Source organism: Trichoplax adhaerens, genomic scaffold (genome assembly GCF_000150275.1).
Source record: "Trichoplax adhaerens TRIADscaffold_23 genomic scaffold, whole genome shotgun sequence".
Classification (NCBI taxonomy): Eukaryota; Metazoa; Placozoa; class Uniplacotomia; order Trichoplacea; family Trichoplacidae; genus Trichoplax; species Trichoplax adhaerens.
Window position 1 is genome coordinate 349434 of NW_002060964.1, and position 72089 is coordinate 421522.

The 72089-nt window shown below is 35.4% G+C and overlaps 10 protein-coding genes across 10 annotated transcripts; 4 read left to right on the forward strand and 6 right to left on the reverse strand.

The window, feature by feature from the left end:
- Positions 1 to 2029: 2029 nt before the first annotated feature.
- On the reverse strand, positions 2030 to 6542 carry TRIADDRAFT_61340 (uncharacterized protein; the record flags this gene model as incomplete). Its single annotated transcript, XM_002117321.1, has 15 exons — positions 2030 to 2232; positions 2324 to 2391; positions 2567 to 2613; positions 2797 to 2877; positions 2958 to 3076; positions 3164 to 3221; positions 3323 to 3412; positions 3549 to 3617; positions 3759 to 3855; positions 4104 to 4204; positions 4364 to 4441; positions 4587 to 4644; positions 4884 to 4949; positions 5453 to 5571; positions 6402 to 6542. The coding sequence occupies 15 exons, from the start codon at positions 6540 to 6542 to the stop codon at positions 2030 to 2032; spliced, it is 1395 nt and encodes a 464-aa protein (XP_002117357.1).
- Positions 6543 to 9951: 3409 nt separating this feature from the next.
- TRIADDRAFT_61341 (uncharacterized protein) lies at positions 9952 to 11560 on the reverse strand (the record flags this gene model as incomplete). Its single annotated transcript, XM_002117322.1, has 2 exons — positions 9952 to 11114; positions 11512 to 11560. The coding sequence occupies 2 exons, from the start codon at positions 11558 to 11560 to the stop codon at positions 9952 to 9954; spliced, it is 1212 nt and encodes a 403-aa protein (XP_002117358.1).
- Positions 11561 to 17159: 5599 nt separating this feature from the next.
- TRIADDRAFT_61342 (uncharacterized protein) lies at positions 17160 to 20778 on the forward strand (the record flags this gene model as incomplete). Its single annotated transcript, XM_002117267.1, has 10 exons — positions 17160 to 17313; positions 17627 to 17773; positions 18285 to 18413; positions 18848 to 18908; positions 18949 to 18995; positions 19281 to 19403; positions 19566 to 19664; positions 20150 to 20217; positions 20370 to 20421; positions 20648 to 20778. The coding sequence occupies 10 exons, from the start codon at positions 17160 to 17162 to the stop codon at positions 20776 to 20778; spliced, it is 1011 nt and encodes a 336-aa protein (XP_002117303.1).
- An 817-nt stretch (positions 20779 to 21595) lies between these two features.
- On the reverse strand, positions 21596 to 22807 carry TRIADDRAFT_32367 (uncharacterized protein; the record flags this gene model as incomplete). The annotated part of the gene is made up of 1 exon (XM_002117323.1): positions 21596 to 22807. The coding sequence occupies one exon, from the start codon at positions 22805 to 22807 to the stop codon at positions 21596 to 21598; it is 1212 nt and encodes a 403-aa protein (XP_002117359.1).
- A 5032-nt stretch (positions 22808 to 27839) lies between these two features.
- Positions 27840 to 29925, reverse strand: TRIADDRAFT_32481 (uncharacterized protein; the record flags this gene model as incomplete). The annotated part of the gene is made up of 11 exons (XM_002117324.1): positions 27840 to 27902; positions 27976 to 28050; positions 28216 to 28319; positions 28425 to 28495; positions 28606 to 28694; positions 28805 to 28855; positions 28952 to 29020; positions 29192 to 29259; positions 29445 to 29574; positions 29645 to 29737; positions 29860 to 29925. 11 exons carry the CDS (start codon positions 29923 to 29925, stop codon positions 27840 to 27842), a joined length of 879 nt encoding a protein of 292 aa, XP_002117360.1.
- A 9196-nt stretch (positions 29926 to 39121) lies between these two features.
- On the forward strand, positions 39122 to 40228 carry TRIADDRAFT_2482 (uncharacterized protein; the record flags this gene model as incomplete). Its single annotated transcript, XM_002117268.1, has 1 exon — positions 39122 to 40228. A coding segment is annotated over one exon (1107 nt), but the record flags the coding sequence as incomplete, so codon positions are not given.
- Positions 40229 to 44105: 3877 nt separating this feature from the next.
- TRIADDRAFT_61346 (uncharacterized protein) lies at positions 44106 to 47134 on the reverse strand (the record flags this gene model as incomplete). Its single annotated transcript, XM_002117325.1, has 5 exons — positions 44106 to 44144; positions 44231 to 44312; positions 44501 to 44655; positions 46328 to 46419; positions 47110 to 47134. The coding sequence occupies 5 exons, from the start codon at positions 47132 to 47134 to the stop codon at positions 44106 to 44108; spliced, it is 393 nt and encodes a 130-aa protein (XP_002117361.1).
- A 1019-nt stretch (positions 47135 to 48153) lies between these two features.
- TRIADDRAFT_61347 (uncharacterized protein) lies at positions 48154 to 52123 on the forward strand (the record flags this gene model as incomplete). Its single annotated transcript, XM_002117269.1, has 11 exons — positions 48154 to 48224; positions 48616 to 48669; positions 50029 to 50136; positions 50271 to 50314; positions 50454 to 50557; positions 50852 to 50926; positions 51020 to 51095; positions 51193 to 51248; positions 51370 to 51528; positions 51669 to 51727; positions 51883 to 52123. 11 exons carry the CDS (start codon positions 48154 to 48156, stop codon positions 52121 to 52123), a joined length of 1047 nt encoding a protein of 348 aa, XP_002117305.1.
- Positions 52124 to 54050: 1927 nt separating this feature from the next.
- On the reverse strand, positions 54051 to 55763 carry TRIADDRAFT_61348 (uncharacterized protein; the record flags this gene model as incomplete). Its single annotated transcript, XM_002117326.1, has 2 exons — positions 54051 to 54495; positions 55537 to 55763. 2 exons carry the CDS (start codon positions 55761 to 55763, stop codon positions 54051 to 54053), a joined length of 672 nt encoding a protein of 223 aa, XP_002117362.1.
- A 2270-nt stretch (positions 55764 to 58033) lies between these two features.
- Positions 58034 to 64408, forward strand: TRIADDRAFT_63428 (uncharacterized protein; the record flags this gene model as incomplete). Its single annotated transcript, XM_002117270.1, has 22 exons — positions 58034 to 58183; positions 58365 to 58431; positions 58708 to 58729; positions 60295 to 60336; positions 60625 to 60741; positions 60838 to 60987; positions 61085 to 61157; positions 61258 to 61356; positions 61444 to 61542; positions 61645 to 61782; positions 61864 to 61963; positions 62038 to 62078; positions 62190 to 62312; positions 62391 to 62537; positions 62626 to 62757; positions 62870 to 62937; positions 63023 to 63111; positions 63185 to 63282; positions 63370 to 63457; positions 63544 to 63639; positions 63724 to 63854; positions 63963 to 64408. 22 exons carry the CDS (start codon positions 58034 to 58036, stop codon positions 64098 to 64100), a joined length of 2208 nt encoding a protein of 735 aa, XP_002117306.1. The 3' UTR covers positions 64101 to 64408.
- Positions 64409 to 72089: the final 7681 nt, after the last annotated feature.

Here is a 72089-nt window from a genome sequence, read left to right on the forward strand (position 1 = left end):
AATCTTTACTATGAGTTAAGTGTTGTTTCCTTAGTGGCATCAATCTTTCGCTTTGGAATCCTTTTCATGTTTACATCACTGCTATCATAAAGCCTTACATTGCTTACTATGATTTGCAACAAGGAATTTAAACTACCTACCAACAACCTGCCACATTTGCCTTCCTAAATATAAATCTCATCGCTTTTCTTGTTGAGATGATATATTTGCAGATCATGTTGGCTCTGTCATCTTCCAATATACTGTAGCATCTTAGCAACTTACAATAGCTCAGCGCAATAATTTTCATAAAGGCGTAAAACAATTCTTGGAAGTAATATTTTAGAGAACTACTCAATCAAGTTGTTCTAGGTGATGACGTAAGTCCAACGCGTAGTTGACATCGCTAAATTATACAACTATATAGGATAAGTGATGGAATCAGAGTTAGCCAATATAAATATACAACGGAACTATGTTGTGAGGTTGATAGATCAAGAATCTTCAAAACTTTAGAAAATTAAGATTTATTGAACAAAACCTCCTTTACGAAGATACAACGTAATTGATTAGCTGAGGACCTCTAACGAGAAAGAACTATCTTGCTATACTAACTACTCGCTTATATACTTTTCCGCGTTTACAGTCTTAGCACCTTACTTACTACACACTTCAGTATTAGCATCTCAAATACAGGATAGTTTACACCTTTCATGTGAAGCTCTAGTGTGAGCACTGTAGCGCTCCTCTTCAAAAGGATTACAGTTACTAAGCTAGCTATATTTAATACTTAAGCCTCTAACGAGAATATCTATCACATGTTGAACACAACACCTACGGTAGACATTACTAAATATATCATCAACTTAGAATACAATAATACACTGTCTTACAGTTGTCTATTCATGTTCAACAACTGCCGCGGTAGATTAAAGAATGATGGAAGAGTACAAATTAATAGCATTGCGTTTTAGATAATACTAGTGCAAACTCCCGTCGCTTTACTGACGGTTTACGATAATGTGCTCATTTAACAGAGGTTCAGTAACTTTATACCTTATACTGTACAGCAATGAATATCTCCTGCTTGAACTTCAATTCTACTCGCGGCAGCATGCTAACATACGCGTATGAATATGATGGTAAATTTAACTCTAGGCCTTTCCTAGAAAAGTTACACTTTACTCTTTTTTGCTTCATTGTAGACAAATCAACAGACAAATCCGATAAACAGACTAGCTAGAAGCTGCAGAATGATTGCAATATGTTGTCGTAGCAGGACTACTCGTCATAGATTGAATTGTATAAAATACCATATTTCGCTATAAAGAAGGAATTGCACTGACCATAACGTTACTTTACAATTCTTTTCTATCAAGTACTGTATGTGCAGTAGATCGTAAGAAATTATCTACTACATCAAATGCAATCTGCGTTTCCTTAATAGCTATTATAATGGCATAAAATTTCATGCAAAGATCCACAGTAATACAAATATCAAGCTTTTAGTTACCTTGTTTTTATATGACCATATCGTATCATAGCTATGCGTCAAGTTATAAATTGCACTTTCTTCGATATATGTGGCAAAATAACAAATTACAGTACATTATAAAATATGATCTACTCAAATCAATCCTTCGAAATCATCCCCGTTGAGAATATGATATTCTTCTAGACGAATTTAAGCTAACACGAAAACTAACACCAAGTAACAAGCACATTTCATTTGTTTAGTCAAATGATAGCTACATATGAAGAACGTAGTATTCTTAATTAACTAAAGTGTTTAAAATAATTAATTTTTAAAATACGATATTGGTAGGAATGTGCTTAGTAAGCTACATCATACAATTACTGTACAGATGTCTCCTTTCAAGCTTTAAATGTATTCTACAAAAAGTTCTTATTGATGCTTTGATTTGAAGTAATCAAGATTTCCAAGTAGATAGCTTAGCAACTTAGAAATCGTAGTAATATAACTGGTACTACAAAAGTAGAGAGTGTTAATCATCAAGGACAGGATTGCAAGCAGAAAAATACCATTGACTTATTGTGTCTTCTTGATATCTTCTTGGCCCAATCGTTTTAAATGATTGACATGAGCTCCAATTCCTTCTGTAAATGTGTCCTTGTAATGATAATTGATTCCAAATTCCTTACATGTCTGTTGAACGATAGGAGTTATCTTTGAATAGTGATACTGAATAACTCCAGGAAACAAATGATGAGCTGTTTGATGGTTTAGATGTCCTGTAATAAAGTGATAAATAAGTTAGGCATCTATGACCAACTATTTTCAAGTAACGAAGTTAAACAGTGTATATATATATACAATTACAACCTGTAGCAATATTCCAGATAAAATTAGTTGTTGCATAGTCTTGAGTAGTACGACATTGTAATTCCGCCCTAAGAAATACAACAGTGATATGGTGCACTAAGATAACTGGTGCTTATTTAAGCCATTTGACAAGTAGAATGCATCAAAATAGACTATTACTATCATGGCTATCATAAATAATACTTTCATGGTAATAATCATAATAAGGGTTACTTTGTAATCTTTAAATTTAGTAATCCTTACCAATCTCCATCGATTTTGTTATTCTTATCGGGAGTTGGCCATTCAACCTAATCAAATAAGGGATTTTTCAAGTATTTAAGACAATCGGTAATTATGGTTAACAACGTTTCTAAATTGAACTTTACACAGTACGATGCTTCTTGAGGTACAGACTAAAGTTGTTGGCTCATATGCTCTAGGCAGAATTTTTAATAAAGTAACGATAATTTTGTAGTAGTAGTTATGCTAACCTCACTAACAACATGGGAAGCCTGGAATGTTAACGCCAACCAGTAGCTTAGAGCACTGTCGCAAACTACATTCATTATGATCTAAGCAATGAAATTAGTACCATTAAATCAAACTACTGTGATGACATTGATATCAGATTTGGCATGATTGAATATCTTACAGTGTTGGTTAATGACATGAAGTATAAAGGAATTACAAAGCGCATAGCGCAAAACGCAATTTTGCCAGTCCAAAAGATAATAAACTGAGACGTAGACATTGGATTTAGCCTAATATGACCTATGGTAGTAATTTATTTTTAAGATAAGAGTATAGTCAATTTTAATCACTACTTTCAACAAATCAAGTTTCTCCATTAGAACTAACCATTCATTTTGTCGACAAAGACAATCGAGATATCTTGTAACCTAGTCTTCACCGCAAGCTAGAAAATAAAGATGCGGCTAATTAATTCTCTTAAGTAATCAATATTGTACACCGAGTAGCAACAACATTGCTATGGTCTTTGTTCTTGGACATACTTACAAATGCATAAAGTACTGGAACGTAGATATGCTGATAGAAATAGCGAGAGACCCAACTTTGGGATGTTTTTATCCGTCTAATATCAGCGGGCTACAAGTATTCAAACGCAATCGTTACTCATTCGTAACTATTAACCATATGTCTAATAAAGTATCTAAGTTATTACAGTTACGAAGTAGCAATTGGCGCCTAGTATTGCATCATATTTTGATATATTAAGATTAACCTTATCAGAAGTGACTATATCAGGATCAGCACCATCGATGTTAGTGTAGGGATGATGTCCCATCACGTGCTGCAATATTAAACAAACATTTGGAATAAAGTGATTTATGTTAGCTAATAAAAATGTCATATCATTTATTAATAGCTATATCTTTGATCGCAGTTACAAGTAGAGTATGTCAACTTTTGTCATTCTTTCCAACTAGCTCACCTGATACGTCCAAACAAATCCAGAATTTCCATTGTAACAGCTATTCAATAGCTGGTTCAGAATCCACACACGGGGGTTGTTAGTAACTGCAAAGTGGCTAGTAAGGAAATACAAAGTAGTAACAATTGACTACTAACCGAATGAGGTGCAAATGCTTTAAGGTTAGGAAATTCTATCGTTAATTTAGCAGCAAATACCTCCTTTCAATAGTCATAAATACAGCATTAACCGTTACAAGATTTATAAATCGGTCAATTACTGCTTGCAGTCGTAATGACAGTAATATATACTATACATACTGTACATAATGTATACGTTTCTTGCGTAATTTCAACTCATTCCTACCTTGAATCATGCAAAATCGTTAATTCACTTAATGCACCCCAAAATCCATGAAATGCAGCTAACGGAATCATAACCCATAAATTATTAGGGAAAAGTAGTAACTGTAGGATAAAATATCAACATAAGCCTACCGTTAGAACAATAGAGTTATAAGCATACATTCAATGAAAGAATTTACAAGGATACGACTGGCTAAGTATCAAGACTTTAAACTTTAACAAAATGTCAATACTGTATCTATACATATTACAGGTCCGTACCATCGCTAAATAAGAGGAAAAGATCATGGTCAAAACTAGAAAGTAAACCATAAACATAGCGAGGGAATATTTTGGATTCTAAAATTAAAGATAATATAAAATTGAGATCGTTTTTACAAAATAAAAATATCTTGCATCAACTATCCATGAATGGACTAGTAAGTAAAATATTGTAAAATATTGTATTTGTGTAAGGAAAACACTATCTGTCTTCAAAACCTACAATATTGTTGTCCTTAAAATATTTGTTGACCCTCTCTTTGACAGTTCTATTAAATTTGCTATAAGAAAGACAATGAACAAGAGATTGTTAATAGTAGAGAATTTCTTGCCATTTTCAAGGCCCTGTTTACGGTAAAACTATCAAGTTAAGCTATAGACATAAGAATGCAGCGTCAAGTAGAAAAAAAGCAAAGTAAGTTAATAACCAGAGAGAATATACAAACTGGCTATTATACAGGGGTTAACAAATGGTAGACAAATGCAATCACGGCATAATCGGCTAAAGTAAACGCTGTACCTCGGCTCTGGGAATACAGGCAATTCATTGCTGATGAGATCTCCTACATAAAATTTCTCCAACAGCCTACATTAAGAAATGAATATTTATTTTAATAGTATACATAGAAAGGAATAGCAAACGACATAATGCGTACGTCTTTTACAGTTAAGAAACTTGTTAAAGGGTCTTCCGATAGGATATTCATTGTGAACACTATGAAAACTACTCAACTAATAGTACAATAAATGCGAGCAGGATATGCAATTAACACCCCACAAAACTGGCTAATACATTATATTTAAGCAATACTCATAAAAGTTTAGGGTGGCAATTTTTATAATTAAATCATAACATCTTTCTACTATCATCAATTTAAAAAGCATTTACGCGTATGTCATCCTATGCTAACTTTAAAACTTAGTTTCAATATCATCCTATTAAAACGATTACTGCAATGAACTATAACGGTGAGGAGTCTGACAGACTGTCCACTAGTACAGCACATACGTGTGACGACGATCTGGTATTGAATTATACGCGTAGTTGAGATGTTAAAAAAGATGGAACTCGTTAGTTCATAATCTTACTTGTATGTGCTTGATGAATGATAACTTTCAAATAGCTGAGTACAATCACGCCCAGCGCCAAAGAGAATTTGCTCCATACCACCAGGATGACGATTAGCAAATTCATGAACGTCATAAACCTAACATACCAATTAGGAGAAAAGTTATCGCCTTATAACATGACTTGTCTTGGCTAAAAGCATGATTCTACGTATTCAATACTATGGTGATACAGCGGTAACTTTTCGCAATTATCAGAAGAAATCTAGAGCCATAATATAAAATATAATTGCAAGTAGTACCAAATGATACTTAGAATCAAGTAGTTAAAGTATCTTTTACAGTATGTATACATTACTAATAAGATTTCTACTTGTTCTACATCAAGGAAATCTATTTGTCTATTGGAGATCAAACTAAGGTCAATTTTCCTTTCGTCAAGTTGTGCTTAAATACTGTACTCTTACGCCCGATTAATAGGCTACTCTTTACAATTTGGCCAATCATTTATTGATGCACTACAATGTGCAAATAGAGCTTACGTAATAAGTATAACTGAAAAACGAGAGGAAAGGCTGAAAGGGTACCTTTTGCTGTTAAGTTATTCAATTCTGCATATAATTTAATATATATTCAAAAAAATTTTACTCAGACAATGAGGGCCATGACTTTTATTCTGTAAGGGTTTGAAATAACTTTGGAAAACTTTCCATACCGTTCAATAAATATAAATATAGTGAAAAACAGAAGGAGATCGGTTCGTTATACTGTAGGCCATCTGCAGAGGATGTTACACTAGATTGTACGGGTACGTCATGCGTTTATGTCGTTGAAAAATTAGCGTTGATTTTCACAGCTTATACGTTCGTATGTTGATTAATATTATTAATAGACGCTTAGAACAAATTGACAGAGTAGCTAGATTGACTCGTAATACATACATGGACGATTGATGATGTTTAGTTCTTACCTTGCCTCGGATGGCTATATGAGCATTTTGATGAGTGTTTAACTTTGCCAATTCTTGCCAGGTAAATTTATTGGCCTTACGTCCGTTCGATACCTTGGCAAAATCATTAGCACAGCCTTTGCCATCAGTTTGGCACACCATTTTCTTTGATTTTCGAGCAGTTGTCTACGTCAGCAGAGATTCTATCGATGCATAGAAATAGGTAATCGATATTGAGGATACGAAAATACAGTTATTGTAGATTTTTAGGATAATTTAATAAATAGCGCCGTTGAATACTACAGTCACACAGTATCAATGATTGTATGTTCACACAGCGAGCGTTGATTTCTTCAATTTCGGACGATTAAAGAGTTTATTGGCTTTTTATTCATGTCGTCGTTGCAGCTCATTCACAAGGCGTAAAATAATTACTTCATCAGATAGCAATCAGTACTGCATACTTTGAATACTTTACTATGTATGACTTTGTTCAACAAAGATACGAAACTGTTCTTACCTGTACTACAGCAATCATATCATAAGAGCAAGGAATAAATCAACTTTACACAATAAGGTCAGGAATTTGGAAGAGTAACTCTCTTTTTTAATAGTTGCTGATAAAGTGTACACTAGACCATCCCAGCTAGCAAAAACCTGCTACTGTAGAGCAGTTTTAACGATGTACAGTATAGTAGCAGGTTTTTGCTAGCTGGGGTTGCCTACTGTGCACTAGTCTAAAAGTCAACACTAAGAAGGGCTAACAAGAACTTTAGAGATGGAACACCAAAATCATACCTGTGTTCTCAAGTCGTTTTGAGGTCAGCACTAAGAAGGGCTAACATGAACTGTGGAGATTGAACATTCAAAGTTATGCCTAAATATGACTATGAATACTATCCATGACATTGTTGAAGACAGATAGGAAGAACTTTGTCTACCTGTCTAGTGCGATATTACAATCACGAAGAGAAGAAATTGTTGGAGAATGACACAAGTACTCGTCTACCCATGCCGTTATTTTTAGCACTAACAAGGGTTAACATGAACGTTGCAACACCAGATCATACTACGACAGTAAAGCTGGGGAAAATTTCATCATGAAATGACGATGCTGCAAAAGCTTTGCTACTACTTTATTGATTAGCGGCTATTTCAATTCTGGCATGGAAAATAAGGACTAGAAAATTGCCATCCATGACATCAGTAGAGAAAGCATGTGAATCGGTTGTTTAGCTTAATTAACTGAGCGAGCGCTTTTGCGAAACAAAGTGGTCACTGTTGTATTTCCTCCATCGCCATTCAATAAATGATCTAATCTCATGGAATAGACCATTTTATACATGATTCTTCCGATGGAAGGGGTAAAAATCATGCAAAATCATTACTTTATTGCTATTCTTACCACTTTTGCACCAAGAAATTGTTGCCGGTCCGGATTTCCACACTGACTACCGTTGTTTGTTGAGAGCCGGAAGACAGTAGTTTGCCGATCTACTGACAAGTGTCACTCGTTGGAGGCGTTGAAGCGCTGCTGGACGTCAACCAGTGGCTGACGTCAGACGGCCAATCCTATCATAGTGAGTCGTATACTTTATGCAGCCGTTGACAACACTAGGGTCAAGCGTCAAAACTGCTAGGCAAGATGTTTGGGTAAGGGCTGTCACAATTGCAGTCAAAACAAGCATTTCGACAGTATCACATCCGTTACCTTTCGTTCACTACTATAGAAGTGCACCGAAGCGACCGGTGACTGTACTCGCAGTCAGTCAACCGTACGCCAGTCGTGTCGAGTGTCATGTACGTCATCCAATGGAAATCACGCGATTCTATGATTGGTTCGTTCATTACCGTAATAACCGTAATTAACTGCTATTACACTGTACACTGTACACTGTACAGCACCGAGTAATAAAACTGTTATAAACCAGCAACAGTGATAACCATGGAATACTAGAAGGAAACCTACCGAGATTTCTTCCAGCAGTCCTTGCTTATAGCAAATTGAATACTCAGAGACTTTTCGTTGCCGTTAAAACAGGGAATTTTCGATTTTAGGTCAAAATTGAGTAAAAAAGAATCGAAAAGTCCCTAGCTAAAAGATATTGTGCAATGTACATCTGTTTGCCACCTTTATGTACACTCAATAGTATCAGCTGACTTGGATATAAGCTGCCAAGTGATCGTGATTCCTTACACGCTGTTATATGACTTTATGTCTGTACACTTGTTTCGTCATTTTAAGGCATCTGGCTGAATACACGGTGATATTTTCACGTACAAACGCTCTGACAATCCTATACCAATGTGCATCATGGATCAGTTTCTATTTCGAAACTTTTACAATATTACGCTGTTCTGCACATAACAATTTTGCAATACAATTACAAATGCTGTTGGGACGCGTTTAATCATAGCAATCAGTTGACAAGTCCTATCTGGTAAAGGTGTAGTCCATGGTTTCGTTCAACGTTGATAAGTCATAATATAACTTAAAAGGTATAAGTACAGCTGGTACAGTAGAGCACGCGAAGTACTGTATAACAAGCAAGGATCGACTAGTAATGAATGAATGAATATTGGAATATTGGTACTATATACTGTAGGCAGAGGCTTTCTTAACCTCGTATTGATCGCTACACTAAAGAACTATATGTACTGTATAGAGTCACTATGCCACTATATATAGTACAGGGTGTATGGAAAGTCGTTTGATATTTAAAGTGCTATTTAGAGGAAATACGTTGGTAAATTGCCAAATATTTTTGGTGTATTAATGTTACGGAATAATTTGGAAAATTTTCGAATAAATTGAGCTACAAATAACCAAGTATACAGTAGTACAATGTACATTGTACAGTCAGGTTCTGTCTTCTAAAAGGACGTTGACATACAGAGACAGACAGTGACATGGATGGAAGTATTGCATTGCAAGCTGCTGTTCTAGAGAAATACAATCGCCTTCAAATTGAACAAATCAATCTCTAATTCGTCTAACATTTGTTTGTCTTTAATCAATTTAGATTGAAAGAACGTCATGTCACTAATATACAACGAGGAGTATTTACAAATTTAAATTTACCTATGTACTTTGGTAGTGATGTAAGAAAGCAATGTACAACTTCAAAATTCTTCCACAAATCCAAAGGACCCGTTTCTATTGACTGATACCTCAGTTAAGCACAGTATAATATTGTTATCCTGTTAAAACACGTTAAAGACAGAAACTCACTTGTTAAAGATATGTATTTTAAAAATTTTATAACATAATATGATACAGAACAGACACCTATCGATATTGTATATATAACATATATATACCACATACAATTACACCACAATGAACGCATACGATGAATACGGTATAATTTTAAAGCGTTCTTGTGAACTCAATTTACTACTTGCTTCACAAACAAAACTCAGATATTGTAGAAAAAATATCTATATTATAATCTTCGGTAAGGTTGATAAATAGTTCTTTCTTCACTAATTGTATGATTTCATAAAAGATCCTGAGCGCAATCATCGTTTATGCAGGTAAACATTACGTTAATACGCCATCTTTGACGCACTAATGGTTGTTAGTACGTGGAAAATGCTTCCAGACTGCAATTTCACGAATAATAACCCAGTTTCGTTGACTTTTATTGACGTAAATTCGTAAGCATTTAATCTTGACTTTAACATGCTCCCGTAATAAATTGTACTTTACATCCATCAAGCCATGCTTATCAAATTTTCCAATAGTAATCCAGTTCGTGCATGTTTTTAGTTTATCATTACGCGAATGGCTAACTTGAACTGAAGCATCACCAAAGATATCATTTGGGCGAGATGGATCACCAGTTGCAATGACAACCCGTGTTAAATTAATTGCAGCATCGAAATAGATCACCATATTGTGACCGGCCTGGGGTTTCTTACACCAGAAAAATGCAGGCTTAGCATCATATGGCTGTTTTGGTTCTCCTCCTCCGTATGAGAAAAAAGTGGATGTTATCTTTGCAGGTGGATTATCACCATGGTAAATCCGCTTGCTAGTGAAGGATATCTCACGTAATGGTTGCAACTTCCCTTTTAATGATGATTCCATTCCAATATGCTGGAATAAAGCAGGCAAACGAAGTAGTGGCTTAGGCAACATTCGTAAAATACTGTAATAACCTATTAAATAATCAATAGGTTGCTCGTCGTAAAACATTTTAAAGAATGCAGCTAATTTAAGTAAATGATCATCCCTATAGAGCTTGCCGATAAAGCCTAATTTAGCGAAATGGATAGAGCTCCATGGTTTTACTTGATTATTGATGTAACCACGAATGGTTGTAACGAAACCTTCTGAGGATAAGACATCATCCTCAAGTTGTAAATAGTATTTCGATAAACCGGAGCAATACTCAAATAAGAAGGCATAGTCAATGCATTGCTTAGAGCGCCATCGCACTCGTTCAGCTGAATCGCCGTAGTTTCGTTTCAAGTTATCGAGAGGAGGATAATATGATGCAGGGGCTTGAATAATTTGTATCAGCCCATTCTTCATAAATGATTTATATCGAGTTGTTAAACGCTTTCTTGTAATATCTTTAATTTTATGATCTAAGTCCGCTAGAAAGATTACAATTACAATTGATTTCTTTTCATCAGCATTAGTATTATTGATGATGGACAGTATAGTCTTATCTAAATAGTTCGCCTTCGGTCTGGTGACAGTAGGAATTCCAATGGTTAAAAACCCTATTAATATAGTTCAAAATATAATCAGCTCAATGTAGTCGATATCAACTCTAAAGGATAATGCTATTATGACCAAGATGTTACTGACAACTGCTGTATCTACTGCATTCATGCGCTCGCAATGTTACGTGGTGGTTGGTGTGTCGTATTTTACAAAGCATAGCGTTTATAAGATACTTTGTTGAGTAAATAGTTCTTCATTCATCATTGAATAAGACGTAAAAAATTTGGAAATCTTGGGATCTGTCAGTACATGAATTGATAATTATCTTGTAACAAGTTTACATACTGTTATATCGATGGCTGTATACGTTGACACTGCTCCGACGCGATATGAACCCAAAATAAAATAAACTATCATCATCGCATACCACTACACTCTAATTTCTGCACTAACCTTTTTCGGTTCGAAAATGACCTGCAGCTAGTGATCTCTCTTTGTCCATATCAGATGCACAGGAATGAATTTTTGAATCACTGGCAGCGTTGATGCCTTCTAGATAAGAGAGCGTAAAGAAAATTAATTATAATTATTCAAATAATAGGAAACAGTCTCACAAATGGTATTTTTATTTTACATTAAACGCGTTTCAAGCCAAGTTGTTTATATTTTGGTGTTGTAATCATTGCACTACGAAAACTCTGTATATTGGAGTAAAAAATATCATACTACAATTGTCGCTGGAAAGTAATGAAGAACTGCTAATTACAATGCTGCGCCAGCTATTTATAGAAAAAAGGATTAACTGTTTCATATCCTTTGGAAAGCCTGAGCTGAACACTACTATATCTGTAGATCTAATTGAGCATAAGCTTAATTTTGATAACATTGCTTCTATTTTGGAGGCCAACTGCGACAATAGAATACAAAAATGGACTAGTTGTATTTACTGAAATTTAGAATTATTGATTTTGCTGGATCTCGAAGTCGATTTTCATGATAGTTGAGACAGTAGCGGTATCACAACTTTGGTATACTCATGCTTCGGTTTCATAAATTTCTAGCGTATTTGTAACACGAAGAGCTTGCTATGAGTATATTCTACAATATCTTAAGGGTAGCACTGATGTGCATGTGTATTGAATGGGGTTTTGTATCCCCTTAGATTTGCAATCTACTTACTCGAAATTTGAGTTACTAAAACTGAGCAAGTCTCCAATTCTACACATTACTACTATAATTAGCTAAAAATCATTTCAGCATCTTTCAAAGTTCGCCCAGCACGTTTATTACATGTAATAAATATAGCAGCATCCATGCACAAATATACGAGAATGCTAAGTAAAACCGGTTCCCTGCATTTCTATTTTGCAACTTAGAATGTCAACTGCAAGTGATAGTAACTGAATCATCCCATTTTCATATAGCATTACAAGTATAGCAATCTCGAATTATTATCATTCAAAGTTGCAATGCAATACAGGGGATTTTGTTGCTAAATTACTGTTTATGCCCAATGTTTTTATAAAGTCATGGATTTAAACCCGGAGACTTATTACTACTACCTAGCATTTAAATATTCAAGCACAATTTCTAAATAGTGTTATAATACCTGTCAATTCTCTGGAATGGTTGTCTTGGAGATTGACGATTAAAACAGCAACGTTGATAATGATGGCAATGATACATGCCCCAGTATATAATAATGTTACTTTAATTTTCATTCGTTTTCTGTTGTATTAGTATTAATTAAAGACTTTGCTATCTTAATTTACCAACACAGGATAAAAAAAGCAAGATGATATGGAATCTAGTATCAAAAGGATTGCAATACAGTATTTAATTTACTCAACAGCCGTTGAATTCTATCATTATTCGTCTGTATTAGGAATTGCAGAACGTCTCCAAGTCATGGTAACGATTGAAATGATATCAGCATACGGTGATGACCGATCAATATTCTTATCTATGTTTTCGCATTAATGAAGAAATGATTGATGCTATTGAAATTGATACTTGTAGACCTTCATGCAAGGATTTCAGATCGCAATGGCAATACCAAGTTGGTTTGCTGGTACGCGTGATCGGTGATGGGATTGAATTGTAGCCCAACCTCAAATGATCGTTTCGTTGTATTGCTCTAGATTGATAACCTGAATTGGCTGATCATGGAGGTGATTAAAGTAGAATGAGTGACATAAGATTGAATTAAAAGAATTTCTTATTGCCGATGATACTCGATAGCTTGTCTATTTAACTTTCGATGTGAAATAGAATTGAGTGATGAATGACATCGGCATCAGTATGCTGTTGGTGGGGCCATAACTGGCGTTTGGGGTGTAATGTTTCGTTGGAGCCAAAGCGCTAGCAGTCATCGATCGTACCAATCCAACGACTTCTTGTAATAAGAGAAGTCCTTGACCAGTCCGTGCAGTACAATACAGCAATACTGTACAGTACATACAGTACAGTATACTGTACCGTATACAGTACAATTGTAGTGTAATGTACTGTACTGTACAGTACAATACAGTAAAACTAAGCGATACTGTACAGTACTAATCTTGGATTGAGCTTGGTAGCAAGAATCATAAGTACTGTACAGTATACGATACGCCCGCGTTACTGCCGTCCTCCTTTTTACCTTCCAGGGCCTGGACGGGGGCCGTCCACCTTGTTCTACTGTATATGATGAGTTAACGAAAATTGAGTAACTCAACATTTTGCAATTGGAGCTACAATTAGTCATGGACTACTAGATACTTTTTCGACGAAGAATCCAGCGCTCCATGGACTAGTCTAGGATTATACCTACACCACTGTAATATACTGTATAATCGATTGTATTGTGCTGATAACTCAGTGGTGTAGCTAGAGCTAATTTGCGATTTTTACTCTTCTAAATACCGTTACGTATGTTCAAGGTTATACTACACGCCAGTAGCTACAGAAACTTCCTCTCGATCAATTTTGGGTCATCTATATATTTATACCAGAAGTTGTCTCACCATAGAAATTTTTGATAGTGTCCATGGCAATAGTTTGAATTCTTCCATAGAATATCGATGCCATTTCATTTCTTCAAGAGGGCAGTATCGGCGCATCTACAGAGTAAAGTAATTTATATAAAAGCGTATATTGTGTATAATTACAGTAGTAGACAAAAAAAGTATAATTAAATGGCGAGCAAACCTAATCTACTTTATAAACTGTACCGCGCATGGCTGCAAGGAATATCACAAGCGGATGTTCACTGTTTAGCTAGTTCACCTATGGCCTTAAATTCTTTCTCTGTAAAGATTTCCATATCAGCGTCGTATCCGCATATGCATATGCATATGTTACGTACATAACACGCTTCATTAAACCTTGGAACTATGTTTCTTACTAATTTTTCATATGTATTTTATATGCTATTAATGAAGTTAGACCAAGTAATGGTAGAGTCCTATTTGCGACATTTTACCTGAGTTGTCGTTCTTTTATTGGCTAACGCTACCTAAATATGATTTAGTTGGTGTGCATGTTCAGTAGATATAAATAGTAATATATCATCTATACTATATATTAAAATTTGACTGTCCGAATTTTGTACGTCTGTGGGTATATGAAACTGACGCATATCACACACTGAGTCAGGAATAATTCATTCACGGGTCCTCTACTATACTTGGAAAAGATATAGACTGGAGGTTACAGTAATATAGAATAAAGAGTAGAAGCACTGAAATAAAAGCTTCGACTAAGGAAAGAGTAGTCTCTTTGCTGCGAGATTTTCAATAGTATGACTATGATGAATCAATAGTTCCACTATATAGTACTGTACAGTACAGTATACGGCAGTGTGCAAAAGCCAGGATGTCATTTTATGATAGTATTACTGACTTACTGGAAAATGAAATTAACTAATGTAGTGTTTATGAAGCCATGGACACACAAGTGATAACCAAGGAGTAATTCCTGGTATCGTGAGCGGGTATTCTACTTGCCGGCCTGGAGTGTGTCAAAGATTCTATCAATTTAGCGAGTCAGTAACATTGTCATAACAGAATACGCATAATTCCGGCAGGAATTACTCGATAATAATTTTTCTTTCCTCATTAAAGAGTGTTTCCTATTTTAACATCAAGGGGAAAATTGTTGAGAAGTTCCAGGCTACGCAAATCTGGAGACAATCGACCAGGTTGGAAAGAAAAAATCCAAGGAGCAATTGATCCATCGAAAGACGAATAGAGCAACAAGGCAACATTTGCAGTTTTTAACATTGCATGGTACTAATGTGAGCGAGCATAATGTTATAGTACGAGTCAAATAATTACCGGCTGACCGTATCAGAATACAGTCTGGATACGATTGACCAGGTTAGAAAAATTTTTCAATGAGTAAATTGAACAATCGAAAGACGGATAGACTAATAAGGTAACATTTGCATTTGCTGTTTCCAGCATTGCAGGATAATCGATATGAGCGAGCATAGTCCGTGGTATTTTGTGCTATTAGTACGAGTGAAATCAGTACCGGACGATAGTGTCAAAGTTCTTACAGTTTGGATACGATTAAACAGGTTAGAAAAAAAGATTCAAAGAGTAATCCAATAATCGAAAGACGGATGGACCAATAAGACAACATTTTCATTTGCTGTTTCCAACATTGCAGGATAATTATTCGATATGAGCGAGCATCGTCACGGAATTCTAAGACTAATACTGTATTAGTCTTAGAGATTAATACTCTATTAGTCTTAGAAATCTCAGGTATTTATGCTATCAGTACGAGTGAAATCAGTACCGGATGACCGTGTCAAAGTTCTTACAGTTTGGATACGATTAACCAGGTAAGAAAAAAAATTTCAAAGAGTAATTGAATAATCGAAAAATGGATGGACCAATAAGACAACATTTGCATTTGCTATTTCCAACATTGCAGGATAATTATTCGACATGAGCGAGCATCGTCACGGACTTCTAAGACTAATACTCTATCAGTCTTAGAAATCTCTGGTATTTATGCTATCAGTACGAGTGAAATCAGTACCGGATGACCGTGTCAAAGTTCTTACAGTTTGGATACGATTAACCAGGTTAGAAAAAATTGAAAGAGTAATTGAAGAATCGAAAGACGGATGGACCAATAAGACAACATTTGCATTTGCTGTTTCCAACATTGCAGGATACTTATTCGACATGAGCGAGCATAGTCACGGACTTCTAAGACTAATACTCTATTAGTCTTAGAGATTAATACTTTATTAGTCTTAGTGATTAATACTCTGTTAGTCTTAGTGATTAATACTCCATTAGTCTTAGAAATTAATACTCCATTAGTCTTAGAGATTAATACTCCATTAGTCTTAGTGGTTAATACTCCATTAGTCTTAGAGATTAATACTCCATTAGTCTTAGAGATTAATACTCTATTAGTCTTAGTGATTAATACTTCATTAGTCTTAGTGATCAATACTCCATTAGTCTTAGAAATCTCTGGTATTTGTGCTATCAGTACGAGTGAAATTAGTACCGGATGACCGTATCAAAGTACGAGTGTTACCGCCTGCGCGGATAGTGCCATTGATTCAATGAATTTGCTACCAGTTATTTCTTTTTCCTCTAGCAATATCACACTAATTCTATAATTTACAATAAATAAGTTTGAAATGAATTGATTGGCAATACTTCTCTTTCACCCTTCTTACAGTCTGGATACGATTAACCAGGTTAGAAAAAAAATTTCAAAGAGTAATTCAATAATCGAAAGACGGATGGACCAATTAAGACAACATTTACATTGACAATTTTCAACGTTGCAAGATAATTAGTATGAGCGAGCAATAGTGCTATCGGTACCAGTGAAATCAGTACCGTCAAAGTACTAGTGTAACGCCAGCGGGTCGTGCAGTTGATATAATGAATTTGCTGCCAGTTATTTCTTTCTCCATTAGCAAGATCAAACTAATTCAATAATTTACTATCATGAGTTTGAAAAAAAGTCTTCTTGCTTTAAAAAATTGATTGGCAATACTTCTCTTTTACTCTCCTTACAGTCTGAATACGATTGACCAGGTTAGGAAAAAAATTTCAAAGAGCAATTGATCCATCGAAAGACGAATGGATCAACAAGGCAGCAGTTTCCATGACGATTCATTGATAAACAGTCAAGTACTTTCGGAAAAAGATTTAAAATTTTTAATGCAAGCTTTAAAAATTCCAAGTACTCAACATCAAGCAATGGCTTGTGTAGCAATGTTATGCTCTAGCAAAGGTACGTAGGAATGAGATTTAGTAATGTATTGATATGGGCTGGTAATGGATGATGGAGGCTATTTGAAACGTCGTCATTGCTGGACGGCTTTCATCTACTCGCTGAACGCATCGCCATTTCGTCACTATCACTGTATTAATCCTCTTGTTAACCCAATTCAATGAATCGGATTGATTTCCCAATTCTATATGCTAAAGAACTTTGATCTTAAACTTACAAATGGAAGAAATAACCAATTCTTTTAGCTTGCGTCTTATCATTTTTAAATTGTAACCTACCAAAAGAATGAATGATATTGCAATTTTTTGTACAGGGAATCATGCGGTAATCAATCCGTTTATCAGCGGTATTTATCATCGCGGAGGGCTTGACATTTTACAGCAAGTGATCTTAACTTCTAGAGATTGCCAGACATTAAAAGTGGCTTTAATGGCACTGGCTAGTTGTATTGAACAAGACGGTAAAGTATCTTATTACTATCAGATGGTAGCACTTAACACGTTTTTTTTGGAGCTGCTTTTCTTCAATACGAGCACATTAAAATGCTTACAAAAGTGACAGTGATTGATGTGCGTAATTACAGTATAAGCTGTATCAATACTTGCATCCTACAATTTGATTTCCTTCGATATAGATCAAGCCTCTACAATCCCACATGGTCATTATAGTATCTTAACAGTAAATGATAAAAACGAAAGCGACATCTAAGATGTAGATTATAAACATACCTGCACTTGCTTTATATTAATATGTGAAATTGATCCCGCTGTAAAGAGTGGCTCTAATTTATTTACTTTTCGTACACTTTACCGGCCAACCGAATATCTTAAAGGTTTACTGCTTATGGCTTTGTAAACGCACATTTGAGATGAACGTAGCTTCTATGTGCTAATCTCCTACATGACAGAATTATATAGGTGTAAATGCCTAAAGCAATTTTCCACTTTCTCTTTTACGCCGGTGTTATCTAGGAAACTGTAAATTTCATGTTTACACTCAATCCTTATACAATAGTTTATATGCTATCCTCTCTTCAGTTGTTACCAAGGATGCTTGGGCATCAGCTGCGTATTTAATTAGTTGTCTTGCATTTAAAAATGGTAAGTACTTTTTTTACGTACCTTAAATCAATTAGTCCCATACATTTCTACTGTTTCTGGAATACACGTCATGATGGACTGCAAATTGAACTCTGTGTAATTTGTGATGCAAAACTGTTGAAACTAGTTATGACAAAATAACTTGTAGTTCTTCTACTGACAGTAAAGTGCTAACAGTGCTTACAATAATGTTGCTTTGCTAAGAACTATCAGTATAGATCGAAGCCATTTAAAGATTAGTTCTATATTTTATGAATAATTTAAAAGTCCTTGCAAAGTACGCTATATCATTTTTGGTCTTCAAATTATAGTGTATGTGTTTACTAGATTACATAATTCACAACGATTCTTGCGAATATTAAAAGTGTTATTAGAAATTTGATAGAAAACAGCAGATAGCGAATCACGCCTAAAATAACGAATGCAATCTGCAGGTCGAGGACAAGTATTAGCTGGGAATTCCAGATGCTTGCACGGACTCTGTGATCTATTAAGGTAAGATGTAATGTTTTCGTTTGGCATTTGTGTCATCTAGCCATTATAAGATGCGAATGTATAGTAGTGCTGCCTTTCTTAAGAACGGTATGATGCTGCACAATGTGCAATCCTTAAAGTACTACAATCTAGCTAAAATACTTTCTTTCAGTTATGCAATAGAACGAAGAGAAGTATCGGAGACTATGGTGTATCAAAACAGTATATGTCAGGATTTGATGGCGAGTGTAACATGTGCCATAACATGCTGTATTGCTAATCCTACTAATGGTAGTGAAAGTATTGCCTGGGTTGTACCGAAGCTATTCCTAGTTTTAAAAATTGACTGCTTATTATCTGTCTTCTACCATCTTGATTCATACAATTTTTTAGTTACCAATCAGAACAAATGCGCTTTTATGCTACCTGAATTAATTTCTGCTTTGAAAAACAGCCAAGATTTGGTCTTGCTTTGTACCGTAACCAGTATTTTAAACGTCTTACTTGATAATCATGGTAATAGTGCTATAATTCTGCTAGGTGTGAATTCACAATGGCAACTGGCTTAGCAACACATTTAGTTAACTAAATGAGCATTTCGATGTACTGTATTGATAGCGAGGAATATACGAATATTTCGTTACAATGATGGCTTAAGATGCCTTTACCGGGCTATAGACAACATTCTTAAACAATGGCATAAGGATATGAAATCAACAATCACATTAAAGGCCTTATACCACCTGATTATGATTTCCAATAGCTTTGTTGATGAAGGTTTGATTGTAACGAAAGCAAATTATTCGTACGAGCTCGACATAGTAGAATATACCAATACGAGTTATCACGTTGTGATCTTTAATCATCCTAGTCACTGAATTGTCCATATATGCTGTATATATTTACAGTCAAAAATAATGAATGCAAGCCTACATATAAGGATTATATCTGCAACTTGGTAACAATACTAAGGACAATCATTAACAGTAAGAATAATAAGAACCTATGTGTTGAAATACTGATTGCGATAGGATATGCCGCAGCATCACACCCGGGTAAATACTGTATAAACTCTTATGATATTTGCAAATGCCACAATTAACATTAAGCTTGACCGCTTCACGTCATATGTATATATATACAGTATATATATTTACATACTAACATATACTTGTGTACTCTCTTTAATGCAATAACTATGAAAACAACCTATAAAATTATTTTCAATAATTTTCTTCAATTTGAATTCTTAACCTATTTAGAAGTTGCCAACTGCCTTTGTGAAACTGAATGTGTAACGATACTATCAGAATTACAAATTAATTCTGAGGTTTATTAGATTTTGCGTTTTTATTAAACTACGTAAACAATTTAACAAATAAGTATTTACTGTACTGTGTGCTAATTGTTGTTTACGCGTGGTGTAAGGCCTCTTTAGTTACTTAATGTTCCAATATTGGTGCATATATCCAATGCTTACAGGTCAACGTCTTGGCTGAACTAGCGGATTATGTTCTAATAGAGCTCGAAAAAGGTAAGCTAAGCTGCATCGACAAATATGTATTGTTGTGATACATAGCAGCAAATTATATCTTTACATCTAATATTCAGAAGAGGCTGTTATATTCTCATTATGAAAGTCTAGCCGAATCCGCACACCCAGTCTGCTTTAAACATATTACTATTGCTTTATTTTGTACGTTATGTAGATTGCAGCAGTACTTTACGATTCTAACTGTATTATTACCAATAAATTACAGAAAGTAACAGACGATTCGAATTGGATACAATGAAATACAGAAACTCTTCTACATGCGAATGGATTCTATTAACAAAAGAGGATTGCGATCTGTCTTCTGTAGAATTAATGTCGGATGAAACTCTAGATTAAATGATTAGACTAGTTTATATTATCATAGGTTACAAGATTTTCGTTTCTTCTAGTTTAATATACAGCTTTGATTAATAGTGCAATTACAATTGAATAGCGTTGTCTCAATCTGTTCTAATCATAAACTGCTTCAAACGACTTCCCAGTAAAGCAATAAAAATATTGACTGTTTCAAACTATAAGTACTGTAATTACTTGCAGCCTTAATAATTTGTAAGGGTTTAGTGAAGGTCAAGTTTTTAATATACATAGTTAGGTAATCGTGCACTGTTGCAATTAGTTCTAATGCTTTGCAATGCAAGAAGTCTTGTAAAGTTAATCATGAGCTGATGGACTCATTAATAGCTTGTTTAATATGTACATAAGCTAGAACTACCAATATTGGTAAACTTGATGCTTAGCCAAGTAATAGTGGTATTTTTGCATAAAGTAATCAAAACGCACTTCACAAAATGTAAATGAGTAACCAATACTTTAATGAGAGTATAAAATCTTTAAATACAGACGATAATTACTTGCATGGAAACTGTACATCACGCAGTATTACTGTAGAAAGACAAAGTACAAAGTGAAGCTCCGGTCTTCTAGACATCGGATGACTGAAATATTCAATTAAATAAATGATTGACTATTGCAAAGAAAACAACAATTAAATGATAGGTCATCAAAACTGGATAACTTCTTGCAAAATTATTTATTAATCTCGGTCGGTAGAAACCGTGTTCCCGTCTGTTTTTACAATTTTATTCGAAACTATGATTAATTTAGACTGCGTCGAAACATTCATCCTTTTTGATGAAAAATTAAAGCTCGGATTTTACTCAATTGCTTCAGACCAAATTGCAATTTCGCGTAATATCACCCAATTGCGATATTTATTAGGTATATAAATTCTAACACAACGGATTGGATTTTTAAACGGCGATTGATTAAGGTTAGTCACATCAATGTCTACGTTACCATTTCTTTTGAAATCGCCAATTTTATTCCAGCTAATACATTGTTGAAGGTAATAAGTAGAAGAAACTTGCAATTCGGCAGTGTGTAAGCAATCTCGTCGCCTGGCCTTGTCACCAGTTAATACAGCTACCCGTTTTAATTTGATAGGACTATGAAATATGATGGTAATTGTATCTTTCGCTCGAGGCTGTTTACACCAATAATACGTTACAGTTTTACCGTAAGCAAATTCTGGTTCAGTTCCACCATAACTTTGCAATGTTGTAGTAACTTTTGCTGGTGGATTATTACTATTATAGACACGAGCAAGGGCAAATTGTATGTCCTTTAATGGCTGGGATTTTCCTTTCAGCGAAGATTTAATACCAATATGTTGAAATAATGATGGTAAATAAACTAAATTACTTGGTAACATTTTCAAGTTACTGTAAAAATTGATGAGATAATCTACTGGATGCTCGTCATAAAACATGTAGAAAAAACGTCCTAATTCAACAATATCACTACTTCGGTATAATTTACCGATATAACCTAATGTAGAAAAATGAATGCTGCTCCAATTTTTATGTCGCTGTCGATGAATATAGTCACGAATTATATCGAAGTAGCCGTGAAAGGTAACAACATCGTCCTCTAATTGCATGTAATACTGTGAAAGAGTAGCTGAATATTCAAATAGGAAGGCATAGTCGATACACTGTTTGGATCTCCAAAATACACGATCAGGCGAATCGTTATAGTTACGCTTTAAATTACGCAACTTTGGATAATACCAGCGTGGAGCTTGAATAATTTGCACTAAGCCTGATTCTAACCAAGGTTGATAAGTTTTCTTTAACTCTTGTACTCGTTTTAACTTATATAGTGGATCAAAATCGGCAAGAAATACAATAATATTAACCATTTTCTGATCTTTGCCATTCAAGTTATTAATTAAAGATGTTAACGTCTTGAATAAGTAATCAGCACTGGCTCTCTTGACAGTAGGTATTCCAATTGTTAAATAGCCTACGCAGGGTTGAAAGAAAAAAAATGAATTAAATAAAGATTGTTGAGTTGACTTAAGCATAAGTAAAAGAAATACTCGCATTGCTTTCTAAGACTAACTTACGCGGTTGATCGGGCCATTTTCCTTCCAAAATAGCAATACTTTTATTCTTAAGATGGCCGTAGCAGGCACAGTTATTAACTGTTGTTGAATTCTTAAAAGCATTCACTAATGGAAATGAATAGAATTATAAATTTATTGCCACTTTCTAGATTACTATAATTACTTTTCAGAAATTTAAGATTTTAGGTTACAGTCGATACTGTTAGTTTAATGCAATATTTATGCTATCTATTTGCTTTAGAAATTAATTAACAATCGCGTTGATTGATTTTAATTTGCAATATTATCTTATTGAATTTGGTAATAAAAACAGTGGCTAAACCATTGTAAATTTAAAATATCGCAACATAAAGATGGCATCAACATGGTGGTTATTATCGGTGAAGTAACTACTGTCAATTACATTCTACTATGTTCTATTGATTGGATTGAAGGAAAGATGCTGATTATAATGATGCCTGTTCGCTAATACCGACAAGTATATGGTATAACAAGAGCAGAAGATGAAAGAAATTTGTATTTCAACGATAGTCATGTGGACTATTTTTTCAGTTAATCAAGTCTCAATCACTTTCTAATACAAATAGTTTAACCTTGATATGATACTGTTATGATATTACAAAGTAGTGTATAGTAATACGTTTTATCATCAATTCTTTTTTTAAACTAATCCAAGAACGGCATAGTAATAACAGCAGAAAATGAAAGAAATCTCCATTTTAACTACTGTATAATATTACGTTTACCAAGTGTCAATTACTTTGTAGTGCAAATGATTTAATCTTGATATGATGATGTCATATTATCATAAGTAATACATTTTATCATTCTTTCGACGAATACAAAGTACAGCAGAGTAACATCAGCAAAAGATGAAAGAAATTTCTATTTTCTCCACGAGTATTATACACTATTGATCAAGGGAATAATATATTAGCCATCTCTCAATGCTTATTCTATTAGTGCTAGTTGAATCTCGATACGATCCTGTCATGTTACTATAAAGTCATCCATTTTATCATTCTTTTAAACAAATACAAGTACAGTAGAGTAACATCAGTAAAAGGTGAAAGAAACCTCCATTTTCTCTATCAGTTTTGCATACTATTGTTCAAACGAATATTATGTTACCCATCTCTCAATGACTATTCTATCACTCTTAACCTTGATATTATCATGTAATGTCATGCTTAGAAGAGAAAGAAGTGTTCCACCATGTTCATTATTTGTGTTCTACTGTACAGCATTGTTTAAAGTAATATTATGTTGACCATTTGAATTTGCTTTCCTATTGCCAGGTTTAACCTTGATATTGTCATTTAACACCCATTAGAAAGGAATACGCTAATTATGCCTGCAATCTATTACAAGTACAAGAATAACGACAGAAAATGGAAGAAACTTTCATGCTAAACTATCAATGTTGTATACTATTATTCAAATGAATATGATGTTGACCCTCTGTAGATTCCTTTTGGTTTTGAGTAACCGTAGTCAAACATTGTAATATTAAAATAGGTCGGTTCTGGTTCAATTTCCTATTATAAGCTTGAATGTGCATTCCTGTTAGCGAAGTTATCCTACCTATAAGTGACTTTATATAACGCTTTTAGTAAGACATACGTGTACGCTAATCATACTAGTAAATCTATACCAGTAGAGCAATTTTAGCTCAACACGACAAGCACTTTGATTTTATCTACAGTATTGAAACGTTCACGAGAATATAATCTTGGCTATCTCTCGTTCACTTGCTATTCCCAATAGAGGAAATAATCTACTTTTTTGTGTGTATAGTCTAAACGAATAAATACGAACGTTGATATTGATTCTTGTCCTTGTTCTCATCACGTAAAGTTATTCTTTTAAGTGAGCCACGATGATGATGAAGGCTGATATCGAGTAAGCAAGTAGATGAAAAGGTTTCTTAATAATATGATGAACTGTTTGATTGAATTAGAATTGGTCAAATGCAATGCGTTTATATTGACGTGGTGAAAAATTAAGAAATATGCCGATCGGTTAAGTTTTCTTGCTGTCGTTGGCACACCAATTAAAAAAGGTACTCTGACTCCCCAGATACTCATTGAAGGCAGTTATCGGAGATTACTGTTCTCATCATTTTTAACATCAAGTGTCGTTTATCGTAACATTGATTTGTCGCTTATCAAGTCTCGTTGGAACGGCTAGTTCAACACATTACTGTCATCTATGAGCACGCTACAACGACATGATTCCAGCATCATTGAATACTGTCTATGGCTGTTTATCATACTGATTCTATTTCCTGTTCATACGCAAGAATGAATCGAGTCTATATTCAGTCTAACTTTACGCGATGGAGATTGTTCATTTTGTCCGATAACTTACCTAGATGAGTGCTGCTGTGGTTGTCGTCAGTTCGATGGCTGAAATAGATATAAAAATTGACCACAAGAGTGAAGGCAAAAACGAGAAAAATAGTGCGAGATTTATGGAAACGAAATAAATTCATCCTTGGCCAAATGAAGGAGAGACTTTCCGATCTTTCAGCTTCAATCTTAAAAGCAAACAACAATCGGTGAAAAGCTGAAATTACAATTGGTCAAGATTCTTCTTCATCAACGATCACTAGCAGGCATTATTTCATCTTGTCCACTTGACAATCTAGCCTATCTAGGAAAGCAATATTGTCAAGTAAAGATCATGGCAGTGAAATGGAAGTTGGCTAAAAATGGGACAAAATGGATCGATGGTTGCACTAATGAATTGATATTCCTATTTTCTTCTTCAGTATATCTGCATATTGTTGACATGAATACCAATTATGTTCAAGTCGAAAATGAAGACAATGAAAGAGAGGATGGCATCATCCAGTCAGTAGAGTGTAGCGTGCAGTGCAATTCGATCAATAGTACCGTAGCAATCTCCAACAAGCCTAAGCACGAGACCAACCCAAAACCAAACAAAGAAGGCAGATGTACCGTAGAAACTAGAAAGGCTTTCCGAAATGTTATTACAGTCCATAGTCCAGTCCACTTTGTACAGTCATTATTGGACGACAATGGAGAAAAAGGGCAAACATCACAATTAGTTGTGGATTAATGGTAGGATGGCCATTGGACAAGTAAACCGATGACATTTCTTGACTAAAACAGTATGGGTATCAATCAATGGAAAATATGGCTGTACTCATTCTCAGCGTAGATCGATTTTTCAATCACTGTATTTGGCTGCTATTGATCACGTCTAATAAATCATTATAATTTTTGATCTCTATTGACAAAATTTAGATAATTTATTCTTGAAAAGTTACCGATAGCTTATTAAAATGAAAAAATTGGCGTGAACATCAATTACTGATCTAATTATCGGATACTGTAGAGGTTAATATAAGGTATCAAACCTAACTACTGCAGAAAACATTGTACCTTATGGGGAATCAACCATCATTTAGGTCTTGATAAAGCAATGAAAAACTCCAATTTACTCATGAAAATATGCCGGTAATTTACGGTATACTGCACACTTAGTATACGATAGACGACAATAGTAGCTTTTCCTGAACTCAACAGCTACCGTAGATGTACATAAAGAAATAGTAAAGTACCTAATGCTGTGGTTTAATATAGTACAGTGCAGTATATAGACTGGATGGCGTCAGATCGGTGGTGTAATCGGACTATATCCATTTCATGCTTTTGAAACTTTACGCTCGAGTCCAGCTGAGCTCAATCGTGTTGAAGTAATTTGTGGACGCATCAAACAATCACCACGAGCCCTTGGGACACTACTGTACTTATCGCAAATTAGCATCGATTGATGTTCATTTTGTGCAAATAGAATACTGAAAGAAAGGACATTCCGATCTCTATTAGAACTCATTTTTTTTATCGCAGGTTCTTAGTACCAGTAAATTCATGAACAAAAACAGAGAAAAGACACTTTGTACAGGCTATCTTCAATTCTTCATAATAGAGCTTAACAATTGCACATCAGTAATCCATCAGTGATAAAGGCGTCCGATACGTAGCAAGTACTGGTTATTGCTTAAAGTTAATAACTAAACTGTAACCGTATAGATACATTTATACCACATAAAACCTTTCCGATTTGCGATTTCAATTGCTATTACAAGTAACTTTGATGATGCAACTTGTGGAAATACACGTAGTCAAAGCCGTACACATCAAACCAGAAAATAGCGTTAATCGGGGTATTATACTGTAGATTGCACATTTTTATTCTTAACGCTAACACACATATGCAACTTGAAGCTTGCCTAAAAAATTAGGATTGAACAATCTACTCAATTTTCATTTTACGGTAAAAGCAAAACGCGCAAAATTCAAGTCAATGTACCTACAGTATCTAGATCGCACTGAAGAATGAATGACCCTTCGATTAAAGCCAAGTTCACATTACAAATTGTAAAATGAATACATCATTTTAATAGTTTAGAGAAGTACAGTACTGTAAATTATTACCATTATTGATAATGATGTGGTGATACAGACATTTGATAATCTTAGTACAAAAAGAATCCAGAATGATGCAAGTGACCTTCAGTGTTACAATCCATCAATCAATGCGCCCGAGTTATTGTTGTTGGTTCTGACATTCTTGAGGATTTTTCGGGGGCGCCTGCAATGTACGAGTAAGGTTAGTCAAGAACATTAAACAAAAAATAACGTTGTTTCTTCAACTTGCAATGATATAATAGGAATTACCGATGGATCTGCGTCAGAATCTTCATCTTCAGCATCCTGAATATATACCAATAAAGAAGTAATCAATTATGTTAGACTGAATGTACTACAACCGTACATATAGTAATTCAAGATAACAAGCTTTAGAGGTTAACGTATCCCTACTATAAGTTATGAATTTTATGTCAACGATAAAATATAAACAAGTTAACGATGATTGAAACAAATATAAACCTCTTCCTCTTCTTCGCTTTCGTCATCATACTGAAAAAGGAAAAGCGACTTATTATCCAGATAAACCTTCAAAATCTATTATGTAAGAATACCTCATCTTCAACGGCTTCACCAGTAAAAAATAACACGGCCTAAGAAGAGATTTTAAAATATAAATTTTAATGCTTAACGACAAGTTGAAAAGAAAACTTTAAACTCCCTTACCCTTGGGATTAGCCTATTTCTGAAGAAATGCCCTAATTCGAAATCGATTTCCATCTGTTCTTCAGCATCCTCTTCCTAAAAGTGATTGATCATGCTACGATCAGATAACGAGCCAAACATAAATTAGGTTTCTAACCGTAAAGTACAACTCACCAAATCTTCATCATCTGCGGAATCTGTTTAGAAGAAAAATGCCAATAAGATGTTAAAAATAAACAGGAGAATATAAGGTAATAAAACATCCAAAGTTTTCATAGTAACAGACATACATGGTTGTTGGTTGAAAAAATTAAAGAAAGAATCGCTCTTCACAGTTTGTGTAACCGTACGTGTTGATCCTTTGCCTAATATGCATATAGTAATAGTAATGTATTTTCGAATTCATATGTTATTATTACATAACCAAGATAACTGTCCGTCATTGTACGTAGTTGGCAATCTATTTTAACCTTTATGTCTTTGTTTCTTCTTAATAGTCTTCTGCGTAACATTTTTACCTCTTTTCCAATCGATTTTTGATCTAAAATTTGTCATTTAAAATAAGTATAAAAAGGAAAAAGGTCGATCATGAAGTCAACAATAGATCCATTTACAGCAATAGGCCATGGTTAATAGAAAATTAAATTTTACCCTTTCGAATAGACGATTTCCGGGCCATCATAAGAAAATGGATCATCTTTCTTAGGATCAAATCGCAACAAGTACTGTTTCGTAAGAGTCTACGGGGGAATTCACCGTAGTAATAACAATTCAGTTACAAATAAATGATAAAGTTGAATGAGTAGATTTATTAAAACTATCGTCAAAGTAAATTAAAATTTCAAATTACCGTATTACTGAAGAATTCATTTGGCTTGAAGACAAATTCCAAATTGAAACCCTATTTATAATCATAACATCGATATTGTATCTCACACTCTATGCTCTATGTAGTATGACAGAAATAGTCTAGATAGACAAAAGAATTATAGCATACCGGTTGTTCACCAGAAGTATATGATACGTGTACATCTGTCAGTTGTTTTAGAATAGGTTCGTCATCAGCCTAACAAAGAATTACCATCAGTAAGCAGATTGAAATAACTAAATTTGCGTTTTATACTTAACGTTATAAAACAAGAAATATATTACACATGAATGAATGGAAGTATGCACTCATACAAAGGTGAAAACAACGTAAGCCAATGAATAAAAATAATTCAAACTTCATATACACCTGAATCATTGAGCTAAGCAAGTCGGTATTTTTCATAGCATTTAACCAAAAGTTGGAAATGCCTCGGCCTAATAGAAACCGCATTAGAAAGCAAAATTATTTTGCACAGAATAACATCTTCTCGATTTTAATCGCTAATCCTCCTTACTATCTTGCTCGGCATCTTTTTCGTCATCATCTGCTAATTTAGCTTTCGACTTTAAATTCTCCTAAAGCGAAATGAATTGCAAATGTTACCTTTAAGAAATCCAACATTCGTCGACTTGACTACAGATAAAAAAAACAATATATTCGCAATTGCATACGGAAATATCATCTTCATCTTCCTCCCATTCACATTCCTCATCGGTGGGTTCAACAGATCCATTCACAATATCTTTTCGCTGACATTATAATAAACCGTAGATTAGATAGAATGATTTTAATAGAAATGATAATGGATCTCTTTCTAACCTTAGCAGTAATCTTGTTAAATTCTGCCATAAATTCACATTCTAAACGATGTACACGTTCATAAAAATTTCCTTCCAGTTCCAAGTATTGTAACTAGATTAGGAATTTGATTTACAGGGTTAACAGTTATATTTTAAGAAATTGCAATAGTAAGAAAATTGAGTATTGTACATTGAGCATTTTAAGACGTCATTCATTTATTGTGCATAGGCTACCTGCAATTTCTTCAAGGCTTTGATACGTCTCTTAACAGGTGCTGGCAAACTGAAGTAATTTAACATTGACATGTATTATTATTGGTATTTGTGGTATCAAGGTAGGATGATGATATGGACATACAAACAATAAATACAGGCAAAGTACCTATTATAGTCAAATTGATCATCGGCTTCGAGTACAATTGCGTCATCGTTGAAATTTCCCTATTGCCGCAAAATAAATAATCTTTTTATTATTACTAAAAACAAAATGCGATCTGATATCTTCGTGATATTAACACGTTTTAGTGTAAACTACACTACCCAACGGCTTTGTCAATAAGTGGGTTGAATTTTTTATTTCGAATGATCGATATGACTTACTTGGAACGCCTCTAGAACTCTAGGATCGTTGAACAATTTTGGATCTATGTACAGAATCCACGATTTCAGATGTGTATATCTTAAGGCTATTGCTATTAATCTCTATATTTAATTTACGCGAGCACTACAAATAAATCCCACCACATCGTGGGAACCTTGAGAGCAAATCTATTGATTGGATCGAGTAAAGTACGCCCAATGGGCGTAGTTGAATCATCGATCGTAATTAAAAGTAAATTGATATAACACTCTAGTATCCTTGCTGCTCAACTTACCAAAGGTAAAGGTAGGCTTTCCTTTTCCGTCATCATTTCTAAACGTAATAGTAGAATACTGTTAATATGTAAGCAGCTTCATTCACGGTGGATTTAGAAGGAAATGTAACTGATGAAGTTAGATGTAACATCAACAAGAGGTAGAGTTGAGACTATTCTATGTAAATTGTGAGGATAGTCTTGGAATAAGTATTACTACAGGCTATACAGTCGAATAAAAATTGTCGTGGTTATGTAGTAATCATTGACTCGATATTTTAATCAATATAACGCCAATGAGTACTGCAATGACCGGTAGTTGTCGTAATAATAATTGACCTCATCTTCAATATAATCTATAAAACGCCAAATTGTCTAGTACTTACGAGTCGTCACGATCTGCCATTATGCTTTCGTTTTCCTAAAAGTAACCTATGATAAGATCAATAAATAGGCGTTGAATATTTTCTACGTCAGCATGTGCATCACGAGTTAATTATGACTGATATTGTTGATTCAACAATACAACACTGCATGATTATGAATTTGTAAAACGTTGTAAATTCATTTATTTTCTTCTTCACAAGTCTATTGATTCAACAACAGCGAAGAATAGTTTCACGCTATTCATGCAGACTATTCTGATACGCTCAATCAGTTCCGGAATTGGGGTTGAAAATTAGCAAAATTCATGACTTGGACTTGATTCGGTTGCGATATCCTTTGCTCTGAGTAAAACACTTACTGGGTGAATTTTCTCAACGGTAAAGCCTCCGGCTATACGCCTTGAAAGCACCCTTTAAAAGGTGCAATAGGTGATGAATTAATTACCAATTTATCAGAGGTGTGTGATGGCGTAAAATTGTTCTGGAGTTGACGTCATGATAAGCGCTCTGGCGCTGCCTGAATATGGCTAGAGCTTTCTTGGACCAGTTAGTTCGGTGCCTCATGATTGCGATGGGATTGCAGCAGATGCACCATATATAGTGTAGTTTGAATACTGTTGACGGAATGTATGAGAAGTCAAAGCTATAGTCAAGAACCATCGCGGTACAGTATGTTCTAATGTAGGGCAGATGGATGCTACTGCACTGTCTGTACAAGCTTGGCAGTCAAAATCATATACTGGACATAGAGCTGGTTATGATTGAGAACTAGGCGGTTGCAGGCAGTCAAATTCATATACTGGACATAGAGCTGGTTATGATTGAGAACTAGGCGGTTGCAGGCAGTCAAATTTATATACTGGACATAGAGCTGGTTATGATTGAGAACTAGGCGGTTGCAGGCAGTCAAATTCATATACTGGACATAGAGCTGGTTATGATTGAGAACTAGGCGGTTGCAGGCAGTCAAATTTATATACTGGACATAGAGCTGGTTATGATTGAGAACTAGGCGGTTGCAGGCAGTAAAATTCATATACTGGACGTACACCTGCTTATGATTGAGAACTAGGCGGTTGCAGGCATCAAGGGGAATTGGTTGAATCGGCTAAGCTTGTGATTGACTTTGGCAAAGGGATTTCAGATTGAACTCTGGCAGATCATGATTTCCCCTCTACAGTATTGTAGGTGTACGCTATGGCGAAGAATGTGTAAAATTGTCCAATCCATCAAAGCAATAAGCTATCTGTTGATGTAGGAGGCAAGTTTGATCCCATTTTGGTTGTCTACAATCAAGCAAATTGGGCAATGAGCAAATTGAATGACGTACTCTCTTCTCTGATAGAGAGTCTTGACCGCAGTACTGTGGGCACTCGATGGTGGATACCCTCCCAACAGGATGGATGCAGATGTCATATAGCCAGTTGAAAATTATTTTCTCGTCAAGCGATCAAAGGAGACTACACCATTTCTTTGCTTGTCTTGGTAAACATGCAATGGAAAAATGGCTGCATAGTCTTTCAAGTTATTTTGTAGAATGTCCTGCAAAATTGATGATTGTATGATCGCCGCTACAACCATTTTGCAATATTACGCGTATGATGTGCACACTCAATTTCTTGTGCTGCCGTACCCATTCAAAGTACGCTGATGATCCAGTAGGTAGGAGAGCAATTGCGGCAAAGAGTTCAATTCAAATCAATAGACTCCATGTCCTTTAGATCCTATTCAATGCTTGATGGTTGAGATAGTATGATGAATCCAGTAAGCAAGGAGAATGGACCATGATGAAAAAGACTTTTCCCATTCAATGATGATCGCGCTACTCGAATGTGAATGTATCCCAAAGGCGTGCGTTTGAATCTACTGAGCCATAGCCTATCTGCCCTAATCTTCAGTCATGGAAGCAAGTATTTAAGTTGTTTCTGTGGGGTCTGAAGGCTATTTTCTGCCTCCTAAACAAATCAATGGATCCTTTTTAATGAAGTGGAGACTGTATGCCATGGATCCCCCACTTTGCATACAACATTTTGCTTTTTACAAGAGATGAAGACGACCGATTGCAACGCTTTATAATATTCAACGACAGCATAGATTGAGCCCTACAATCAATCTCTATCGTCAAGTTTTCCCCCTTCTTCATTTTCTTACCTTTCTATCATTATCAATAGCCTAAATGAACAGCAAACTTACTTTTGGCGATGGCAATGGCTGCAAGTTGGTGAGGATTGCTTGGAGCTACGATGGCAAAGGATTGCGATAGGACTGCCTAACTTGCCAGTATGGTAGTCAACGCCAACTTGGACTCAACAACTTGGTATGCGCATGCCGATGTTGACCTTGGCCAACGGCCTACTGGATGTTGTCACTGACAAGACCTGTCACCTTGTAGCGTCAAGGCGATAGCGTCACTTGGGTCAGTCTCAATCGTCTTTGGCGTCACTCGTTTGGTGCAGTATTCTCGATGGCCAGCGCATTGTGGCGTGGTGGTGGTGTGTCACTGGTGTGTGGTGTGAAGCACATACGTCCAGTCACACTGGCCGTAGTCGTGTAGGGTAGAGTCATTGACGCTTTCCCGCCATTTCTCCTCAAGCGTGATCGACACTCCTACAGCTACAGTACCTGCCGTGGCCGATCAAAGTTGATACTGGAAGTGGTGTACAGTACAGTACTTTTGTCTCATGATAGTCATACTGTGCACTGTAGACTGTACAGTAGACTACAAGAAGATCTTCTACAGTACAGTATGACGGTAGTCTGCTTTTCACCGTAACGCTAACGCTAACCCTAACCCTAACATTAGTGTGCAGTACTGTACTGTACTGTACTGTAGAGACCCTCTATGAGGTATGTACAGTACACAGTAGTGTACTGTACCTTTACAACCAGGATTTCAGACGGAGATTTGCGCAAACTCAGCCAATTGCAGATCCAGCTTTTGGTACATGCTATTTTTACCGTCACCGTCTGAGCCTTCTGGGCCACCGTAGTTAAGTGCTGTACTATGCCGTCAAAACAGAATTTCAGACGGAGATGTGCGCAAACTCAGCCAATTGCAGATCAAGCTTGCTTGAAAAGAGAGCGTTCCCCAATTCTCTTACAGTACAGTATTATACAGTACAGTGCACAGTGTACAGTGTACAGCACTGTACTGTTCAGCAGAGGGATTCCATCACTGTGAAGTACAGTAGAGTACAGTTCAGTCAGGTCTAAAGTCTGTTCTCTACTATGTCGTAAAAGCAGAATTGCACACGAAGATTTGCCCAAACTCTGCCAATTGGAAGATCAAGCTTGGCTGANAAGAGAGCGTCGAAAAATTCTCTTACTGTACAGTACAGTATGTCAAAATTCCATCACTGTTAAGTGAAGTGCTGTACTATGCCGTCAAAATAGAATTTCACACAGAGATTTGCGCAAACTCAGCCAATTGCAGATCAAACTTGACTGAGAAGAGACCGTCGCAAAATTGTCGACAGCACACTACAGTACTGTACAGTGTACAGTACTGTAGTCCCTGATTGGACTGTACTCTACAATACTACTGTACTGTAGAAGGATTGCAGCGCCGTTCTTCCAGGCGTTCGTTGATGGCTATGGACAACAAGTGTCCAATGTTGGCTAGATTAGCTCGGATATGTTTGCTATGTCAGTGACTTGCAAAGTAGTAGTACCATACAAATGCTGATCACTATTGCACAGTATACTGTGCTGATCGACTCAGCCGACAGCGCAAACGTACATCGCAACCAGGCATTTCTGCAGACAATTTCTTGAATACACTGTCCACTACAGGAATGAGTCATTGGCTAGAGGTATCTTGCACGGAAGGACCGATCACGCCCATACAGTTCATTAATTCTATGATCCACGCCTACCTTGGATCAATCACGCGTATCAAGGCCATCGACAGTGTACAGTATAGCGAATAAGAGATGCAGATCTAGCCAATGGCCCATCGAGTTGTATTGCGCAAGCTCACCTTCATCTGCAAAAGGAATTCAAGCAGCGTCGCCACCTTTTTCTGACGTCATCGTGTCCCCTACTGTACAGTGTGCAGTACTGTATTCCACAGTAGTTTGCATTGTATCTGCTGTGTACTGCAGCGTCTTTTCTTCAGCTGACTACAGTAGTCCACTGTCCTGTACAGTGTCTAGTACAGTAGGACTGGACACTACTGCACTGTAGGATTTCTTCTTTTTTTTTTTTTCTTCTCCTCTTTTTTTTTTTTCCCCTACAGCTTGGCGATCGCTTTTGTCTCTTGTCGGGCATTTTCTCAACTTGTTCTCTTTTCTACCTTGGTTGAACAGTATGCAATATGTCAGTCATAGCGTACACTATCCAATAGTAAGAGTCGGTGACTGCATTGACAAGACTGTATTAATTAGTTTAATAGACAGCAAGAAGGACAAGCTTGACAAAGGTTAATTCAACCTGATCAAATAAGAACGCAATTCAACAACAACGGTATACAAAAGAAAGTTTTCATCTTTTCAATTTTTCCGATATCCTCCAACTTTCATGTCCGCTCATCCACAGGTAAAACCCACTTGTTGCACCCAATGCCAATTTGAATTCCATCATCCTCCCCCCATTGCCACTTGACTATTTCTCTTTTTGCTCTATTTGTCAATGCGCTCGCGCTTTTATGGGTCGCAACTTGAAAGCTAAAATCGCCACATAAACATCATCATACCAAGCATGATGGTGTAATCTTTTTTTCCACTTGTTGAGCAATCCGTTTCAACCATGGATCGCCTCTAAATAATTATCCATTTCAAATCCATAGTCTAAACCAAAGAGAAAGGATTCCACATCTCACTCTCTCTTTAACGTCGTTTCTTCATTCTTTCACAGTATTTTTCCTACCCGGTGAGTGCAACGCGTCACTTTTTTTTTTTCCTCTTGCTATTCAGTCGGACACTGTCTTTTCAAAGTCTATCGACATATTGTACATTTGCTGTCATGTCCAACGTCATAGCAGGGTAGACTCGACGTTTCGCTTCTTCTTCCTCTTCATCATCTCTTTCCTTCTCATGGCGTTTTATACCATCAACATTGCACAAGGGTTGGCGGTGGGATACTGTAATGGGGCCATACAGCGACAGCCGCATATCCTTTCGCCTGATCCGTTCCCATCGTATTTGGCTATTTGTACAGTAGAATTCATCATTGCTTACAAACTACGACATCTATCCATTTCTTTTGCACCTATTCCATTCGTACAAGCAGTAGTCGATCTTCAATGGCTACCCATTTCTTTGACTGCTTTCAATGTTGCCCATGGCCATAGGTCAAGTCGTATTTCAATTACATACAAAGTGTCATGAAATTGGAATATCTATCAGAGCTGGCTTTCAGCATGTGGTATATTTTCAATTTTATGATGATGCGCCAATGGAAGGATTAACCTTCCATCGATATCATAGTCTATTTTCTTTGCCTTTTATCCCCTCATTTGTGATCAAATGGATTTTCGTTCTGATTTTTGCCTTGCCTTGTTGATACAGTCGTTGGTGTTGCAAGTCTAGAGAAACCTGTTCTACAATGGCTTCAAGCTTGACCATATTCTTTGTCTTTACTCATTTTTTTTTTTTTTTTTTTTTTCAATCTTTTCTCACTGTTTTGAACTGCGGTAGTCCTATCTGTCCCCTGATAGGACCTAATAATTCGCTCTATACTATACGTGTATAACGTTGTCTTCGATCAGCAAAAGTAAAAGTTGAGTCTCGACGTTGATTCATTGATCGCCTTCATTTCACTTGATAACGGACAATATAATATCCACATTGGTTGTACACAACCGATTGAAAATACAATTACCCTTGGATACCTTTTCCCTATGCATAAGATGGCCAACTCGCTCGCTTGCCATCATGGCTTGAAATTGAATAACCATTGACTTGGATCCTGCTCGATACAATTTCAATAGAAACGATTCTACTTTCACGTCCTACCCGTCACACCTGTAGAGAGATACTCATAACGGCCACGCTTTAACATTAGGCTAATTTGCCGTAATAACGTGACTGAAAATTCATGCAATCGAGTTCCTCTCCATCATCCACAATCACAGCATTGCCAACGAAAGAGCTCTACCCTACTTGATTGTTGATAAGACGTTTTCATTGAAGAGAATAGTAACACTAATTTCTCATGGACCTGCTACATCAATCTTCAGTCATGTATGACTGGTCTTTATTTGATTTAAGATAATGGAGTCATTTTCTACGTAATGTAAATGTTAAACCGTTAGACAACAGCCAGTCGTATTGTTGCCAAGTGGCTATTGCCTACAGTAACCGACTATTTTCATGGACATTTTTGAAATTTGGCGACAAAAATACACCGTCAGGATGGCAAGTAAACCATTCCTTGACCACCTGATTTAGCCCTCAAATTTCAATTCCACTTGTATCCAACTTAGCCAAGATAGCCTTCTATCCATGTTGATGATTTAAATGGATACTAGTACTCCGATACTTATTCAGTTGAACATTTTTTACAACATTAACTTAATTATTTTACTGCCATCTACTAACTTGAGTTATTATTTGTATGCGGTCATTGTTATTATTGATTATAGTAAGAGAACAAATAACAAAGAAAAGTCAACAAGTTTTCATCATTCCGTTAACATGGCGACGACCAACAAGTGATTTCTCTCAACTTGCACATTACTATCCATTGAAAAGTTCCACTTCAATTTTCCTGCATTTTATGAAAGTATTTTCCAACTAGTCCAGTTTGGTAACGGATCGCTGATTTGATATCATTTTTTTCATCGCGGCAACAACGACAACTCAGCAAATTGCATTATAATTGGTAAGACTTTTAAATTGACAATATTCGACCGATTACTATTCTAGACTATCGGAGGATAACCTACGTCTACCGTATGTATATATAAGCTTGCGGTAGTCTCCTATGCGGCCATTAAATTACAAATGCTGCTTGATATTTTTTTCTTACTGTTAGTTCAAACTGTTCCACTTATCATCTCTTTGCTTGATGATCATAAAAGCTATGATGATCGTTAACAGTACATCAAATAAATTCATCATTTTCTTCGTTATTTCCGTAATCAATTGATATTTCTCATTTTTCCCTGAATATTGGCTGTTACATGATAACGTACAGTAGTACTATACGTATATTAGAGAACAAGAAACGCTTGCTTATTGGCCTGAATTGTTGGAGTGATCTCAAAATAAGAAATACTTCTTAATGTATTAGCGAATGAAGAACTGTTATGCCATTGCTGAATCGCTATTTGTCATGTAACTAACCAATGGAACATGATACAAACAGAACGGTAGTTGGATTACACCCTTAGTATAATCCTAATTCTTCTTATGAAAAACGTATTGTACACTTTCTAAACTGGCGTAACTGCTATTTTCTCTCGTAATGATTGCAATTCTGTTAGTACAGTAGTCATTGAAGGTGCTATAGCATAAGCACGCATAGGAATGTAACCTACTTCGATAAAAAGACTTGGTTTGCTTAAATTGAAATAATTATTTATATTATTAATCTTTCTTCATCTCATGACGCCGTAGACAGTATGCCGCAATAGCTAGTACATATTGGATCTTGAACACTATTGTATTCTACGTCACTAAAAGGCCAAAACCCTTTTTTCATCGTACTTCAGGAATACCCATGAATATTTAATTATCATAATTGAATTACATCACTTTCGTATAATATAACTTTATAGATTTAATCCTCAAAGTGTTACAATGCAGGCATATTTTTGCATCTATTGATGGAGCAGTGATTTCTTCCTGTTGCCTTTGTGAATATTTCCGTTAGATTAAAATCCAATTCAAAAAGTTGAAACATTGCCTTTTACACTTCGTACCAACTTGTAAAACACATCACATTTTTAGACCAAATGATATTATTAACTGTAAATCCTTTTCCTCAATTAACTTTATCCATCGGCAGGACTCAGACATCAATTTGATCCAGTGAAGGATCCAGTTGTGATAGTGGATATATTCTAGTGGATAATCTACAAAGAATATACTGGTTTATCATTGAAAGCTGTTAATATCCACAATTGGTATAATGATTGGCCTTCACATGTTAGCGGTCAATTCTGAAGTGGCTTTCAATAATGGAAGCATGGCAGCCTTCCCACCAACCGGAGGATCGTCATCAACTGATGAAGACAGCATGGCTCCTTCTCTTGGATTACAACCATTAAATATCAATCATCAACCAAGGCAGCCTCAAAAGCTAGAAGATATCGAAAGAGTTGCTATCAATGTTAGCGGTCTACGCTTCGAAACGTATGAATCGACATTAATAAAACATCCTAATACATTATTAGGTAATCGTGCACGTCGTGATCGTTACTATGATTATGAACGAAAGGAGTATTTCTTTGATCGTCATCGTCAATCATTTGAAGCTATACTCTATTACTATCAAAGTGAAGGACGTTTAAATCGACCATCGACTGTTCCGTGGGATATCTTTTATGAAGAATTATGCTTCTTTCAAATCGAGCCTGAAGTTTTAAGTCATTTACGCAAAGTCGAAGGAATGGAAGAAGACCCTGCACCCTTACTACCCCAAAATAAAATCAAACGACGCATTTGGCTGCTATTTGAATATCCTGATACATCAATGATGGCAAAATGTGTTGCTTTCTTTTCAATGGCTATTATACTGCTGTCGGTTGCAGTATTTTGTCTAGAAACTGTTGATGGATTTAATGTGAATTTCAGAAATAAAAGTAATGTTACGGTTGAGCAAAATAGAACAGCAACTAGGAATGCTGACGCATTGTACAATGTCGAAACAATGTGTGTAGTTTGGTTTACTTTTGAATTAATTATACGCTTTCTAGCTTGTCCTAGCAAATGGAAATTTGTCATTTCTCCTATGAATATTATCGATTTTTTAGCAATTATGCCCTACTATATTACCTTAATTATGAGAACTAATGGTAATCCTAATGTTACGACCGTGGAAGCACTCAGAGTATTGCGCTTAGCTCGTGTACTCAGAATTTTTAAATTATCACGTCATTCCAGTGGCCTTCAAACATTAGGCAAAACATTTAAATCGAGCATGAATGAATTATTTATGCTTGGTTGTATTCTTGTTATTTGTGTTATACTCTTTTCCAGTTTTGTCTACTTCTTTGAATATGAACGTAACGGTAAAGAATTCCAGAGCATACCTCATGCTTTCTGGTGGGCTGTTATCACGATGACAACAGTAGGCTATGGTGACATTTCTCCCAGAACAGGATTAGGCCAAATCATAGGTTCATTATGTGCAGTCACTGGTGTATTATGCATCGCTTTGCCGGTTCCAATTATTGTCTCCAATTTTACCTATTACTATAAATTGGCCAAATTAAAATCGGAGCATCAAGATAGGCGCCAATTTAAATGGACACCCAAAAATTGGTTCAAGAAAAGAACGCAATTGGTTCAATTGGATTCTTATTCTAAGTATAGTACAGAAAATCGCCGCATAGCTGTCACGGGTATGCCACAAGTAGATAATTCATATCATATTACAAATGAGCCTGATATTCCTAATGGCTCAGATTATGCTGCAATTGAAAGATCATCAACATCGCCTGTAGAAGCGTCACCAGAGCATCAGTTACGAATTGTAGTTGATACACCTTCAGCAGTACGCCATGGACCAAGTTACTTGGAACCGCAGCTGTCAATAGCCAAAGAAGAACAGAGAGGTAGGGTGTTTAGTGAAGGCAAATTATCACGACAACAGTCATCTAGCCAAGAATTAACTTCTCAACAACCTGCAAGACGGTATACATTGGGCACTCTAGGTAGTTCTGCTTCTACACACGAAAATTCGTCGTCAGCTAATAATCGCGGTAGCAGTAGTTCTCGTCCATTAGCTGATGCTGGCCAAGATTCTATCAAAAGTAATGATCACCATCACGGTAATGGCAAGGTTAACGATCGATCATGTCGAGTTTCAACTGAAGGTGAAGGATCAAGCGGTAGCGATTATCGTCATCGTCTACCTGGTCTACGTAAAAATGGCGATAGCAGATCTTTCGATGGACGTGGTGGTAGCTTATCAACTCCAAGTTCATCAGGTACTGGAGATGAACTTCGTATTCATTCCAATAGCAAGAGTCATAAATTACCTCGAAAGAAGAGTAAGCTTATAGGATCAGACGAAGCACACCAAAACTCACTAGCTCATACACCGCGAATATCAAATTCACCGTCAGGTAGCATTAGTACTCTAGACACCTATAGCAGTAGCGTTGGCTATACTCGAAAGCCACGAAAAATTAGCGCTCACAATTCATGAGCCAAGATAAAATTGTATTAGTCTAGTGTATTAAATTATATTTACAAATATGACAATGTTGAATCTAAATGACAGTTTTATTTATTGCAAGAGGTGATATTTTGCCTGCTTTTCAATCCATTTACGATTGTTTTTACAGCTATCATTTAATGAGATATGGCATCACTAGTTACGATAAAGAGTGGGAAATCATCATTGATTAATAGGTACGATATCGTCACCCAAATATTTTAATTGAGCTAAATTCCATTTGTAATTATATACGCATCCCTTGAGGAAATATTTTTAGTTCTACAAGTTCAACGTTAAAACTGTAATTTATTCATTTTTTATCGATTAACTGATTGTGAATGACGGTATTCCATATATATATATATATCGTACGATTCAGTTACAAAATAGGTCTTAGTGCCAATACTTGATGCTGCTTATTTATTTCCTTGTGTACATAGTAGTGTATCAATTAATACCCTCACATTGTGTAGTTCATTTTTCCTTCAAAGTGTGCGTATCTTGAAGGGATAACTACTAACATCACCATTAAGCGAAAATACTATTTAATTTTATAACATTGTTCCAGTGGCATCCCTAATTAATATGTTTTTGTGCAAAAATTCGTTAACCTCGATGCTGCTTATTTATCTCCAGGTGTACATAGTAGCGTATCAATTAATACCCTCACATTGTGTAGTTCATTTTTCCTTCAAAGTGTGCGTATCTTGAAGGGATAACTACTAATTAACATCACCATTAAGCGAAAATACTATTTAATTTTATAATATTATTCCAGTGGCATCCCTAATTAATATGTGTTTGTTCAAAAATTCGTTAACTTATTGCACATGCATCGTTAAACGTTATTATATAATTAATTTATATAGATGCATATAATAGAATTGTTATAACTTAGATTTTTTTAAAACTGAAGTCAAGTAAGTATTGTGTGTTATATTTGATATGAAATTTTTACTTAACCAAATCAATTTTATTCTAAGATTGTTAGATGTACTCGTAGATAGGATTTAGAATGAGCAGAGTGTGTTATGATAGAATAATTCTTGTCAATATTTCATTAGGCCTGTTGTATTATTAGTAATTTGATCTTGTTATTCGAAGGGAAAGTTTTATAAATGTCAGTGGAGTGATATAATTAGAGGAACACCACAATATAGCACGCATTATGAATGTAGTTAGTAACGAATCGATAATTAGATGATATTTAACTTTTTAATTGATTGACGTTGTATTATCTTAATTCGATGTGGAGGGATTCTTGTTTAAATTAGCAATTTTTGTTGAACTAATGTTGTTCGTGAATTATTAATGTATAGAGATTAGCAGTACTCTACACCGTATTAATTTTTCGTAGGAATTTATAACCCATCATCTGCAGTACAATTATTAATTATAACCATCGTTATTCATTATTACGACGTCAATGTATTTACAATGCTGAACCAATGGTATATAATCCTATCTATATATCAATCAAATATAGCATATTGACCAATTTTTTTATATGTGTATTTGATTTATTGACATAAAATTGCATATCTTACTGGAAAGACTTTTTATTAAGTAATGTATAAAATTACGCTGATGTTGCTGTTACAGAAATAGATACTTTCGGTGTTTTGTTAGATTCTTACTTAGCCTTTCTATCGTTTCACTGTATAGTAATGCTGTATCCTTTACTTATGTATTGTATCATAACATCAATATACTATCACTAGCAGTTTTGTTGCAGTGATAGATGTACTAACGATCTATAGCATTGTCTTTCTTCGAGATTTATTAATCTATTGCTAATGTAGATCGGAATTGTTGATGTTATTTTGACACTGTTCTGCAATTGCTTGTGGATTATTGTATGCCGTATATACTTTTGTATACATGTAAGTACATGGGTAACAAAAGCTTGTGATAGTTTTAGCATAATTTGAAAGTTACCCTTACAATTTGAAGAATGTAATTATTAGATCCGGTTGGATTAAGTTAGCAGCATTTTCTTGTATTGTTAGATAATATGTGTTAAGTGCCATTGTAATAATATTATTATTTATTATATAAGCTTACTAATTTAATATATATTCCTATAATGATACTATGATTCAAATGGCAAATTGTTAGCCAAAGCCTTCAGCTCCAATTAATATAAGCCGGTTAAATTATATATGCCCATGATGATTTAATGTACAGCACGCCAATTGTAACAAATCTTATATTATTCACATGTTGTAATTTAAAATTTATATTGCTATCACCGTTGCATTCAATGCTAATAATTAGTATCACATTTACGAATAAATTGATACTATACGATTCAATGAAATTGGAGGATAATATTTAGAGCTGAAAGAAATAAGGTCTTTAAGTGCGATCATCATTAATATTCAGTAGAAGATAATTTCAGTGAAAAGATGGAAACTTGATCATTGAAATCACTTTCATATCCCATAAGAATTACGGAACGGTGATGTATAGATTAGGAATGTTATTTACAGGGTTAATGTTTTTGTTTACTGTTGCTAGAGTTTTACTAAAATACCAGTAGACGTTGATAATATTGGACTAGATTACTTCATTTTCAATAACTTACCTTTTTACATCAAGTGTAACAGAAACATTCTACACATCTTATTGTTATCATGATGGCATGCTATAAACTACATATTTATCAGTACGCGGAAAAGAATTAATTTCTAATTTTGTCAATTGCTACCGTTAGATGATAGAGTAAAATTTAAGCGTAATCATATATCTATCGCAAATGTAGCTTTTAAAATTTCGTATCCTTATTTTACTCCAGATTTGAAATAGCTCAAGGTAATTCAGTTGTTTTTATTGCTCTTAGATATTTGTCATTAACAGCTAATGCCATTTACAATTATAAGACTTATAATTTTCATCAAATTAATTTAGGTTAGATCACTGAATGAGGTCCAATGATTCGGTCAATAACCTACATCATGGATAAAGAAAGTGAAAAAGGATTATCCATACACCTGCATAGCATTTATAGTGTTAATTAGGAAAATAAGTACTCACTCCACTTATCCCAGGTAAATTAAGAAATGTACCCACAATTGGTACTCGACGCAGAAAATTGATAACAACAGGCAAGAACCCGCTGAAACGACATGATTTGAAATTGATTAATGAAAAGATCACTTTAATATACATAGAGGCCACTTTTTACTTCTATGATAATATATGCATTTCAATTGGAAGCTTGCTTATTTACGAACGCTTTAACATTATTAATGTGAGTGCACTATTGTTGTAAGTACTTGCCTAAATAATAAGAAGAATCCATACGCTTCGATGACCATCCCTACGACTGGCCAACCAAATATTACAATTACAATACCCAAGAAAAAGCATACAGTTCCTTTCATTTTATGTCGTTGAAAGAAAAAGCTATATGTTCTAGCTAATCCTATAACCATACCAATGCCAGATAGAAATAGAATCTGTAAAGTAAATGTAATAGTGTTCAAAATTCATTTATCAGTTGCTATTGTAATATATGCGTACAAAGAGGGAACTCTCTATGATTAACAAAGCACCAGCAGACCCCTTTCGACATCAGGATTGTAGATGGTTAATAATAATTATAATAGCAATTTTATGCGGGCTGCATTCATTGTGATTATTTTTTAGCCATTTCTCCCTTTAACGTTATGATATTGTACTACCAAGAGAATGGAGAAGAAAAATAATCATTGACTGCATTTACATGGCAGAACCGAATCAGTTCAACACAATATGAACTTATAATTTTAATGTAACAACGATATGAGATGAGTCATACAGCACTCATCTTTTCCTTGATTACCTATTAATAGAGTAAAAGTAATTTTAGAAGGTGTATGTAATCTAGCATTATACCGATATCGTGAGATACACTTTATCTACAAATGATAACTATCCGATCCTTCAACGTAGCGTAGGCACATATTCTCTCGATTAGTTTATCGGCGACCGATAAATGAGTGGCATAACATGACTAACTGTGAAAGATGAAAAAAATTGATGCGATTAATTTACAAAATTTATATTACAATAGTCAAGTTCACCAGATGCTTGGAACAATTAAACGATGGACTATTCAGTTAAGCTATTGTATTGAATCTACGATTTTATTCATTTCATGAAGATATTCTATAAGCGTTTTCAATTCACTTCGATGGAGACACCAGAAGTACTAGCGTAGCGCTATTTCCTCTAGGAATTTAAAGTACTACTCGTATCCAATTTATTCCCATGTTGCCATTCTATTTGACAACATGTCTACTTAGCATTTCTATCTAAATTATTGTATAACTGCGTAATAATACCGAGAGGCGGTAGTTCAAGATCCATACTTAAGCCTAGTTTATCGCAAACCTTCTTGGTGCGAATGAGTGAATACTAGATGAAATTTGACAGTGGATGATGCTCGTAGGGAATGAATTTTGATCAGGGATAAAAACCACCGCCGCATTCAATTTGATTAATTGGATTATTATACTTGGACAATCAATTCAAGGTTGGCATATTTTCTAGTTGAAGATATTGAGAGTAAAACCAATGCAATACTAGCAAGTATAATAGAGCCCTAATACGATTAGTTTCTGTCTCGTAGCTGACGTCAATGGGTGATGTCCGTTAATGCAATTAACTTTAATTAGGATTATACAGTATTGCACATCTATTTTGGAGTTTATGGCAATGGTATAACAGTCACGTAACCAACTGAGGTTGGAATACGCATATTAGTTAGTTGATTGGAAGTAACGAGGAATATTTTGATCCAAATTATCATCATCGTGAGTAAACAATAATGAATACACACTGCATCTACATCACAGGAATAGTTTGTATCTATATATACTATTCATTTTGCCTACATCGTGATACTCTCCGTATGACGAATTGTGTCAAGTAGAATCAACTTAGGAATCTAGACTAGAGCTAGCATTCCATTGTAGTATGTTGCTTGAAGATAAAAGACAATATTGGGATCGCTTGTTCAGTATAGAGTAGATACTACGTCAAAAGTGTAACTACTATTCATATTTAGCGCAAGGATTAGATTGCATATTGACACGATCGATGGTCATCATTCAACTTGGATGAAAACATTGGTAATCATCTACTTACATTGCCTACCGCCAGTAATGCTTTATCAAAAAGCATAAGCATACCAAGAAAGAGGAAGAACATTCCAAATGCAGTTACTCCTATACCAATTTCTAGAATAGATTAAATTGAATTAGAAATGCTTGAATACGGGTAGAAAATGATCTTTTGATCTATTAGCACTAGTTAATCGACTGCAATTGGCAAGTATCAAAACATCCCAATCATGGTATATCGTCGATTATCGTAAGTGCGACTCTATCCACAACATCGTCAAACACAAATGATGAATCCATCCTAAAGGGAAGCTTGTATCCACTGATTGATTTGTCAATACTTCCATTGGGCTGTAAACTGAATCTAGAAGACTGATCATATAACCTATCATTCATGAATGGACTCCTTGCGTTATTTCAACGACTCCACTTGCCCAGATACTCATCCATTGCAACCATCAACGATTGTCCAATTCAATCATAAAGCTGAGCTATCTTTGCTTTCATTCAAAGTCTATCCTATCACTCATTTACTTTGCCATGATCTACTGTAGTTCAGATAGCACATCATGATTGTTGTACTATCCACACGCCTTCGACATACGATAGCTACTCAAACTGTGTCCAATCCATAACAACGTCGTTGGTCCGTTATCAAGACATGCACCACCAATGTTGCTTCATCAGATCAAATGACTGTATTTCCCATCATCCATCAGCCGGTAGAATAAGTTGAGCATGTCCATAGTAGCGTTGCACACCAGTTTATTCTAATCTACTAATCCAGAGGTGATAGAAGATACTTACTTTGTGTATCCGTTACATCTAACATGGTGAAAGTTCTTGAGAATGGGCAGAGTTGTTGATATAATCGGAAAGGGAAAGCAAATGAGCACAACAAATTGACTACACAACAGCAACAATTGAACGCGTTGAACACGTCAACCGCGCCGTCTCAACCGTTACCGTCCACGTAGCCTGATGTAGGGTGTAGCGATAGTAGTCCATGTTGTATTGGACTACTGGACCACTGGACAGCGCCTATAAGCGTACGCATGTTTGGCATAGCTGTAGTCGATTTCCATCAGCAATGTCCTACTGGACCTCTTCACAGTAGGCGTAGTCGTGTAGAGTGTAGAGTGTACAGTCCGGCACAGGACCACTGTAACCTGTACTGTAGGCTGGTGATGGACTGACAATCAGACATACAGTACACTGTACTGTGCTGTAGAGTGAGTGTACTGTAGGTTGGAAGCAAGGAGTGATCGGAGAGATCGACAGCCAGTCAACATGGCATCATCGATCCAAGCACCAATACAAGTAGTTCCCATTCTAATGGTACGCATTCTTCTTCACAACGACTAAGATGAATTCTGCGATGATTAACCATGGCCACTTTTCAATGATAAGCAGTTGCAAGCATTTTATTCCTGCACGATTTTCACAACCATTCAAAATAGTCCCAGGCATGCCCTACCTCCTGTAAACTGTACAGTATGTCATGCAGATAGTTCACAATCAGTTGGACGACATTATTCTTGATTCAATAATGGTAGTGTCAAGGACTGCTGCATTCAAAAATTGTAATTTTGATTGCGTTGTCCCTGATTGGGGATAGTTTTACTCCAGCCATAAATGATGCTTTCCATGGAGTGCTGACTACAGTCATGGACTACTCGATACTATCCTACAGTAGCATAGTATCGAGTTGTCCATATTTATCCAGTACAATACTCCTTTTCATCGATACTCTTCTTGTCGTTTTTCCACCATGACTCATCCATAACTCGTAAGCTTTCTTGTAGTACTGTAATGAAGTTTGAAATGCTGATTTTGTCAGTAAAAAACGATATGCAACAAACTAGTAAGAGTTATGGCGATACTGTTCGACGAGTAGGCGTCGCTGATACTGCTAGGACGAGGTAACACTACCGTAGGACTACGCATGACCACTTGGTGGTTTAGTACAGTCTACTGTACCACAGTACTTTCACAGTAGAAAACTTACTGTACACTGTAGACTACTGGACTGACAGATGATCCTGGACGGTCTAGTCGGACTATGGGTACGAATGGGTACTGAAGCCAGTTTGGACCTACTGTCTACTTGGCTGGGCCTTTTTTCGTCTCCGTGGTAATCGCACAAGCAGCTGGTAAACGACTCCGAGGCTGCTTGTACTTCTCATTTCTATTTTCCAAATCATCTTCTATCTTACTTGGGTCGAATGGCAGCCATCCATAGGTTTACTTTACCTGCAAGAACATCCATACGACTTCAGGGTAAACTAGTTGTTCTATTCTTGCTGTTGTTAGGATGACGAGCAATGAAAAGATGTCCATCACGCTTGTCCTCCATGCTAGACTAAGGTACTCTCGTACAGTTGACATTCTTGACAAGAGTGGGCAGCGAGCAAGCACATCTGATTGCGGATATCGACATACTTTGAAAGCAAATTGTACAACGATGGTAGTTGAAACGAGTCGATTCATGCTTAAAATTTAAAATTCCAACTTTGATCATTGACTTACCTGCTAGACAAGTACAATTAACAGTCAAAGAGAGCATACAGTGAAGTAGGAAGCGGTGGATTGGACAAGAATGTCTACGATGGTACAGTCGATCAAATAACCTGCTACACACTGTAGTAAAGTCTTACTTTTTTCAGTCATGCAATCGTCGATGCACAAGGTTACATGATAACACGCATAGATGGAAGGGATTCTTCATAAAGTCTTTTGCAGATGATGTTGTTATACCATAATATAGGCCAAGATAGGAACATTTCAGCAGAAAAATTAAGAAAACTTATAACATCAACTTGGAATAAGACAATTTAATTTCTGTCATTCAGTGCGAAAGTATCTGAAACAACAATGTCATTTTACGAACAACTACAACGATTTAGTAATGTTCACTAGCTACTATCATGATTTGAAAGTATGTGGAAACTAAGGTATTCCACATCAAAATTAGACAGTCTAGCCTAGTCTACTTCTTGAACAAACTTCAAAACAACGCTTCCTTACCTTGTACGCGTATAACTACGAATATCGTTACTATCAGTACAAATAACAGGAATACAGCATTCAATGTTGTACACTTTCTTATTTACATTTTGATGCCAATTCCATTCGTTGACTACACTGATAGCTAATTTCACTATTCTTAACTTAATAATATCTGTTATCAAATCATAAACGACTGTAGCTACAAACTCTGTCAACTTCTTAGACAACATGGATAGAATTCGTTGTGATGGACCTATGTTAAGTCATCATGAATGACGAACTTCTGTTAGTTGACCACAAACAATGTAATAGATACTCTTCATTATTCGCTTTAGTTTAGAAAAGTCTGTCAACTTGTTATACTGTGGTACTACGAGAATAGACATGGCAACTACGGCCATGCTTATCACAAACTCAACATCTTATTAGGACATTCATTGCTCATATTTGTGAAAGAAACTAGAAAAGGTGCTTTTCTAATATTATAATCAATTAACGCAATTCAATGGATTACTTTGCGTATTTCTAGTTCTCCATTTAAGAAAGGTCAATAGCTTCCTATCTAATCAAGTCATAGTTATACCTTGTTGTTCCCTACTAACCTCCAGCAGGTATGTTTTCATCATTGAACGTCAGTAACTATTCCGTATTCACTAATTTTGGTAACTGAATAGTAAACTTTGAAGTCAATTGATGGGTTACACTTTTTCACAATAGCTATTTATCTCCAATATTATCACCTGCTGTCCGTCGTCTTATCGAAACCCATAAGATCGATCCAAATCAAGTTACTGCAACCGGTCGAAATGGACGTATCTTAAAAGGGTAAATGGCTTATAATGTTTTACGTTTCTGATGGAAAAGCAAGATAACTATTATTCCAAATTTCTTTGGATATACGAGCGTATGCTCAATGAATGATTTAGACTGTGTTAATTATCCTTTCAATCATTCCGTAGTGATGTCCTGGCCTACTTAGAAAGTAAAGATTTTCAATCAGCAGGTAACTCCAAAGAATGATCGATATTGCTATTATGCCAAATTGAAATGTATCAGATGCAATGTTAAAAGGATTATTCCCTTTGAATGGTTAATGAATTGATGTAATGCGTCAACATTGATTGAGTACGATTATTTTATAGGAACAAAAGTGGAATCGGTTAGATCTCCTCCAAAACCTTTACCACCTATCCAATCTCCAAAAATGCCGAAAATGGATAAATCAGTGCCTATGCCCAATAATAAGGTCAGTTAATGTGTAAGAAACCTATTGAAAAGATGTTAACGTCGAACTGTGAGGCCAAAGTTGTAAAAATGTTAATAAACTACACCAGTAAAGTAGTAAAGTACTGTTGTCATTAGGCAATAGTTTTAGTGACAGTTGTCGTCATGCTGCAGGCATTACGGTAGCTAGAGTTAGACAGTCCTTATTGACTCTAAAAATTGCATCACTCTTGTAGTCTAGTTATCGCCATTCTGCAGGTATTAGCTAGCGTTTTGCGATCCTTATTGATTGAAAAAATTTTCATCTCTCTTGCAGTCTAGCGCAGGTTATGTTGATATTGAAAACACCCAATCGGAGCGTTCACTTGCGAGAAAAGTAACGGAATCAAAGGTACTGGGCTTAGAATATCGTCTGATAATTGCAGTTAACAAATGATTTGTATGCCTGACACTAAGATACAATTTTTTGCTCTATAATTTTTAGTGGCAAGTACCCCAAGCGTATGTAGTTGTGGACTGTTATGCCGATAATCTAGCAAAATTTTGCAAAGATATGGCTGGTAAATTGACATAATAGTATTGAATACAATTTCATCCACGCAACTCCAGTTATAAACTTGCTATATTACCCAATTTGTCATACCTAAAATGATACAGATTTAGAAATTACCATGGATAGTTTAATTGTAAAAGCCGCTATACTTGCTTTAAAGGTGAGAACTAGAATTGTACGATATTCCTATAAAAAATTGTTTTCAATGATGATAACCTAAAAAACTTTAGATTTTACTGGAAAATAATTTTAATACGAATAAATCTTATTTCCGGTTGTAGACCAATCCTGATATGAACGTTGCCTTAGTTGATGATGAAGTACAGTCATTACCGCGTATAGATATTTCTTTATCGACATGGGCATCACGAACAAAAATCACTCGCCCACTTTTTGATGCTACATCTCTTCGAGTATCAGAAATTGCCAGCAAGCTAAAGGTACTGCTAGTATAATCAATGATAAATAAATTTGTAAAGGAAAATGCCTATTGTAAATTTAGTTGTTATCAATTCCTTATGCTATTATAGCGAGTACTGTCCTAAACAATCGATGCTACATCTGTCTAATACCATTTTAGCTATGGCAGTCTCATAGTAAAGAAAATCAGCTAGAAGATTCAACCGCTGGCTCATTTAAGTTAGTTTCATCATACAATAAAATCAATTAACCAACCAATTTGTTGTTGATTACGTAACGTTGTCACATACGATAACTAGAATGGTTTTTCAATGAGCTCGCTTGCTTAAATTGTTATGTTCGCTAATAGTTCTCTCCATGCCCCTATTTAATAGCATTACTTGTATGTCGTCTATGGGAATTAAAAGTTCGACCGCTATTGTATTACCACCAACGTCCGCTGTACTAACCGTTGGGTCAGTCAATAAAATCATATGTGAAGATGGTTATCCAATCGATACTGTAGCAGCTACGTTATCCTTTGATGCTCGATTAATCGATGAGCCATGCGCCAGTCAATTTATGACCCAATTCCGTTTTAACGTTGAAGATCCATCATCCTGGCTGTTGCGTTAATTAACAGACCTTTATCTGTATAAACTTTGAAAACATTAAAGTATTTTATGAAATTTATAGTGGCATTTTTGTTTTATTCCTTCAAACTGTCAGCAATTGGCTACAAAACTCAATTTACACTATGTTATTATTTTCAATTTTTGCCATTAATTATTGCTGAAAGATTCTGACTGATACTTTTCTGCCGGAGGAGGCAAAAATGACATAAGCGAGTACTATTTATGCGGATTGCTATAGATAGATTGTTTAAAGTCCAATTTGCTTTATGTATGCCGACAATTTCTTAACATTACACACTGCTTTTAATAGTGATCTTATTAATCATTTGAAAGTGTATATTTTTTAATGTTGACAGACTGTCCGTGGCTATTAGGTCTTCATCTCTTACTGGAGCCCACGAGTAAAAATACTTTGGGCCTTCAATTAATTTTGAATATATTGCGATTCAATTTTGAATTTGATATTTTAATGAATTAATAACCTCTAAGGAACAACGCATATTAAGAGAGTCTTTAAAGCTATATCCAAGATTATTCATTGGTCGCTGTTTTCTTTTACTGAAAATAAAAGATGATTGATGTAACAATTTGAGGGAATTAACGTACTCCATAATGCCATTCTTTAGTAATGCGGGGAGAAATGACGACAGTTCTACTCAGCCTTGAAATGCCGCTAAACGCTTTATAGCGCGTGATCAATGTCCATTCTGCCGTTTATGTTACTTCAGAGTAGGTAGTTTTTGTAGTAAGAAAATAGTGCAATAGATATTACTTAGCAAGGTCCATTTTTGGCTGCTTAGTCTTCAATACGATTAAACACATCAGAATCATGCATGCGATATTGATACCGCGAAATATGGATAGCTATCGGCCTTCTAATAAATTTGCAATCAAATGATGTCCAGCTCATAATTATTGCATTTATTCTTATTCATTAAAGTCCAATCTTATGAATACAGAGAGAGTTTTACATATTTTTTATTAACCAAAATGACAATAAGGCGATGTCTAAAATCGAATTCTCAACGCTGCTGCTGGAATGCATAGTAATAACGTTATTAAATCTTGATATGGAATTCCATGTGTACAACTCATGGCATACTAATTGTGATATATCCATATGCGTATATTTTATAATTCAAACGTAGTGATAGAAAGATGCATCACTGTAGCCTAATACGAGTACATATGGTATTGTACAGACTTATATGTGCTTATCCATATAAAATATGATGTACGATGTGTATTGAACTTAATTTAACATCCTATACAGCTGTGGTTTGGATAGTACCTTGATGCTTAATTAACAAGTTCAATAAAATTGTGCCCGTACATCACCGAAGGCAATTTACAACAGCAACCTTGATATCATTACTGTGTCATTGCGATTTTTAATCGTTATCATTTCTACCACCATCAACAGTAAAATAGCATCATCAAGAAATAACTATACATCGTATTGGTGACAATCAAGTTATTGATTGGTATCAAAGTAGATAGGCAGCTGCAATAAAACATGTATTATCAATTGCAAGTATGAAAATGTGTATAAATATGTAATTATATCGAATAACTAGCGCTCCCTCTCCCCCAAAATAACTGTCATGAGTATTTATGGCGTTACTTTTAAGTGAGAATAAGCTTTTATCTACTCAGACAGATATACTTGCTTATGATTAATTAAGTACAGGTTCAATATTATGATCATTTATGTGCAAGATTTCTATAAATACAGCATGATTACTATATTGTCTGTAAACATGCAAAAATGATTTCTAGTAAGACAACGATAGCACTTACTTTTGTTCGGTATATAGCAATTAGACAGGTATACTTTACTCTCTACCGTTTCCATATACTGCATGTACAAGTAATACTTGTATGTATACTATATGATAAACTGCAATGCAGCAGGTCCACTGACAAGTCTAAGCTAACTTTTTCTCAATCGTGTACATCAGATATTCTATACCACTGAATGATCCCAACTCTCGAAATTTGACAGAAGTTTGGTAACTTTTGGTATTTTCCCTATAGAGATTGCAGCAACGATACAACAGTTGTAATCGAACATCAGGATCTTCATCGGAAATTTGCACAAATTGACTTGGACATGCCATGACTCGTAGGGCTTCAGCTATAATCTTCTCGCCCATAACTTCTCCATTTTGATGTCTAATGGCAGCATCCATTGTTCCTTTATCAAGTACCATATCATAACTACAATCAGCAAACGGCAATGAGGTGGCATCCGCGCATATATAGGATAATCGATGATTGGAATGGTTGAAGCAATGTTTATATTTCTTTTGCATTCTTTCAATAGCTGTTTGTGAAAAATCGATGCAATCTACCTTTCCAGTTTTATTGAGCCTGTATGGATAAGCGCAATCATTAATTCCTTAGCAGAATGAATTGGTTTTATACAGCTAGAACATTTACGACATAATATCATAACTTGTGTATCATTTATGGATAGAGTGTACGAACAAGTTATGGACAAAACCCCGAAATTAGACAATGCCCGACATGATGTTTCAATCTTACCAAACCATTATTCTTACTCATATAGTGGGAAATGCTGCATCCAATGATGACTTTCATCTCTAAGATTTATATTATAGTTATTAAGATCTCGATTTCAGCCGTAACAAAGTGAATAGACAAACCGCTGCTACGCCTACACGGTCCAATTTTTTTGTGGCCCGAACACTGGTTGTTAGTTCAACTACACATTGAGATTAATCTATGTGTATCTGGAATATAATTTTGGTACAGCTACTTTGACAAATCGATCTTCTTGTTAGTCTAATTACACGTTGAGATTTATGCAGCATTATTTTAGCCATGATAGTAACTACAGTATCTTGAGTATTCGTTAGAGCAGGTGAATTTACAAACTAATGTATGGTTCAAATCTTCCTTTTTCACTGCCTATGATGATCAAAATCAATACAATGAATTGGCGTAGCATTATTGTGAACATGATGGCGAATATTTTGAAGACGCTTTACTTGGTGCAGGTTCATGTAACACATTAATCACCTATCTATGGTTGAAACTGTCCTTTTTTCACGGCCTGTAAACGATCTCAATAAATAGAATGAATTGGCAAGATTGCAATATCATTTCGGGGATTGAAGATCACCTTGACCCATTGGCAAATGGACATGATCCATAAGTATAATTGATATTGCGCCGAATTGAATGCAAGATTTGAACATTCGTTCGGGGATTGACCACGACACTTGTCTATCCACAAACGAACATAAACAATCCGTATTGTAATTGCTATTGCAAATGGAAAACTAGCTATTCTGTTGATTCCATCTGCGTTGTACTCTAGACTAGTGTGTACAGTATCGTCAGCATCAGCATCATGTAATGGATGTACTATTGACAGTCGATGCTTACAGGTCAAGGAAAATGTGAGCTGCCATGTCAGAAATGCCGCAACCTAAATCGAGCACAGCAAAATCCTGATGGTAATTGGAGAAAATCCATGGTTGTAGAACGCTTTTAAGGTGTTGATAATCGAGAAACCAATCCAATGGATCGGATTTGGCTCTAGCTGCATAAAATTTCTCCCAGGTAGTCCTCTCGGCTAAACGATGTAACCGACGGTAAAGAACGTGCAACATGCTCGCGATCGGGGGTGCATGCAATTATGATCTTGCTGGCTTGGTCATCATAAACTCATTCCTCCCTCTTCCACATCATCATCATCCAGCAGCAAAATTAGCGCTGAGCATGGAAAGTTGCCATCATGGCTAGCCAGGAGGAATGTGCAGTCACGATCACCAATGCTGTTGCCAAGCGATCTCAAAACCCTACAGCTGGCATCTGCCGAGTGACTTGACTTGAGTCACTGATGAATGACCTTTGGGCAGAAGTGAAGCTAAGCGTTGTTGACGTTGATCCGGTTGACTTTTGCAGTCGTGTTTTCAAAAGGATGACGTGTGAGTACGTTGACGCTTATCGAAGTCTACAGTACTGTAAACAACGATGACGCTCAAGGTTCAGCTGTTCAGTACGAGACACCCCCCAGAGGGGGTCTCTGCTGTTGCGCCTACTGAACAGTGTACAGTCCTCGTGTTCATGAAGCTGAGACGTTGACTTTTGTGGGGTACAGTACTTGAATATACTGTACACTGTAGAGTATTCATTGTGCTTTCCATACAGTACAGTATGGCAAAACCAGTTCTTGGTATTCCTGCATCATCGACGTCTACAGTACATAGTGTAGTACCTTCTAGAAGTCGATGCTATGGGACCAGCCTTCGCTCAACAATAGCAAGCCGTACGGTACAGTACACTGTAGAGTATTCATTGTGCTTTCCATACTGTACACTGTACAGTATAGCAAAACCAGTTCATGGCATTCCTGCATCATCGACGTCTACAGTACATAGTGTAGTACCTTCTGTACTGTAGAAGTCGATGCTATGTACTGTACACTGTAGAGTATTCATTGTGCTTTCCATACTGTACACTGTATAGCAAAACCAGTTCATGGTACAGTACTGTATTCCTGCATCATCGACGTCTACAGTACATAGTGTAGTACCTTCTAGAAGTCGATGCTATGACCAGCCTTCGCCCAACAATAGCAAGCCGTACGGTACAGTACACTGTACTGTAGAGTATTCATTGTGCTTTCCGTACAGTACTGTATAGCAAAACCAGTTCATGACATTCCTGCATAATCGACGTCTACAGTACAGTACAGTATGTACAGTACATAGTGTAGTACCTTCTGTAGAAGTCGATGCTATGTACAGTACTGTACTGTACTGTACACTGTACAGTAGAGTATTTATTGTGCTTTCCATACTGTACTGTACAGTATAGCAAAACCAGTTCATGGTACAGTATAGTACTGTACTGTACTGTATTCCTGCATCATCGACGTCTACAGTACATAGTGTAGTACTGTACCTTCTGTACCGTAGAAGTCGATGCTATGTACCGTACAGTACTGTACTGTACACTGTAGAGTATTCATTGTGCTTTCCATACTAGTGTAGAGTATAGCAAAACCAGTTCATGGTACAGTATTCCTGCATCATCGACGTCTACAGTACATAGTGTACTGTAGTACTGTACCTTCTGTACTGTAGAAGTCGATGCTATGTGTGTACTGTACTGTACTGTACACTGTAGAGTATTCATCGTGCTTTCCATACTGTACTGTACACTGTACAGTATAGCAAAACCAGTTCATGGTACGGTATTCCTGCATCATCGACGTCTACAGTACTGTACTGTACATAGTGCAGTACCTTCTAGAAATCGATGCTATGGGACCAGCCTTCGCCCAACAATAGCAAGCCGTACGGTACAGTAAGGCAACGTCGCGGTACTCTTTTGTCCACTGGGTGACGGATCGTCGGTGAATCACCACCCATTCACCACGGTTGACTGAGTGGTTGAGGTCGACGCCGTGCAGCCAGTGACGACGAGTCGATTGACCGTCCAACGGGTCAAGTGACAAGGGAGTGTGTCGCATCTTGCTTGACTTGACTAGACTGTCGCACGTCAGACGTTCAGCCAAAGCTTGACATTGCAGTCTAAGAAAAAATTCTTTCTTTGCCAGCCAAAAATTTCATTGGCAGCCATTACAGTAAGTGGAATAAAATTGATTTTCCTTCCTTTCTTCCTATTAACTTGATCCATTTGCCATGCAAAGGTAGAAGTATGCATTTTCAAAGAGTTGAAAGAGGATGCATACGTGTTGATTTTTTCTCAATCCTTTTGAATTGAATTCTTCCAGCCACAACAAAAGCAGTACTAATCGACCGATACAATAGTATATTGCATAGACTAGTCGCAGGCTGAGCAAGAAAGTCTGTCCCTTTTCCAACGTTTATGGATCAGTCATTTTTCTTCTGCTTCTTCAACTAGACTAGACATGGAGAATAATAACGAAACCAGCTCGGAAGATCAACCGATGCATGGCAGTGATGTGGAAAAAGAATTGAAAGAGCGAATTCAAGATCTTGAACAACATATCAAGCATCAAGATGACCGAATCACCATCTTGGAAACGGCTTTAGCTCGAGTTTGCCGCTTAGTCGAATCGCAACCAACAACAACCACTACAACAACATCATCATCATCAAGCCAAAGCCGTTCAAGTCGGCCAAGTTCAACCAGTCGTCCTCGCAGTAGTAAGAAAGGTATCCTGATGCATAATACTTTCCACATCTATCCAAGAATGAACTTGCCTTTCAAATGACCAGTTATTGTCTTGCTTGTTATATCACGTTCTACTTGACTTAACCAGTCAGTTATTAGGCAGTCTAATGGGTCATCCATCTCTTCTATGCCTACTGTAGCCTACTTTATCATGACTTGAAAGAGACTAATTTTAGTACCCCCCTCCAAACGTTGTTGTTTCTACTGTAAAATATCACCCCTAAAAAATGGAAAACGATACGTTACTTTTACTATCTATACCTACCCGATCGATCCAGTTTTCCTTGAAACTGCAAGCATATCGTGCTGAGGATAAAAGGCTATAAATCAATGATATTCAATTTGAATGAATTGTTGAGATAACTTAATTATGAATTACATCAAAAGAAAGAAAGAAGAAACACGCCAGGTCTTGCCCATATCGTTCAAAGCCGTGATTGAATTAAATTCCACTTGGTTTCATCACCAATGGGTCTGATACAATCTGTATCGAGTCCATCCATAAACAAGATTGAATCACTTTGCACTTGATTGCTACTGCAAAGAATCGTCAACATGACACGTTGATCAATGCACAGTAAAATCAAGGCAAACCAATCTATCCTATCGTTCCACCTTTGATGGCTATACCTTTCAGCAACAATGAAGATCACGATCAAGGTGAAATATAGAAAACTTGGCTTAATCGCTATGTCTGTTGTAGTCATTGACGAACGTAGAAACTGCATGGACGGATTCATCAAGCAATGGAAGGATATTCAGCGCCACACCTGCATTGGCACCTTTCTATTGAGTGCTCACGAGTCGTTAATTGAGTTTTAATATCCTACTGGAGAGTGTTTTTCAATGATAATCACCTTATCCTTTTGATGATCATCAAAATAACTCCGATAAAATAGTCTAATAGCCATAACTCTTTGAACTGGCGTTTTGTTAGCTATTGAAAGAAATGAGTAGTATACTTTAATTCCATGAATTGTTTCACGCATTAATCTACAAAAGATTTGCGTCGTCTCAGGTTTTAATCACATTGATTACAATATTACCGCAGATATGGAATATCGCACCGGGAATGTATTCATAGTGCCTAGTCTAACTTTTCTAATACTATCCTAACCAAATTGAATTCCCGGCATAATGATACTCCTACAGCAAGTACTGACTGACACTACCTATCGTAACGCGGATAAAGTTCATCCAATTTCAGATTCAACTCTACATGACAATTGCCATCACATCCTAATGTATCATAATTCGTAAAGCAATAACGAATTGCTTTACGAATTACCTCATGTTCATTATATCACCATAATACTCTTTTATCAAATCATGCTCGATTTCTAATGTTAACCACATTAATGTATCAATTACCTGAACTAAAATCGACCCCTTCTCAAGTAACATAGTAATAATTATTTATGGTAAACTTGACCAAGTTACTGAATGAAGTTGAAAATAGTGTGAAAGGGATATTAATATTTAATTAAAATTTATTATACCATATATATAGTTTATTGTCTAATTCAATAATACTTTTTAATTACTATAGCAGTAAGTACACCAAGCAAACCGTCGTCTGAAAGTAAAATTAGCACACCATCTTCAGCAATATCAAGACCAAGTACTGCTACAAAAAGGACTACCACCACACCCGCAAGTGATCGGTCGGCCAGGTTAGTTGATCAATCAGGGATATGCAGTACTGTACGTAAGAAATAGTTTATTAATAGACACGTTAATAACATGCCGTCTATATTTTTACTAACTGAAGGCGACAATCCTACTATACAGAATTAGTCCAGACATACTGTAGACCATCATTTGTTGGACAATGATAGAAATTAATTATCTTAATAATAAATGTGCAGATAGCAATTGATGATGTTTATCGTAGCTACACGTTAACTTCGTGAAAACGTATTGTTTTGATCCTTGTTGTCTTGTATTTCGGATTCCTTCAATCTCGATATCCAGCAAGAAACATACAACAAGCAAGTTAGCAAAAAAGCATGTCAGGTATGTCATAATACAAATATTGATTTTGTATCGAAATGCTACTACTGATAACTTAATTTGCGCTTAGTTAACCCTTTATTATACACTATAACAAAGAATGCTATCTAAATATTTTATATTTTTAATGATTTAGTTCACATAGCACATCTTCAAAGGATGCTGTTGATTCTAAAATCGACCTTGGTTAGTCCTTAATTAACAATTAATTATTGAACGAATGACTTCATTTTTGACAAAGGAATAACTCTATAAAACATATCTGACCGCTTATACTGTAGATGAGCAAAGCATTCGCATTTATCTACGTGGTCGTCCAGTTTTACTATACGCTCCAAGTTCAACATCTATACCTAAAGAACCTAAGCCTATTGATGCTCCTTCTGAGGCCCTATCGTTAGAATGGGTGTATCTTTTTTAGCGTAAAAAGTTATCTCTGATGCATAGTACGACATTTTTGCCAATTTACTATTGCTATATCTTGATGAATTCCTTGACTTTAAGCAGCTTTGGTTATCGAGGCAGGGATTCGCGCGACAATATCTATTTGGTAGGCGACGATATCGTCTACTTCACTGCTGGAGTTGTTGTTTCTTATAATCCTTCCACTTCAACTCAACGTCATTATCTTGAACATACAGATGACATTAAAAGGTATAAGTTAAAATTAAGAAAAAATCACGTCAACGCTTACTATATCAACTTATCCATTCCATTTATTAACTGATTGATCTTTGAATTCGCTAAATAGCTTAGCTATCCATCCGGATGGAGTTACCATGGCATCTGGACAGGTAGCAGGACATGAGAAGAATGCTGGCAAGGTCAGATACGTTTATTAGATAGCTTATTATCAACTCTAATACATAGATAGCCTAATTGGTTGGATTTGATAATAACGATCAACTTTATTTTGCATATCAGCCACATGTACGTATCTGGGATTCTAGTACCTTAAAGACTATAGCTGTAATTGGTGTGGGTGAATTTGATAGGGCTGTAGCTTGCGTAGCCTTTAGTAAGGTAATGATCATACTTTTACCAATACAATTCTCTAATTGAACTGAAACCGTAATTTTTCGCGTTATTTTGATTATTCGTCAATCATAGTCAAATAATGGAGATCGTTTAGCTGTTGTGGACGAATCTAATGATCACGTACTGTCCGTTTGGGAATGGAGAAAGAAAAAGAAGCTTTTGGACACCAAGGTAAGTTGCTTAATAAAATTTATACCATCTCATCATTACTACATACTACCTATGTACTTCTTATATCCGTTGCTAACTTTCCATTTAATCCTTACGACTTAGTCCCACGGTGAATCAGTTTTTGCTGCATCGTTCTTACCAAACGATCATGATGGCATTGTGACGTGTGGTAAATCGCATATCTGTTTCTGGACCATTGATGATGATTTAAGAATTTCAAAGAGAATGGGAATTTTTGAGGTAGACGTGGATCATTTTACAATATTTTCATTTTATAGTGGTTTCTTCTTCTAACGATATCTACGACGCCTATCATTGCAGAAACATCCTAAACCGAAAGCAATCCTTTGCCTGGCCTTCAATGAAAATAATGATGTTTTATCTGGAGATAGTAACGGCAATATTTTTGTATGGGGTGCAGGTACGAAAATAGACGATATCATAATTATAGCAAATAGTCAAAAATAATAACTAGGTGGCCTTATGATAATATAGGTGGTAATCGCATAACTGAAGAGCTTAAAGACGCTCATGAGGTAAATTTCTTTTTTCAAATGATCTTACAGCATTGAGTGTATAATTTTGTGAAACTATGATTTTAATTCTCAGTATTTTTGTAAAATATTGACTAAATTTGAAATTTACAGGGCAACATTTTTGATTTGGTCGTATTACCAAATGGCGAGATTGTATCTGGTGGTGGTCGTGATAGGAAACTAAAACTGTGGGACTCCTCATTAAAAGCTATTGAAGATGCAGAGCCAGTTGAAGTACATAACTAAATTATATTTAAATATGCCTTATATTGAAATTAATTTTGTAATCGTATATTACCCACTGATTGATAGCTATCTGAAGAAATGGGCGCACCTAGGTGCATAGCACCTATTAAATGCGATGATGGTAGATCATTCGTCGTCGGCACAGTTCGCAATCATCTAATACGTTGCAATAATTTATTCTCAAGTGAAAGCGATATAGAGTATATTAATCAGGTGAATGACTTTTATGATTGGTGTTACTGCTTGTGATAGTAACTGTAATATGAAAAGATTTAACTGATGTGTAATTATTTTCATCCAGGGTCACCATGACGAGCTGTGGGGCGCTGGTATAAATGCTGCTGGAGATAAATTCGTTTCATGTTCTTATGATAAAATAATTTACCTTTGGAACCTGGAATCGCGCGAAGTTATCTGGTCCAAATCTATTGAAGTTTGTACACTCTTGTATCTTACAATGTCAACATTCTTGACTTGTTAGGGCTTTAGTTAGCTATTATGGAAGCACATACTGAACTAATTATCTGCGCCCCATAAATTAACAGGAAGGAGCTCAATCAGCAACGTTTAACCCCAGTGGTGATCTAATTGCAATTGGAACTATTACTGGAAAGTAAGTGTTGACTTGCAAGCTTGTAGCTTTTTATTAATGCTTCTTCAAGGACATAAGTCATTTACGCACCTATTTTAATTTTTAGATGGTACGTCCTATCGAGTGAAGATGGAGATATTAAAGCCGAATTCACCAGTGGACCCGAACAACTTGACGTTCTTCGATATTCTCCTGGTACACCATAGTTACTAGAATTGGCTTATTAATAATATCGTATTTAGTAACTTGACTTTAACATTCATTCCAGATGGAAAATATATTGCAGTTGCCTCGCATGACAATTACGTTTATATCTATTCTGTTGCTGATAACCCATCGGAATACAAATTGGAAGGAAAATGTTCAGTTAGTGTTTTTAACTGCAAGATATGACTCTATTTTTATTCTAATTGCAATTCTTAAGTGTTCTCTTCTTTTGTTTAAAAATATTAGGGCCATTCGAGCTTCATCACTCATATTGATTGGTCAAAAGATAGCAATTACTTGCAGAGTACATCTGGTGACTATGAACTGTTATTCTGTAAGTATACGAGACGCGCTCGTTCATATCGATGAAATGCTTACAGTTTTATTACGACGAGTTTATTGTGGAAAAATATTTTATAGGGGAAGCACCTTCGGGTTCCCAAGTAACTTCTGCCATTGCTATGAGAGATGTTGAATGGGAAACAGTTAGCTGTGTCCTTGGATATTCTGTTTGCGGTAATGCAATAAGTTAAACTTAAGGTGTCAATTTTATTTTATGATGAGTTCACTATCTGATATTGCCGCTACATACGTATGCAGGTATTTGGGCTGAAGGTTCTGATGGTACTGATGTCAACGCTGTTGCGAGGTCATTTAACGGTAATTTATTAGCTACTGGTGACGATTTTGGAATGGTAAATTTATTCAAGTACCCATGCAATCAACCAAAGGTAAGGCGCTTCATTGCTACAACCATGCCACTTATATTTAATTCTCTGTACTATATGGTCATTGGCTAATGCTAACGAAGTATTGTTTATTTTCTTTTGCATCATTAGTCCTCATGTAATCAGTATACTGGCCATAGCTCTCACGTCACCAACGTATTATTTACTCCAAATGATGCAAGATTGCTGTCTACCGGTGGTCGGGATAACACCATTTTATTGTGGAAAGTTGATAGTAGCAGTTCTTAATGATTTGTTTTACAGTCTTAATATATGACGATAGTTCCAATATCTATATACTACAAGTATTTTATCCATTATCTCATTTGTTTTTGCTCATGTTGTGCTGAACTGAGATAGCAAATCATTTTAATCTGAAATATTATGCAGCTATGCTTATCCTCTATTTTATCTAGTATTATGATTATTCATACTTCCAACAGTTTGTTATCCTTAGTTCGTCCGCTAATGTTATCTGCCTTTTGGAAGTACAAAATGTTTCGGCTGTCGCTCGATATCATTAATCCGGTCAATTTGTAGCGTTAATGATTTGTGATGTGAGTGTTACGAAAATAAAAGCCATTGTTTGTGTACAAGTATAGGAGTTGAATATCAACTAGATATTGTGTGTCGTAGAAGTACGAACATTGATAAAATGCGTATTTCAACATAAGTTAGCGAGATAGAATTAAAAGAGGTTTGATTACGGCCATCTCACTTGTGATGTTGGTAGAACACGTCGAAACATCCACCGGTAACTAAGTTAAACAGCCGTATTGCAATGCAAGTAGTCGGCCATGTGTCTATTTAAACTGACATGTAATGCTTTTCTAACCTTTAACATGGACTTTGCAAACGAATTTCACATTTTACTGTTGAAAGATGACTGAATATATTGACTAGCATAAGTATACTACTACACGAATCATTACTTGTAAGTTTCAATTAGCTTAAATGTATCAATATTTTCATCTAGTGCAGTCATTTTATTAGTAAATAGCTTAAAGGATTTTAGGATAATCCCACTAGCATAATCACTGAATGTGATATCGTCATTTCTCAAATACTAGCTAGCAGAAAACAGATTTGAAGCTAAGTAAATAATAGAAAATATCCTCACCCACGTCAAAATTTTAATTTTTCGAGTTGATTTATTTGAGAAACAAAGCAAATAATTTCAATTTTTGTATCACTATTTATAAATTTGTATTCAAGCCATAAATCTGTTTCTGTTTAATATATGTATACCTGTACTCTCAAGAAATAAAAATTCTTAATCATAAAATTAGCCGGAGTATTTAATAAATAATGAATTAGTTTTTGATCGTTCAGATATATAAATAAAGTACATTAACGAATATTTATAAATAATCCTATCTACATTCTCTATGATAGATATTTAGAAAGATAAGTAACTCTTTGAAAAAAGTAAAAGAACAAATTCAATATTCTAGTACTGGGATAATTGAAATAGATATTTTGCTCTATTGCGATTGTTGATTTCCAAATATTATTGTGCACGCCTCATATTTACAAGATACTCTTGGTAGTAGGTCCTATAAGATCAAGAAATCGGATCAGTGCTAATTGATTTTATGTTTCTGAATGATTATAGCCAAATTAAGTGTAAAGTATTTTAAGAATAAATATAAATTACTATACTAGATAATTTACCTTTAGCACTTCGAGTTGATAATGCTGAGTGTTGCTTTGGTTTAGGTAGAGCAGACTTGGATCGGTAATTACGGTTAGCTGCTTTGCTGTAGTTTGGAATAGTTAATAGTTGTAATTCATCAGCATCCACATATGGCATAGGCGAATAAATTGATTGATTTCGAAACGATGAAATACGAGCCGGTATAATTTTATCATAACTGTCACGATTAAACGAATGCGGAATAGAGCCTAATTGAAGAAAAATCAATCCAAATAGATTACTGGAAATAATATTAGAAAATCACTCCTATCTTGTGACCTTTACAGAGTTATTCTGGCCCTAATATAGTTTTAGAAAGTCATCGATACATTAAGTATGGGCTAGCATGAATACAATTTAGCTAATCACTCCATCACTGTTGTTAATAACCTTAGCTTTACTACTAAAGAAGTGCTGAAGCTATGACTAAGGACATCAAATTAATGTTATGAGAGATGCTAGTAAACCTTATTATGTATTACTATAAACTAAATCAAGGGAACCGCCATAAGTTATGAGCTTCGTCTACCATGTTGAAACTTAAATTACATTTTTAACTGTCTAATTAATCATGACAAGTAGGATAAAGCTAGAGCTGATAGTTTGTGATTTTATACCCGATATTAAGCCAGTGCTCGGTCTACTTCTCGATCTGTTGGACGAATTTTTGTTCTTTAATGTATTCGAATATTGTTTACGCCTTTCAAATGTGGATAACTTGGCCCAATCATCCTCATCGACGACCAATTTTTTTAAAGCTAACAATTTTTCATTTTTTCTTTGTTTTCTGCGATTGGGATCAAAGAAGTAAAAACTTACATGGCTATTTCTACAATATTCCTACTATGTAAACTATGATAATTATACAAGACTATTTTCTATTGGAGATGAAAACTACCATATACTATACAGTATATCGATTGAATAAAATATTTAGGATTGGAGCAAAATGAATCAATTTATGACTATTTGCTGGTAGATTTACAGAATAGCTTACCTGCTCATTTTTGCTGGATAGGTATCGTTAATTTTCCCGGGAGGCTTGTTTTGTAACCATTGCTGTACTACTGGAGGATTTTGGTAACCCCCATTTTGCAAGTATTCTTCTAAATGTTGGCTTTCTGCTCCAACTTCGTTAATGGTCTTTTGTAAAGCATGATGGACTTGCTATAGACAGAAATAATGCAACACGTTCATATGATTGATAAATAGGCAAAAAAAAGCAAAAAAAAGAAAGATAAAACTTAAGATTAAGCGAAAAGTGAGGAGAATCGTTTACCTTCATTTTCTGATCCACTTCATCTAGTATCTTGTCGTATTTATTTTGTAATTTAACGGAAACTGTTTGTGCTGCAGCCTAAAATATTGGGATATAAATTTAATTTATGCCACTATGCATAACTTAGCCTGTCTCTATCCATTCGATAATAAAGTATTGTGGGTCTATATTGGCCATTTACATTTCGCTGCTTTTATTGACTCGATAGCAGGTGACATAACAGACTTTTATTAGCATACTCTTCCAGTTTTATCAGTAGAGTAAACCGATATATGGAATCTATATTTGTATTCTGCAGTTTATATAGACTCAATAGTAAATGATATTAACATATTTTCATTCACAAACACTTTCAACTTCATCAGTACAACAAAATAGATTTCTATAGTGTATACTCGTATTTTATAGTATATTTTAAACTATAATAAGATTTTTTCTCTACAGTAAGCGACACTAGCAAAGCTAATAGCCAACCTCAATTAATGCAGCATTTCTAGACAATCGTTGGACCTTTTCCTCCATTTTACGCTTCTCTTCTTCCAGCACAGAGCATAAAAGTTGCGTTTGGGCCTAGAAAAAGTGAATTTGAGGTTAGTTATTACAGCCCGAAATTAATCTTATAGGTTATCGTTGACAGCTAAATCCTATACGATGAAATATTAAATCGTATTAGCTCTTTTCAAAAACAGCGGCTAACGTTGGCCCATTTATCCTCTTAAATCGATTTATTCGGTTTGTGTTAGTAAATAACGATACAAACCTTAGCCAATTGATGGACTTGGCGTAAAGCTGGGCTATCTTCATCATCGTTATAATCATCGAAATCATCTAAGAATTAAATTATAGAAAATATGGAATTAACTAAGGAGTTTCCAGGCCAACGACAAAGCCAATGAAGTAAATGATTAAGCCTCGCTAATATAGGATTACATGAGAATTAGGAGCTAATAGATGCAAAGATAACTAAAATTATGAGAAAAGGAAGTTATGACATAAGGATTCGCTTACTAGTTAGTTCCTGCATCAATTGGGATAATTCGGAAACGGGCTCATTATTCTTAAGATCATTATTTTGTGCAGGTTGAGGGAGAGAATCATTTGGTTGTTCTTGATCGGAAAATGAATCATCTTTCCATTTAACGCAGTGCCTTCGGCGCTGCACATAGCGAGAAACTTGTTCCTTTTGATGAACTAAATTATTTTTCTTCATACGCATAATTGGTGCAGCGGTTGGGTGGATATTGTCTGATGAATCCTTTACTATCGTAGTTGCTACTTCGGCTTTGGCTTCTATAGCGCTAGTAACGGAAGAACTATGCTGGCGTATTTCTACCGATGATGACTGCATATAAGAAGACTTTCGGTTTTCATCAGCCTTTATATCACCATTTGTTGCGCCCAGAGATAGACCTAATTCTCCCGTTTTTACCCAATATATAGGATCGCCATCTTTTGTACTATTCGGTCGATTTCGAAACGTCCTTTTAGGCTGTAGTACCAATTCATGGCTTTTATTTGAAGGTAATTTAGGAGGGAGGTCATGATTATTAACAGTATTGGCTTCATCTTCTTCTTTTGCTTTGTCCATGATGAAATTGCTTCTAATACTGTTGCCCTTCGCTTTTAATAATAATTTTAAGCATGATGACCCACTTTTGCCATGGCTATGCGCTATTTGCACTGGTGTTACAAAATGTCCCTGAACAAGATAAATATTATCGATGAAATAATTTCGTCTTTCTATAAAAGTAGCTAAATTGTAGTATTTGTCAAACGATTTATCTAAGTTGATCAAGAAACTCAATCATTACGATTATAAATTGTTAGCAAAAGGCTTATGTTAAAATTTGACATAGCATGTGTGTATCCCATTTCACTAATTAGCATCTTGATAGGCTATTAGTTTACGATATACGTTCACAATCTACTAAAAAGCTTCAACATTGAGGACTACGTTAGTCAGATAGATTATGATTATTGAATTATGCTCCATTGCAGACTGGAATTTAGATATAGTTTATTAGCACTTACGTCTTTATTTTTCATAGTTAATGTTGGATCAGCATTAGCTTCTAAGAGGATCTTCGTTAAGGCTGTATGATTGATGGATGCTGCATAATGCAATGGTGTTGCACCTTCTTTATTGGTGATATTAACATCGCAACCTCGCTTGATCAAATAATTAGCAGCATCTTTGAATATAAATCAAACGTATTAGTTTATATTGACTCGTTATAATTGCCATTTAGGATACAAAATACAGTAAAGAAATCAGTGAGAAGATGTAAGCTGTAGAGAACAAATTTCCTTAGTTGCGTTATACTGGATGGCTATAGGTTCGCTTTTAATTTACCTAATTTGCCAGCTAAAACTGCTTCATGTAATGGATAATCTCCATTTCGATTTGGAGTCTCTATGGCATTGTTATAGCGAGATAATAACTTTAATGTTGCTGCCGAGCCAAGAGCAGCAGCACAATGTGCGGCACTAGGATAGAAAATGACCACAAGATCGTTAGTCAATATTAATAGGTGGACAGTTATCACTAATCTAGTTGTATACTGGATGATTTTCAACTTTCATCGTATCGAAGTATTTAATATTGATTCTATTTGTAGCTTGTTATTACCATCTGCCATCTTTATTTTGCTTGTAGGGTGAAGAATAATTATCTAGTAAAAACTGGATACAATTCAAGTGATGATGACTAATGGCGTAAAATAAAGGTGTATTGCCGTCATGATCTTCGCTATCAACACTAGAGTTGCAGTTTCGAAGCAAGGATTGGACGCAATTTAAATGGCCTTTGCTGGCAGCTGTATGTAATGCTAAATAATGTAAGATAAATGATTGTAAGAAAAATTCTTCAAATACAAGGTAGGCTAAGCCACTTCCAGATACTTATGCATACTCTAAATATCAATATTTTATTTGTAAAATATTAGCTATAAACCTGTCAATCCATCAACATCAGCTGTTTCAACATCACATCCGTGATTTACCAGTAAGATACAAGCTTTTGCATTTCCTAAATTTAAAAACTTTGAGGTAAGTATTCATCTAAATAATATCAGCTTCGCTTCATCTATAGATTATAGATAGAAACTTTGTTAAAGCTACTGAAAGTAGATAGAATACTATCTCAGATGAAATAACATAAGATTCTATTTGTATTCCCTCGATGGAATACCATTTTCTTGCCCCATTTCCGCATTTGTATCGAAAATGTAGTATGAGTCTTTGTAAGCTATAGACATGTAAGCTATAGACATGACAATATATCAATAAATTAATCTAAAAGGGAAGTTCTTACCAGCGCCAGCAGCCCACAAAAGTGGATGTCTCTGATCTCTATCTGGCAAGGAAGGCGCTTTATTATCTAATAATGTAGTTAGAACGGCTACATTATTTTCGTTTTCTTCCATTTGAGCCGCATAATGGAGTGGATATGCCTGATGTAAATCCGATTGATCTAATTTGGCTCCAGCTTTAATTAAGCAATTTATGCCAGTAACATTAGATGTTACTACAGTATAAGAAAAAAAATAAAAATTTCTAAATTACTTAACCTTCCTCTTAGTAATGAAAATAGTTAAGCGTAAATTGCAAATCCAAAATTAATACTATTACCTGTTGCCCAATGCATTGGCGTACGAGATTCATCATCTAAAGCATTAACATCAGCGCCAAATCGAAGTAGTGATTTAACTATACCGTTACTTCCTTTCATGCAGGCATAATGTAGTGGTGTTCTTCCTAATTTATCCCGCACATGGACTAAACTCTTATTTACTTTAGCTAATAATTTAACACAGCTACTACGAGTCTGATAGCATGACCAATGTACGGCATTTTTGCCATCACGATCAGTTAGTATTGGATCGACCTGCAATCAATCACGGAATAGATGGATAATCAAGACATACGATTCATGTAATCATAATATAGTAAAGCATTGCTTAAATTATCAATCATCTATCTACAATGATAGAGATTTTACAATATTTTGTAAACTATAATTATCACTAATAGCGGAATGTAGGTATTCGTCATTTCGATATTATCATTAATCATTGCCAAAGAAATATTATTAATACCTCATTTTCCAATAAAATCGTTGCATGATCGTGATTTCCAGCTTGGCAAGCCCACATTAAAGGATTCGTACCTTGTTTGTCTGATATTTCCGTTACACTTTTACCATACCTTTCGATTAATAATTGCAAACATTCTGTAGTTTCGATAGTTGTTGCTGCACGAACAACAACAATGCCATCTCTATCAGCAGCGAAAGGATTTCCTCCATGACTTAATAATAACGACAAGATATGTCGATATTGTAATTCAACTGCTGTTAAGATAGGAGTTACTGTTTTATTTTTAGGCTAAAGTTAAACAAAAAGAGAAGATATAAATTCACATTAGAATCTACCTATGAGTAGAAATTGTTTTTTTAAATTACTATCGGTTTAAAATTACTAATAAAAATAAGATGTTTAGCTTACCATAAACGAATTCGGTGAGGCTCCGGCTTCTAATAATGTACGACATATATTAAAATTATTTCTTTGGACAGCTTGCATAAGGGGTGTAAGACCAGATTTGGCAGGAGTTTCACATACCTTCATTATTTTAAACAAAGTTAAGAATAGGATTTAATGCAAATTGTGCGAGATGAAATCAAATTTATTTATCTATGGAAAGATTCAATAGGATTAAGATAATAAAAGTAGCAAAAGCTAAATTTCATATTCAATCTAAAATCAAGCATGAAATAAGTTTTTTCCTAGGCTATAATTGAATCGATTGTACAATAATCGAATCGTAATAGGATAAAAGTGCTCATTCGCTAATTTAAGCTATAAACAGGATTAAGTTAGGAAGACCATCAGATCATCATTGGATATCATCAATTTTATGCTTATGATGGGAAAGAAATATCAACCCTTACTCGGTCTAGTTTAACATTATGATATATACAAGTGCAGTAATTGATATAATCTTAATTGTAAATAAGATATTTCATTGTCTCGATATGATTAAAATAGAAAATATAAATTTTATTATTTGATGTTATAATTTACCAATACAATACTCAAGATAAAAGGAATAACTTTGTAGCTCAGATCGTAGGAATTGTTGCATAACAAGGCATTTTATAGAGGTGAAATAAAAGAACGAAAAATATAAATTTCCTATTGAATCTTAGCAAACGTTAGCATAATCTTTCGCGATATGGAAAATTTGTGAATATAATTATGCA